The sequence below is a fragment of the Gossypium hirsutum genome, chromosome D11 (assembly GCF_007990345.1).
Source record: "Gossypium hirsutum isolate 1008001.06 chromosome D11, Gossypium_hirsutum_v2.1, whole genome shotgun sequence".
In the NCBI taxonomy this organism is placed as follows: Eukaryota; Viridiplantae; Streptophyta; class Magnoliopsida; order Malvales; family Malvaceae; genus Gossypium; species Gossypium hirsutum.
The window spans coordinates 37,885,151-37,957,239 of record NC_053447.1 but is presented as its reverse complement, the minus strand read 5'-3'; the positions used below and the strand labels follow the sequence as shown (position 1 = coordinate 37,957,239).

At 34.8% G+C, this 72,089-nt stretch overlaps 2 protein-coding genes and 1 long non-coding RNA gene across 5 annotated transcripts; 2 read left to right on the top strand and 1 right to left on the bottom strand.

Moving 5' to 3' along the window:
- Positions 1-17,221: 17,221 nt before the first annotated feature.
- LOC107911447 (protein INCREASED RESISTANCE TO MYZUS PERSICAE 1) lies at positions 17,222-18,232 on the bottom strand. 2 transcript variants are annotated; one of them, XM_016839269.2, is made up of 4 exons: positions 17,954-18,232; positions 17,758-17,857; positions 17,470-17,609; positions 17,222-17,395 (listed from the first exon to the last, which is right to left on the bottom strand). In XM_016839269.2, exons 1-4 carry the CDS (start codon positions 18,057-18,059, stop codon positions 17,334-17,336), a joined length of 408 nt encoding a protein of 135 aa, XP_016694758.1. In that variant the 5' UTR covers positions 18,060-18,232; the 3' UTR covers positions 17,222-17,333. The 2 variants fall into 2 exon arrangements, with proteins under 2 accessions (XP_016694758.1, XP_016694757.1); XM_016839268.2 differs by having other exon boundaries at positions 17,223-17,395; positions 17,758-18,232.
- A 25,023-nt stretch (positions 18,233-43,255) lies between these two features.
- Positions 43,256-46,813, top strand: LOC107913688 (pyruvate dehydrogenase E1 component subunit alpha, mitochondrial). Of its 2 annotated transcripts, none has more exons than XM_041104221.1 (6): positions 43,256-43,549; positions 44,225-44,437; positions 44,781-44,901; positions 44,977-45,056; positions 45,598-45,675; positions 46,104-46,813. In XM_041104221.1, the coding sequence occupies exons 2-6, from the start codon at positions 44,357-44,359 to the stop codon at positions 46,293-46,295; spliced, it is 552 nt and encodes a 183-aa protein (XP_040960155.1). In that variant the 5' UTR covers positions 43,256-43,549; positions 44,225-44,356; the 3' UTR covers positions 46,296-46,813. The 2 variants fall into 2 exon arrangements, with proteins under 2 accessions (XP_040960155.1, XP_040960154.1); XM_041104220.1 differs by having other exon boundaries at positions 44,182-44,437.
- A 4,426-nt stretch (positions 46,814-51,239) lies between these two features.
- On the top strand, positions 51,240-53,793 carry LOC107911449 (uncharacterized). The gene is made up of 2 exons (XR_001687886.2): positions 51,240-51,326; positions 53,538-53,793. It is a non-coding gene; the product is annotated as an uncharacterized lncRNA (long non-coding RNA).
- The last annotated feature ends 18,296 nt before the right edge of the window (positions 53,794-72,089 follow it).

The window sequence follows — 72,089 nt, the reverse complement described above, 5'->3', positions numbered from 1 at the left end:
AGAATTTACCAAATTCCATTTATTTTTAATAAGGAATAGATATGATTCGGAAGGTAATTTTATCTTTTCATATAAAATCTAGAAACATATTTTCACATGATAGGATTCTAACCATGTATAAAGCCTAATCTAGAAAAATATGTTTAGGTACCAATGTGAAAAAATGGTGTAGTTTAGGGGCCAAATCATGTATAAAGCCTAATTTTTAATTACTGAACTTTACCATTTCAACCAAAGCCATATTTGGTTGTTATTAGACCAATTCTTGGGTCTGGCTACCCGCCTGAAATTTGGAAGGATTTGGGAAAAAATATTAGGCCCAAAAAATGAGCTTGGAAAAAAACATGTTTAAAATATGGGTCGGACTCAGACTTGAACATTGCTCAAACTTAAGTCAGGCAGGCTAGTTTCTAAGTTTCTAACATATATATAATGTTATCTTTATATATTGTATAATCTATAACACATACAAAAATTAAATCTATAATAATCTATAATACTATAATGTAAACACTAACAAAATATTAAGATGCTACGTATAAAATTTTTAATAAATTCAAAAATATAAAATTGTTAAATATTAACTTAAAATTAATATAAAATTTTCAAATAAATTTTATAAATAATATTGGTGGGTCTAAAATTGGCTTGAGTCAGCAGTTGTTACAAATATGGACGAGTTTGGACAAAATTTTGGTTTATATTTCGAGTCGGCCGGGACTTGGACAAGCATAAAGTGTGCTAATAACATGCTTAAGTTTGGCCCAAACCCAGTCTAGTCAATGAGCAACTCTGGTTGTTATATCAAAATTTTTTAAATTTTTTACATAAAATTTTAACCATCATAGGTATCCAATAATTTAATTATATATATAAAATTTTATCTGCGTTTCTATCACCCTTCAACGGGGTCCCAACTCAGTTGTTAAATTACCTAAGGGCCACTATTTTAGCAAAGTAATAAATAGATTTTGTGAGTATTTTTGCCTTTTTAAATTTTTATACAATTAAAATATATATAAATATATGTTGAAATTTAAACCAAAAATACTATAATATTCGTTTTTTCAATTTAATCATTTTAACCAAACTCATATTTAATTTTAATCTTAATTTGAATAAATTTATTATATAATTATTTTCACTTACACTAATGGATTGTGTATAAATAAAACCACTTGTGCACGTGGATATATAATCATACTTATGAATGAGTTTTTTTACCAGTCATATGCAACAATAAAAGAAAAACTTAGGCTATGATTTTTGGAAAAATGAAAGTAAGAAAACAATAAAAAGTTGGTTTCATCATTTTCATAAAAATAAGGATTTTTAATTTTAAATAAATTGATGATAGGTTAAATATATATAAATGAAAAATATTTTTTTTTAAATATAAAATGTGTTACCTTAATTCAAGTCCATATAAATGGAGAAAATATATAATAAACATATTTTTATTTTTTTCATTATTAATTTTATTATTTACGAAACATGTTTTCCAATTTACAAAAGTAAAAAATCAAATTCATTTTTAAAATAAAAATAGAAAATACTTTCATAAATAAAACAGAGTCTTAGTTTGTTTTATTTAATTTGTCACATTATTTTTTTGTAAACAAAACATAATCCAAAAACTGGATTTACACGTAAAATAATAGCGCGTAAGCATAAAATGTTTAGTAAATTCAAATGAAAATCATATGTACCTTATTTTGAAGAGAGAAACTAACCACAAAACTCAACAAGATTATCACGCATTTTATCATAACAACATGACAAGATAAAAGTGTATAATTTAACTAAACATAAAGGCACATAAATAAGCACGATATACACCCATTAAGCTTTCACATATCCACTTAGTTCACATTGTAACACCCCAGACCCGGCCTAGACGTTATGGCCGAATCTGACGATGCCACAAGGTAGTGCTTTTCGAAAAATATGTCGTTGCTAAATCCCCTTTTCTATTTAACCATTTTTTTCATTATCTTATGTTAATTTCAAATCGTGTCGTTCGTTTCCAAAACATTATTCATTTACAAATCATTATTCAATTTCAAAACGTTTTCTTATTGCAGAAGCTTTTAAACAGTTTGTGTATTCGCAGTATTTTTGATAAAACATTAATTTCATTTGAAAACCCGAGTTTTACCTAACACTAGCAGATTTAAATCATAAAACTCTATAAAAAAATTGAAACCAAAATCCGTAAAGGTCATAATTATAGTAAAATACTCCCAAATAAAAGTAAAATCATAAATAGGTAATAAATAATGTAAAAGAAGTCGTGTGGCCACCATTGAGTCCTCCGCCGCACCGATCTACCTAAATCTGGGGATTACCTGTACAGATTAAACAGAAGGGGTGAGTTTACGTAAACTCGGTGTGTAATCCCCATACAAATGAACAGATAGTAAACAGATAATCACAGTTTGGGCTTAAGCCCTTTTCAGTATCAGTATCTGATACGACCCGCCCTTGGGAACGGCCATTGCATCAGCCTACAAGCGAGGCTCGTCGTGTTTGCAAGCTGGACGTAGCTCAATTATATTTTTGTGGAGCTTCATTTAGCTCGTTTCCAGCTCCTTTCAAGCTCAATAAGCTCGAATTAGCTCAACTTCAGCTCAAACATTTTCAGTTCAGCTCAATATCAACTAGACATTAATTTAATAGCTGAATATTTAAGTCGATTTAATTAGTTTATTACAGCTTATTAATATGTTTGTTGCATGTTTTTAATATGTCAAGTTTTATTACATGATTTAAAATTGCTTTAAAGCTGCCGAATTTAATGAGCTGATTTTAGTGTCATTGTTGACCGAATTAATGTGTCTTGTTTTTATTCTTAATTTAGTTCAGCTAAATACCATATTAATCTTAGTTTTTCCTATTTATGTAGGTTGGCCGAATGTGGGGGTTCATTTAGCAAGGTGAGCCGAATGTGGAGATTCATTTAGCTTGGTGCATGCACAATAGATTCAATGAACCTGGAGATACATGCATCAAATTGGTGAGCTGAATTTGGCATTCCTAGGTGACTATTCGGTCAAGAGAGCTAATGTTTCCAACTCCAAAGCTGTCAATTAATCCTTCCACATTTGCTGGATGCATCTTGGCTTTTCGGTTCCATGTGTTCACACTCCATGACTCTTCAATGTTGAGCTTTCACACTTGAATTGGCTGCTCATTACCCTCTTAATTGCTGGTCACTTTTCAGCCAAAAGTTGCAACATAAATGAGCTAATTTATGCCCATTGGCCGAACCTAGCTATCCATGCATCATCCAAGTTTTTCCAAGTCCAATGCTTCATCTAGAAGGTGTCTAATGGAGCTCCATGTTCAGCTGAATCTAGCTAGTTCATTTAAGTGATTTATTTGCTTAATTTTTAAGGAATGTAAGTGACCATTCGGCTAGCTTAGGTGTTGCTTATAAATAGCTGAAATTTTACTTTGTAAAGGACCTTTTGACATTTTTAATTAGCGAATTGCTGCCAAATTTGTGAGGCATTTTCTCTCAAATTTCGTTCGAGACCCGTAAGACTTATCTAAGCTTTTAGTGGCGTCTTTCCGAGTCTTTTCCGAACTTATCACTCCTAAAACCCGAGTGTGGCGTTCACCTTTGATACCTTTGGTTCATACTTTACTAAGTATCGGGTCAAGGTCCTTATCAACCATTTCCAACTCAATTTGGTCCTATAAGTTTCGGGTCGACACTTTTCTTTAGTGTTGGTTCACTCTTGACCTTTTGAACCATTACCGTTTCGTACCAAATCCTTTACCATTTAGTACCAATTCCCAAATACCAAAACGTACCAAAACCAAATACCATTTTCTAATTAATCTTAAACCGAACTCGACCATTCTAGTCATACCATTTCGACTTAAACCAAATCCATATCCAACTTTACACGGACTTACTTTACTTCTTGAAACTCAATTATATTCTATCTTCTTCTCGTCTATTCTACTTCTTCGTTTACGATCGGGAACTAAACGACTCGGGTTCAACTACTAAACCGAGGTCATATCAGTATCAGTCCAGTTTGGGCCTTAGCCCATCTCAGTACAAAAATAGTCATGCAATAGGGCTTTAGCCCATCATAGTATCAGTAGCAATAACATATATGCAGTCACAAAAATCCTACCCACCTAGCATCTACACACCATCTTCGTCCAACCCTACACTCCATGTGGGGATATAATCAACCCACCCATCCCTACACTCCAAGTAGTACTGAATGTGGCACTAGACAATAGTTTACAGCTGAGCTGCCAGTAAATTAGGCTCGAGGCCTTTCAGTACACTTCCTTCGAACATTATAATCCCCCAACCCAATGCAATGCAATATACAGATATGGCATGCTATAACATAATATCATGAATGTAAACAGGGCATACAATATCAAATTAGTGGGACATCATCGGGCTTAATCATATCAGTCATACAGTCATTTCAGTCAACTAGGGGTCTAGGTAAGCTTATCGATCCTACAGTAGGTTCACAGTCGACTTGGGCGACCCGTGCAACCTTATCAGTCAAATAGTGAAAATGGGCCTACAAGCCCATGATGTTCGCCCGTGTGGGCCACATGCTCTTGTGGCCCACATAACCCAAATTGGCATTGGCCTCGTGATCCATTTTAATGTAACTCGTGCTAGTTAATTATTCATATGTGTTTCCACTATTTACTCATATGATCCTTCAAAGCTGTCTACTTGAGTCATTGTTACTAAATTATCTGTATCTTAAGCTACAGAATTTCGAATTAAGATCAGCAAATTTTCCCTAAAACCAGATTCACATATATTCTTACCATAAAATTTTTAGAATTATTGGTTTACCCAATAAGTACAGTTTATTCTTTAAAGTTTCCCTTATTCTGCTATCTAACAGTTTTGACCTTTCTACACTAAAAATTAATTATCTTCTCGTAAAAAAATTGGATGATGTTCTCATTTGTTTCTCTTGAAATTATGCTCATTCAAGATTTTAAAAATATAAATTCTAACCTATAATTATTTTTATACAATTTTTAATAGTTTTCCAAAGTCAGGACAGGGGATTCCTAAATCATTCTAACTCTGTCTCAATAAAATTCAAATATCTCATAATATGAAATTCTTTGCTTACTTCGTTTCTTCTATGAGCAACTAGACTCAAATATCTTTAATCCCATATTTTTTCTTCTAATTCGATTTCCAAAATTTATGGTGATTTTTCAAAGTTAGCCTACTTCTGCTATCCAAACAGCAAGTAATTTCGGCTTTTCGCTGGATCCCTTCTTTTTGTGTTTCGGGTACACACCTGGTTTTGTTTGATGCTAAAACAGTCCCTGAACACTCCAAAGCCTATAATTGAACAAATAACACCATAATCAGTCTTACCTCGCAATTAATCAAAATTACAAAACTAAAATAGTTACTCATAAAACGATGAACACTTACCGCAAAAACTTCTAATCCGTACATTTACGAAAATCACAATGAGAGCCTTAATTCTCGTGAAATGCTACTGCCAACACCCTGGAATTAGACTATTGAACACAAAATAATCTCTTAAAATGATAACCAACAACTTATTGAATTTGCACAAGTGCTGCTTAACACTATGAAATCAAGAGGAAAGAATGGTTTAGCGGGAACAAGGGAATATTGGCAGTAGAGGAAAGAAAAGAAAAGATAATCGAGTAAGAAGCAAAGAAGAAAAAAATTTTGTAGAGATGGGGAAGAGAAAACGTCAGAAAGATGGAGAGAAAAATAACACTTTTTTTCGAAAAAGGAAAAAGTGATTAAGTTTTGGATATTCTCCCCCATAATCCCCTAATTCACTCCTAAAATCGCTCCCTCACTTCCCACTACACATCCACCACTCAGAATGTAACACCCCAAACTCGGCTTAGGAGTTATGGCCGAATCTGGTGGTGTCACATTGAGGTGTTTAGTGTAAAACTTGTTGTCGTTGAAATTTTTAAAATCAATTATTAATTTTGTTATTAAACAGTGATTCCCAAACGGGTTGTTCATTTCCAAGTGTGCATCATTAAAAGCTAATTACTTTTAAAACGTTATAATTTTTTCAAAATCTCATTCATTGCGGAAGTTGTTTTTTAGGAAATGTTGTGAAAACGTGGTGTATTTGAAAACAGTTACCTTTTGAAAAACCCATATTTTTCTACAAATAGCAGTTTATATCAAACTAAATAAATAAAAACCCCCAATTTAAAGTTTAAAACTTTAAAGAGGCCATTTTACATAAAAATACCCAAATTCAGTTACTTATAAATCAAAAGCTAAAAATGAAAGCTGATGCGGTTGTGTGGCCATCATCGAGTCCCTCACAGCACCGACCCACCTACAACTGGGGATTACCTGTACAGTTAAACAGAGGGGTGAGTTTACGAAAACTCAATGTGTAATCCCCTAACAAGCAAACAATCAATTAAACAGTAGATAAATACAGTTTGAGCTTGAGCTCGTTACAGTAACAGTCCAGTTCAGTGTGGGCCTAAGCCCTTTCCTGTAACAGTAAATGATTGGGCTTGAGCCATCACAAACCAGTAATCAGTAGGGCCTTTGCCCAATTTCACTAATATATCAGTGGGGTCTTAGCCCATAACAGTAACAGGTATCAGTTATGTAGTGAACAGTATGTAATATCATTAATCGATGTAGTAATAGTACAAAATCTTTAATCAGTGCAGATATGCAGTTAGAAATCCTACCCAATCCAACCTCTACACACCACTCCGTCCCGCCAAACACACCATATGGGGATAAAATCGACCTACCCAGCCAGACACACCAAGATTAGCACCGGTTGCAACACTAAACAGTATTGCAGCAAAGCTACCAGTAAAATAAACAGCATATAGCCATCAGTAGGTCCACAGTCGTCTTGGGCGACCCGTGCAACCTTATCAGTACGGTGCACTTCCTCCAAATATAACAACCCATCCCCATACAATATATCGTGACATAATATCATACGTGTATGCAAAATGTCATGCTCAATCATAGTCATACATATCATAGAGCAAATCAGTCATACATAACATAAAGCCATAATAGACATTTCATCTCCTAGGGTTATAACAGTCATTTTACCCTATGGGGGTATTTCAACCATTTTACCCTATGGAGATATTTCGATCATTTTACCCTACAAGGGTATTTTGATCATTTTACCCTACGGGGGTATTTCAATCATTTTTCAGTCATTTTACCCTATGAGGGTATTTCAATCATTTTACCCTATGGGGGTATTTCGATCATTTTACCCTATGAGGGTATTTCGGTCATTCTACCCTATGGGGGTATTTCGGTCATTTCACCCTATGGAGGTATTTTAGTCAAAACAGTGTAAATGGGCCCAAGGCCCATTACTTGGCCTAAGTAGGCCCACACACTCGTGCGGCCCGTTCAGCCCAGATTTCGCCACGGTTCTGAGATCTACACAACCAAGTCCAGAATTTGCCACAAATCGTGGATTTCATCCGTAGGAGCCCACAAGCCCATTAAGCCCACACGGCCTATTTCGGCCCAACGTGGCCTATTACGGCATAAGCCGATGGAAATGCTCATGAAAGCCTTTATAGTTTATCGTCTATGATTCGTAGGTTTGGCTTTCCACACGAGCGATCGCACACTCGTGTGGTCTCAATGCGGTATTTTGACTTTTCAGAATATTTCGGTTTTTCGGCTTTTGTCGTTCTACAGTTACAGTGGGGTGGTTACACACCTATTACAAATTGCAGATTCCCTTTGTTCCGAACAATCTTGTTCCAAAAATCAATGATCATCGCACCCTTGGTTCCCAGACAATGTGTCAATTAACCTCGACCGCCACCAATAGGAATGGATTCTCTCTATGACCAGTTCAAACTCTATTTAATAGTATTTCAATCCAACTCTACCACCCACACGAATTAGGCAGCGAAATAAATACTCCCTTTTTGATGCGCCACCACTCGAACCTTAGACCCCATATACACTCCACACGCCCCTTACCACTAGACTAACAACTCTTTTGTATCATATTTTAACCACAATAATTTAAGAACCTACTATTTAGATCCAAGGATTTTATTCACTTAAAATAAAAATTTTGCATAAGCCAAAGTTTGAACCCCTGACTTCTCAGACGGTTCCAAACACTCCTAAATCACTTAACCACTGAAGCAGACATTCATTTATGTTAGTTTCTTGCACAACTAAATATTTATGTGTAGTCTTCTAATTGTTCCCTTCTTCAAAACCTATTTCTTCTAGGCCCAAAATTCGGGGTGTTACACAGAAACCCAGTCCAGCACAACTCTTGTCGAAATTAGGAGCAAAAATACAACCTTTGCCATCCCAAATATTTGAACCCATGACCTCCCTCACACCAACACTCCACTTAACCACCAGACCAGCAAGCCCATTCTGTTAATTATTTGCTAACTTTTACTTAAAAGCCTACTGATCAAAGATAGGGCAGGGCTTATTCATAAAAATGCTAAAATTTGCCTAAGTACTAGCTTGAACTTGGGACCTCCCAAACACTTCTAGAACACATAACCACTAAAGCTGACAGATGTTTGTGTCACACATTCACAATACCCAAAATTAAAATTTTTGGGCGTTACACACATCTTCAAGATGTGTATCTTTCAACTTTAAAGTAAAGGCAAATTTACAAATTCATTAAGGACATATACTTTATAGTCATACTTTCATTTTGTTATTTATTTTTTTATCAATTTTTGGATTAATGCCCACATGCACGAAATGAGTATCGAAGTGCTATGCTTAAAGGCAATAGAACTCTAGATATATAATGAGGGCCTCCAAAGAGGTAGTGTATGCCCAATGGTCTACATAACGTGGCCGACCAAAGGGTAACACATCAAAACTCTAGGTAAAATCACATAATTCTAGAACCTCGCATAGCATCAATACAAAGCTTCAATAAAATATGCACATGAGAGTCTAATTGGCAATTCAATCATATTCTAACTTTTCTACTAAATTTATGTAAGCTAAAATCAATTTAAGTAGAAATCTATAATTTTCCTTATCCATATTGATACAACGAAAACATATCAATTCAAAACAATAACCAAAGAGGAGGTCATTAGACCTCGTATGACCAAATATTCTTTTTTATAAAGTCTTTATCATATTTTTCATTTTCATATATTATCATAACAAAATTCATAAATTTTTGCTTTTATATCATACATAACTCATATAATCATAATTCAATCCTATTTATCACATTATAATTATATGCATTAGGCTTAGCTATATAATCATCAATTCAATAGTAATCATATCATATTAAAATTTTTCATGAAACATATTTCACATGATGTTGAGCACATTTAACAAATTTAAAATGCATATTAAAACACACAAAAGGAAATATAGTAAGTTCTATAAGAAAATACTTTTCAAAATAACAATAGATTAATGATTTTTCTAATAGCTTTCACTCAACTACCTTCCGATCTTTTCTTTTGCTAGAGCCCACTCTAGCAATCTCTTTCTCTTGTTTTCGCTTTCTCACATTAAGGCTTAATTTAGCATTACTTCTCAAGAGTGCGTTTAATCAGCCCATCATCAATTAGAAAACTAGAGTATCTACACATATTTGACCCATACTTTATTTAATAATTAAGCCCAATAAACCATAACCATATTAGATCACTTTTAATTTGGGCTAACCTATTATGATAATAAATAATATCATGTAATTACCCTTATTATATAAGTAATGTCCGTAGTTTTCAACAAATTCAGGTTTCAAAAAATGGTCAGCCTATTTCTCATTTATTTTACAGATGACTTAGTAAAATAGACTTACAATAGGAGGAGCTGCTGTTGGTTGTTCTTTCTAATTCTAGTTATTACTCGAGGCATAAGATCAATGGCTAGAAGACCTATGTATTCTTTTCTAAAGATATGGATGCTATGCTTTGTAAAAGAATTAGCTCTAAACTAGGTTTCCAACAAGTCTTTGATATTGAAAAATACCTCAGTGTTCATTTATTTCACAAGAGAGTCACCAAAGAGACCTACAATTTTATTATTAAAGAAGTTTGATCATAATCGAACGATTAGGATGCGAAGCTTTTGTTAATGGCGGGTCGAAGAACACTAGAGAAATTGATATTATTTTCCATTCCAAATTAATATATGTGGCCTCCTATGATAACTGCAAGTGTTTATAATGAAATAGAAAAGTTTGCTAGATGCTACATTTTGGGGGTTACTAGTGAGAGGAGGAAATTGGTACTTGTGTATTGGGACCAATATCGTCATCCTGCATAAAATTGTGGTCTTGGAATAAGTAGACTCAAGGACCAGAACCGTTTATTCCTACTTAAACTAGCGAGTATAAATTGGAAGAAGGTTGTCCACTATCCATAGAATTAGCAAACACGTCATTCGTGTGGAAGTCACTATAAAGGTTTAGTTGGATCTTCGTGATATTTGTTGATCGATCGATGATGGCAATATAGTGTGATTTTGGAACGATGTTTGGATACAAGAACTGAGGCCTTTGCAAAATTATTACTTGGATCATCAATTAATTAATAGGGACTACTAGGGTAATTAGATATGGGAGGCATTTAGGGATAAGTTACCAGATATGGTGCTATCGTTGTTATTATTCCACCTTGTAATGATGTAGATATAGACTTGTATATTTGGCAAGGGACACAAATGTTCAATGCACAATGGATAACACTCATAAACAACTCACACATAGTACTTGGAACCCTAGACATGATCATTGGTGGCTCGTGGCTTGGAGGTTTAAAGGGGCTCAAAAAGTGCATCTATGGTTGTTTTTTCATGATAATCAAATCGCTGAGGAGAGGGGCAAGAAAGGCCTTAAAGGTGATGGGACATGTCATATATGTAGAGGGACTCTTGAATCTACTTTTCATGTTCTCCGTGACTGTGCCATGGCCAAATCGATGTGGGGAAGATTGATCCCAAATTAATCCAAAAACAATTTTTTCTCTCTTACCTTGGACTTGTGAGATGTAGAATATTCATAATTATGATACCCCTAAACCAAGTCACAGTACAAGTAGCGTGATTTGGAATAAACTGAATGGGGATTGAATAAAACTCATCGTGGATGGAGCGCTGAAAGAAAATCCAGCAAGGGCCTCAGCTGGAGGAATTTTTCGAGATGACAATGGTGCTCGGCTAAAGGGTTTTCATAGTTACATTGGAATTTACTCAGTGGTTCAAGTCCAATTATGGGCACTGTTTGGACTGTAACTGGCATGGTAGCTTGGTTACCGAAAGTTAGCTGTTGACAATGATAACCTTACGGTTTTGTGGATGTTCTGTTGGAACAATGGCAGCAGCAACCATCAAAACAAAGTTGCAACTCAGTGTTTGCAAGACTGAAGCAAGAAGAATCGAGGCAAAGCAAAGCAAAAATTTGGTCAAAAATAAAATACTCAGCAATATTGTGATTGAACACCATACATTTTTCATTCAACTTGAAATATATAAAAGAGTTACATTACATTGACAGTTACCTAATGTATTTAACTGCCCCAACTAATACAAACCTAATCACTAGCCAAAAATAATCAAACATAGCTGACCAATCAGCCATTACATCAAAAGATCTTGTCACTAACTTAAGTTTAACTAGAATTACAAACAAACTAAAGTTGAACTGAACCAAATTACATCAAAACAAAGCAGCAAAGTTGGTTGCTTCATTCGGTTCAAAAACCATTCGTGCGCACCAAGCAAAAGGAGCTGAGCTCGATAGCTGCTGGTCTCGGCAGTAGCAAGCTTTTGGCTCCATGTTGCATTGCAGTCCAGCTTTCAACACTCCTCCTTGGACTGTATGCAACACATTCCAATTGCACTTCTCAAAGATTCAAATCGAGCAGCCCCTAAGGGCTTGGTCATTATGTCAGCCAATTGTGCTCCTGAGCTGCAATGCACAAGGCTGACTTCCTTTGCTTGTTCAGCTTCTCTAACAAAATGCATTTTGATCTTAAAATGCTTAGTCTTGCCATGGAACACAGGGTTCTTGGCTATTGCAACTGCAGACTGATTGTCCACCCAGATTTCAGTTGCTTCATCTTGAGTTTCATTAAGGTCATAAAGCAGCTTTCTTAGCCAAATGGCCTGATTAACTGCCCCTGCTGCAGCAATGTACCCTGCTTCTGCTGTGGACTGAGCAACAGTTTGTTGCTTCTTAGAACTCCAACAAAACATGCCCGATCCAAGTGTGAAGAAGTATCCAGAGGTACTCTTCATGTCATCGAGAGATCCTGCCCAGTCACTGTCAGAGTAGCCTTCTAGTTTCAGTTGGTTCTGACTTTCAAACATTACACCAAAACTAGCAGTGCCCTTGATGTATCTAAGGATCCTTTTTGCTGCCTTCAAATGTGCCTCATTGCAACAATGCATAAATCTCGATAACAGGCTGACACCAAACATGATATCTGGCCTGGTTGCTGTTAGATACAACAGACAACCAACTAGGCTTCGATAGTGCCTCTCATCAACCCTCTACTGATCACCACTGCTAGTCAGCTTTTCTCCTTGAGCCACAGGTGTGCTGACTGCTTTACAGTTATGCATGCAAAATTTATCTAGGATCTTCAAAGCAAATGAGTGTTGGCTGATGAAGATACCTCGATCAGATTGGTGCACTTCCATGCCAAGGAAGTAAGTCATGATCCCCAAATCTGTCATCTCAAACACTTGCTGCATTTGGACCTTGAACTGATCAATGAGCTCGATTTTGCTCCCTGTCACAAGCAAATCATCCACATACAAGGAGACTATCAGCAAGGTTTCATGTTCTGACCTTTTAACATATAGAGTAGGCTCACTAAGGCTCTTTACAAATCCAAGTTTGGTCAGGTAGGCATCAACTCTGTCATACCAGGCCCTTGGTGCCTGTTTCAGGCCATAGAGGGCCTTTCTCAACTTATACACTTTGTCTTCATGTCCAACAACTTCAAAACCTTCAGGTTGCTCGATGAAGATCTCCTCCTTGAGAAAACCATTCAGGAATGCTGATTTGACATCCAATTGATGAACTCTCCACTGCTTCTGAGCTGCTAAAGCAAACAGCAGCTTAATTGTATCCAGTCTTGCCACTGGAGCAAAAGTTTCTAGGTAGTCAACACCATACTGCTGACTATAGCCCTTCACCACAAGCCTGGCCTTGTGCTTGTTCAGTGAGCCATCAGCATTGTACTTGGTCCGATACACCCATTTAACTCCTATGACCCTCTTGTGTTCTAGTCTGCTCACCAACTCCCAAGTCTGATTTTTGTTGATCATTTCCAACTCAGCTTCCATAGCTTTCATCCAGCTTCTGTTTTTAGCAGCCTCTTCAAAGTCTGAGGGCTCAATCACAGCAACATTGCACCTCTGATAGATATCAGCCAAAGTTCTGGTGCCCCTCACTGGTATTTCATCAACAGCATCATTACTTGGTCCTTCTTCTGCAGGTTCAGCAACCAAGTCTAACTGGTCCAATTCAGACAGGTCAGTCTCAACACCATTCCAATTCCACACCTTTTCCTCATCAAACTTTACATCCCTGCTGACTAAAACCTTCTTTGCTGTAGGATCATACACTCTATAACCCTTCTTGTTGCTGCTGTAGCCAACAAAGATTCCTGGAGTTGCTCTACTCTCAAGCTTGGTCCTTTTCTCTACTGGAATAAGTGCATAACATACACAGCCAAACACTTTTAAGTGTGTTACCACAGGTTTGACTCCATGCCAAGCCTCAAAAGGAGTCTTATCCTTGACTGCTCTAGTTGGCAGTCTGTTGAGCAGATACACTGAGGTGTTGACTGCCTCAGCCCAAAACTGACTTGGAAGCTTGCCTTGGAACAAGAGGCACCTGGCCATGTTCAGTACAGTCCTATTCTTTCTCTCACAGACTCCATTCTGTTGAGGAGTATAGACTGTTGTGAGCTGATGGTGAATCCCAGCACTGTCACAAAGCTTCTGAAATCTCTCAGACACATATTCAGATCCATTATCAGTCCTCAAGGCTCTAATTTTGCAGCCTGACTGATTTTCAGCATAAGCCTTGAATTTGCAGAAGGCTTCAAATACTTCTGACTTTTGCTTCAAGAAGTAGACCTAGCATAACCTTGTTAAATCATCTATAAACAAGGCAAAGTACATGTTCTCACTGATTGAAGGTGTTCTCATAGGGCCACAAACATCAGAGTGCACCAATTCGAGCTTGTCTTGAGCTCTCCAAGCACTGTCAGTAGGAAAAGGCAGTCTAGCCTGCTTACCAAGCTGACAAACCTCACAAACATTCCCACTAGCTTCAATTTTTGAAATGTCATCAACCAGATTCAGCCTATGTAACAGATCGATGGATCTAAAATTTGTATGGCCTAATCTTCTATGCCACAAGTCAGTGCTTTCAACAAGGCTGGTGTATGCCTTTCTTTCTATTTGGCTAACATCCAGCATGAAGCACCTATCAGTCATAGAGACTGTGACTAACTCCAGACCATTCATGTCTTGAACAATACAGCAACCATCCTTAAAAACCAATGTATAGCCCTTTTCAACTAATTGGCCTACACTAAGCAAATTCTGGTCTAAGTCAGGTACAAAAAACACATCTGAGATCAGCTTGTTACCTGAACCAGTGCTAATCAACACACTGCCCTTGCCTTTAGCCTCAATCAGCCTACCATCTCCAATTCTAATCCTCAAGTGGAAGCTTCTGTCTAGGCTTTTGAACAGCTTCTCCTCTGCTGCCATATGGTGTGAGCAGCCACTGTCTAGTAGCCAATCATTGCTGGCCTTGGTTGTGCCAACAAAACAAGTTGCTGTGAACACTTGCTCCTCCTGAGCTTGAATGTCCTCAGCAGGTCTAGCTTGTTGCAGAGTAGCCTCCCTTGGTTTGCCCTTGCACACCTTCTCCACATGGCCAAACTGCTTGCATTTTCTACACTGAATATCTGGCCTAAACCAGCAATACTTTTCTGAATGTGTTGTCTTCTTGCAATGAACACATGGTGGGAACACCCTTTTTGCTTCATCTCTTCCTGACTTGACCCTTCTATTGTGCCAAGGCTTCTTGCCTTTTGCACTCACACTCGAACCTTCACTGGCTTTAGCCTGGAAAGCAGCTTCAGGATTCTCCTCCTGCCTATTTGCCCTCCTTTGCTCAAGTGCATACAGGGAGTTTATCAGCTCAGACAAAGAAATGGCTGATAAGTCCCTCGAGTCCTCAAGTGAAGAGATTTTAGACTCAAATTTCTCAGGGAGAGTTGTGATAACCTTTTCAACAACTCTGCTCTCTGTGAAGTCCACTCCCAGGAGCCTAATGCTGTTGACAATGGCCATTATCCTGTCTGAGTACTGCTTGATGGTCTCAGACTCCTTCATCCTCAAATTTTCAAAATCTCTCCTGAGGTTTATCACTTGCTGTTGCCTTGTCTTATCAGTCCCCATGAACTCCTCCTTCAGCTTCTCCCAAGCCTGCTTTGGTGAGTCACAGGCCATGATGCGAGTAAATATCACATCAGAGACTCCATTTTGCAAGCAGGCCATAGCCTTATGCTTCTTGGCTCGCTCCTCAGTATGTTGCCTCATCTGTGCAATGGTGGGATTGGCTCTCAATGGAGGTGGTTCAGCATCATTCTCGATCACACTCCAAAGATCATGTGCCTGGAGATAAGTCTTCATTTTAACTATCCAAATGTGATAGTTTTCTCCAGTGAACACTGGTGGAGGTGGTGGAGTGAAACTCATTCTGCTAGACTGAATCCAAATGCTTCGATCTTACCAAATTTTGAACTTGCTGTTGGTTTTGATTCAAACACAACAGATTGCATACAAAGGCCCCTCAAAGACTCGGGCTCATGATACCATTTGTTGGAACAATGGCAGCAGCAACCATCAAAACAAAGTTGCAACTCAGTGTTTGCAAGACTGAAGCAAGAAGAATCGAGGCAAAGCAAAGCAAAAATTTGGTCAAAAACAAAATACTCAGCAATATTGTGATTGAACACCATACATTTTTCATTCAACTTGAAATATATAAAAGAGTTACATTACATTGACAGTTACCTAATGTATTTAACTGCCCCAACTAATACAAACCTAATCACTAGCCAAAAATAATCAAACATAGCTGACCAATCAGCCATTACATCAAAAGATCTTGTCACTAACTTAAGTTTAACTAGAATTACAAACAAACTAAAGTTGAACTGAACCAAATTACATCAAAACAAAGCAGCAAAGTTGGTTGCTTCATTCGGTTCAAAAACCATTCGTGCGCACCAATCAAAAGGAGCTGAGCTCGATAGCTGCTGGTCTCGGCAGTAGCAAGCTTTTGGCTCCATGTTGCATTGCAGTCCAGCTTTCAACATGTTCAACGAAAATTTGGAAGAGGTCTGAGGATTTGCAATGCCTAGAAGGATCAATGAATTAATGGCCATATAATTGGAAGTTTAACCGCAGCAAATTCACAAAGAAGCCAATCATGCTGCAGATTTCATGGCTAAGTTGGGTCTAATGATGGGATTTCATTTTTCTTCTTTGCTTTTAAGGGACACCTTAGGCGTTTACTCTTCAACGTAATAAATTGTTTCAGCTGTAATATCACATTTTTGAAAAAAAAATTATAATATGATATTTATACTCTTTTAAAATATGAATATATAATTATTCATTTCAAGAATTTAGCCTTTTAATTTTTTAGATTTAAAATTTTAGATCTATTTATTAACACCGAGAAAGAAATATTTATTTTATAAAATTTAAACAAATTATTCTGAAAAAGAAATGACAAATAAAATTTTTCCTTTTGATTTTTAGTAGTTTTAGTTGGATTGAAAGGAAGATATTCTATGAAACTGTGATTCAACGTCATCTTTATCCCTTTTCAATAGGAGAATAATAAATCAAGTTTTTTCTCCTGATTTTCGGCCTTTTACTCTTGAAAAAATTTAAATTCAACTAAAAATATTAAAAACCAGAAAGAAAAATTTTATTTGTATAGGAATGAGTGAAATCACAGTTTATACAATTTTTTCTTATAAAATACTAAAAATTAGGACAAAAAATTTAATTTATCATTTTGTTATTGAAAAAAAAATATTTCGTGGAATCAAATTCTTATACCATCTTTATTCATATTTGAATAGTTGAATAGATAGTGGAAGCGTGCAAATCATAATGAATTTTAAGAAGAAAAAAATATAATTATGAAGATATATTATATTATTAAACTCAAACATTGTGGCTTTAAAATAAATAAATATACAATATAAAATAAATAAATATACGTTTTGTTTTGTTAGGTGGATTTGAATTCTGCCCCTCGCTTTTTTAATGATATTTGTATTGAGATTACTCCACCTGAATCATGAACTGATGATAATAAATGAAGTTGAAATTTCAAGCAGCAACGATAGTCTCGGTTGAAGGAGGACCTGCGGTGGTGGAGGTCGTGGTGGTTGAAGATGAATGGAGGTCTTGCTTCTTTGCAGCTACCATGTTCAATCTTCTTTGTCTTTCGTCTAGCTTCATCTGCTGTTCCCTGCAAATTTCACTGCAAAACGCTGTATCCCCCCTGCATTTTTTATTATTGTTGTATTAATAACAGGCTGAATAAAGAATAACAAGAACCAACAATAAGAATTGATTTCTCAAAAGCCTTGTTATCTTAAAACAAGGAAAAAGATTGAAAACATAATTAAAACAAGGGAAAAGGAATATACCTATACATATAAATGTCACGAGCAGGAGCTAAGCGGCGATTACAAAGGCAACAAAAGCGCAAGAAAGGAGCAGTTTCAGCAACAGGTGACCTTCCAGAATCTGCACTTGTTGGCGACAACAAGGACAAGAAATTTTCATCAAAAACAAAGTTGTCTTTTGGGAATTCAGGCAAAGGGCTTAGTCTAGAGGGAGAACCATTGGATATAATTGGGCCTCGGACATCCATGGACAGCCCTGTCACGCTTGTCGTCCTCTTCATTGAATTGCCTGAACGTTTTCCTGACGACAACCTATTATTCATAATATATTTTTATAGATATATAGATATAACTTAGCGCTCTCGCTCTCTCTCTCTTTTAATTTTCAGAGAATAAAAGAAAAGAAAAAGAGAGAGGGGGAATGGAAGGAAGGGCGATGGGGCGAAAAGAGGAAGACAAGATGAAGGATGGGAGAGAGAATTAGACCGCTGCTTGCGGCCACGAGTCTTAATCAAGTCCAAATCACGTCTATCATTATTTCCCATTTTTTAATTCTTGTTATTGTTAGTATCTTAAATAATTTCTTTTTTTAAAATTTTCCTTTCATCTTAATTTTTTTGCTTGTTTCGTAAAAAGTATTTTGATCAATTGGAATAACGAAAAATTAATTTGCTTTCTTAAAATTTGTCATGGTAAAATATTTCATGAAAGTCGAAACAAAGCAAAATGGATCCATTTACATATTGGCATAGGGATAAATTAGATGTAAAGACAGTTATTTCTTAATTAGGCTTCTAGGTTGGTTTTTATTTATTTATTTAGGTAAATAGGTTAATTTTAGGACAGAGAAATGAAAAGCGCGTTCAATTAAGCACGCTTTTTGCATATGTGGCAGGAAAGCACGGCCAGCTGGATGCGCTGTCCTTTTCTCTTTCCTAGGGTTAGGGTTTATAATTTTCTTAAGGTTAGGGTTTTGAGATTTAGGTTTTAAGGTTTTTTTGAAAGGGTTTAGGGTTTTCGACTGAAATAGCAAAAGTTCATAGGTAGATTTGAAGGGTCGGGAATGTGGTAATGCCTCTCAAAACACATATATTCCATATGTCATGGTAGGATAGGATCATCACCTCAGAAACCCATCGTGGGGAAATCAGGTTTCGGGATAATAATGCTTGATACGATCAGGGGTCAAAGTCTAAGTGAAGGTCCCAGTCGGCGGCTGTGATGTGGCCAGGGGTTTGAGTATAGACGGGGGGGCAAGTGATAGTCATTGCGTGGTCAGGATTTCAAGCTTTTTGGATGCGCACAAATGATGCCCTTTATATACTACATATAAGATTAAGGCCATAATTATATGAAAAAACTCTAAGGGCTTCCAATGTAATCAATATATTTTTTTCTCTATTTCCAAGCAATTCATATATTTAATCTTTCATTCTTATCTGAAGGTTGACACTGAGGTGGAAACAAGAGGGCTCTCAAGTGGAGAGAGGATGTTTTGGTACAGTAGATGTCAAACCAAGGTCAGTGCAACAGTGGTTGTAGTTATTAATGGGTTGTTTAATAATGACAACCATCATCGCCCTAAACGGTGCATGACCTTTATTGCACTGCAACAGTCGCTGCCCGCTTAAGAGTACACTTGCGTCCACAACGGTCCCTACCTTCGAAAAAGAAGGAAGGTTAAAGGTACCGATTGCTTGGAAATGGAGAAAAAAATTACACCTATTATAGCGGGAAACCCTCGAGTTTTTTCATCTGATTATGCCCTTAGACCTATGTATGGTATTTATAGGGCATCATTTTCTGATATCCAAAGAGATTGAGCTCGTGGCTGTATAACGACCGTCAACTGGCTCCTCGGTTATACCGCAATCCATTACCGAATAATGGCCATCGACTAAGGCGTCCACGTAGTCCTTCACACATAAAGCAAAATCACCCCGGAACTCGACTTCCTCAAGATAGGTTTTGAAAGTAATGGTCTCATCTCAGCAGGATATATGAAATGTTTACGTCTCGAGGCGATATCGCATCATTGACAACTCAAGAATACCTTGAACATTAAGAAAATATTTTATAGAGGAGGAATGGAGAGGGAGAAGATATTTGACGGACGATGAAGCTTAGTGTGTAAAGGACAAATACGTTGCACAAGTCGATGAATATATTCAAAATGTGGTTAAAGTGGCCAAAAAATACGAAGCGTTAGGAACTTTTAATGTTTTCCAAAAAAAATGTTAGAGAAAGCATGGCCACCTCGTGGAGCTTTCCTACTGACATGGCAGGAAAGTGTGCAAACTGGCCATGAAAGCTCCACGAGCTGGTTGTGCTTTCTTTAACATTTTTATTTCCTGTTGTACATTAAAGTAACTTCTACAAAATACTTGGGGAGCATGTTATGAGGTATAGAATACCTGGGGAGCATGGGTGGGCTGAAATTTATATGACTACTGAATGCGTTTTGAATACTCTAATGCACTTGTATCATACAAAATTCAATGAATGCGTGCATTCATAAACGAATTTTGAAGCACGTATCCCCTTTCTCCCTATATTTTTTCTTATAAAAGGGACAAATTTTTCATAACTTAGACACACATGAAATTTATATCAAACATCAAATAGTTGTGTTGCGAGAGTTGTGTACTTCTTTGGACATTCCTCTACTTATTTTTTACTTTTTTAAATCCAATTCATGATCGATATTGAAATGAGTCAACGATGGAAATTCATTATTTACTATGATGGTCAAATCTATAGTACAAAGGTCGGGGTGGTGTTTGTCAGAGTGAAGTCCATGGAATTGGTGTTCAATCCTACCATTCAATTGCAAGAGCTACGGACCAAAATCAAGAGGAAAGCTGGAGGATCGACTCGGGGAAGAATTTCAAAGTTGGAATGTAGATTTCTTGCCTCCATTGACCCCTATTGGTATGAGCTATTCAACGTGACTGGCAATGTCCATCTCGAAGATGTATATTATCGTATTACTCAAGCGAAAATGCTGTAATGGAGTTATACGTCAAGTTTGCCGAGGCTGATGGATCTGACCCATCTTCAACCACTGTTGTAGCAAATATGGGAACCAAAGTTGAAGTAGAAAGTCCTACTACACAGTTGTGCGATGGGTTTACTGACCTATTACAAAGAGACTACTATGATGTTCTTGAAACATCTATGGGCAAACACTCATTGGTCTTCGGCACGAATTTAAACTTTGGTGTTCGATACCAGTTGGGGTTTGAGCATAGCTGAAATCTAGACTCTCGGGCTCGACATTCAATTAGTGCATTTGATTTCAACTTCAGCACTAGGCCGATGTCATGGAGTGGAAACAGTTATACGAGGGGGATTATCAACGTATTTTAGACATCAAACCAGTATATTTTTTGGAGGGCACATAGGTTACAATAGAACTAATGTTCTACTCATTTCGACGAGGACCAGCGAGGGCACGTCCAACCCCTAGCTTGAAAGTGACAGTGAAGGTGCAGATGGGGAAGAAGATGTGGCCCACAAAAAATGTACAGGTAAGGAAAAAGAGTGGCCGAGGAAGACGATTTAGTTGAGGAAGAAGGGGGAGCAGATGCAGTTGACGAGGAGGAGTCAGACCTTGAGCCATCTGACAGCACAGTCTGAATGGTTCAAAATTGGCACTATTTTCCAAATAGTTGGCGGTGCATGGGCTGACATCTAGCTGGACATCTGGGTTGGCATCTACATCGTCATGAAGGTGAAGAATGCGAGGGATGTCAGTGCCCCAAAATATGTACCTGCGGGAATAGAAGAACTGGCCACGTGCAATGATGGTGCATAGTACGGTGCTTGTGAAAAAAATAGGGTTAGTGAAATTAAGAGGATAAGTAAAGTGAACAGACCCGGATATTGCATAGACATAGGTGGTTTTTCTTCTATCGTAGCCGATGACGAACCTATCATGCGACTGCGTCCCGTCTTACACTACTGCTGTGGCGATCGTCGTTGCCTCTTCGGCCGAATTTGTCTACTCTTTGCCTCCAATGATAGTAGATACAGCTTCACGGTGACTTTAAACCACGTCATGTAATCGATATTTTTTGGCGTGTCTGCTGAGAAAAATGGTTCGTGGATGGGTAAGGGTTTCATCCTACAATCCCAAGCTTAGGTGTACTCATTGTGCTTCTCTGCCTAGTCCTCGTTGTTCTTCCCCTATATGCCCACCTTGTTCATGTCTTTCATGTCTCGCGGTGGTGGTGGAATCCATTGCCTACACCTAAAATATTGCAACACCCGGTCCGATTAATGCATTTCCACCCTCACGTACACTATCAATAGAACCTTCGTATCCCACATCTACCGATTGCAAACACTTTTGGCGGGATGCAAGACATGATATCGACGTCGGTGTACAACATCCATTTAAACTAAAAAGTAGAATTGCAAATATTGTTACGTACAATTTTTTCTTTTACTAATCATTGTGTAATTAATTTAGGTTCGAAAGAAGAAGTAACTAACCTTGACTTCGGAACGTTGATCTAACAGCAGCCTAAAATCTTTAAGCTCCTTAGGTAATCCCATATTACTCAGCCTATGGTTCCACTTGTACAGGCAATATGTTAGTCGAAATATATAATAAATAAAAACATTTACTGTACAAACTACGTATTTATTATAAATGATATTTACTTCGTCACCAACGGGAGCACGTATGGGTCGATCACTCTGGGACGTTGAAACGATAGTCGCCACCAGGCCTATGATTGCAGTAGGAGCAGACAACCACCGATTGACATCATATTCGATACAGTGACCCAATAGAGCTCTCGGTATAACGTAGGCAAGATGACAGATCCCCAACTTAGTTTTTCGCATTTATTGAAGTCTACTAGATGTAGTAGCCACCTTGTGTGCACCAAATTTCAAGATTTTTCAGGCATTAAAATGCCCCTGATTAACCTCATGATTAATGCTCAGGCATATTGTTGTATGACCTCCTCCGTTGGGTCTTCAGGAAGTTCTTAGAAATTATCCTCCAACCAGTCTATCAATATCTGACCACCGTTAAACCTGTTTGGGACCTTTCCCAACATTGCTCTGTAGAGGTCTACTTTACCGGGAACGATCACTGATCCTGTGACGACTAGCCCATCCACTAAGAGAGTGAGTTGTAACGCTACGTCTTTGAGTGTAATTGTACACCCCTCGCATGTAAGGTGGAAAGTGTGTGTTTCGAGACTTCATCTTTCCACTAACATGCTGATTAGTGTAGGATCAAGTTTGCAGCCCCTGAGTTTGCGAGACGTATGTTGAATCCAACCTCTTGCAAGTAGCCACGAATTTGAGGGATCAGAGGCTTTCCCATATTATGTATGAACGCCTTCAAAACACAATCGTCCACCTATTTATAACATAAAATAAGTTATTTCAAATTATTAAAAAAAGTAATTAAATTTAGCATAATTGAAAATAACAAAATTTAAAATTTCATCTTACCATACTGCTTGGGCGGCGACAATATGGTTGTCGTCGAAATGAATTAGAGAGGTGGCCAATTGTAAGAAATTAGTTAGAACGAATAAAATATGAGGTAATTAAAAAATAATTTTTTAAATGAGAATATCGATAAATTTAGAATAAAAAGATATAGAGAATTGAAAGAAGGATATGAATGAAAGAAATGAAATTTGAGGGGTATTATAGGTTAAAAAATAGTGATTGTTGGGCCTCCTTAATCTTTTTTACTGTTACAGTGCCAACATTGAAAAAGTCGTTGGCTTTTTACTATTGAGCGTGCAGAGTTTTCTATTTCGCTCTCCTAAAATCGACCTATTTCCCTAAATAAAAAAAATCAACCTAAAGACTTAATTAAAAAAACTTGGCCTTTAAGGCTAATTTAGCGTGGGGATAGATTATGATGGTAAGAGTCTTTGATTATATCCAAATGATTTAACCCAATCATTAAGTTAATAAGAGATTAATTTAATTTAATTTAATTAACTTAATCAACATTATAAGTATGATGTTTTTATTTATTTTAAATATATTTATAATACAATAATATAATAATATAATTCAAAATATATTTAATCGTGTTTTTATAATATTCGTTTTTTAGCATTGGATATACACATTTATTTATTAAATTAAAAATAAGTAATATATATAACATATCTAATGTAAATGATATTTAAAATAAATAATATTTTGTAAGTAGTATGATATTATAAAATGTTATTTGTATAAAATGTTTAAAAGGAAATGGTAGGATTATATATTTGACTTTTCAATCCTCATAAATTAGTTATATTATAAATGCACATAATAATAACATTATTTTTTTATAACAACATTTTTTTTTCAGTTATAAAATACATGTTGTATATATACTTTTCTTGTAGTAACACCTCTTTATAAACAACATTTTTTATGTTTCTATTATTGTGCCTTTTTGTCCGGCTCGTCTAAAAGACATTGAAACCCATCTAGATAATGCATCATATAGTTTTCCATTAGAAAAAAAAAACATATTGTGGCAAATACACTCCTACTATAGGTATTATTTGGCCTTGTGATTTATTAATATTCATCGCAAAACAAAGACATATTGAAAATTGTTTTCATGTAAACTGAAAAGGATATCCTTCATTTTCTGGAAGGTAAGAGTGGAATTCTTGGTAAAATGACTTGTTTTCAAGCATGTTGATAGATTGTTATCTCAACGTGTAGTACATTCTCATCGAAACATTTGTAGTCCATTATTGTTCCATTGCACAAGCTATTTGATGGATCCAAATTTGTTTGAAGCAAACCATTTGGTAGAAGCGGATTAAAGAATTCTTCTTAATAGTTATTATATGTATCATCAACAACTTGGTCAAAACTATTGAATGTTTTATTATCACTTGGGAGCATGTTCATCAACTTCTCGTTTTGTCCACATAGTCATTTTTTGTTTCCAAAATTGCGTTTTCATTCTGTCAAGCATTATTGTTGCTGCTACTCCAGAAGTTATTGTAGCCTATGCTATCATTCCTCGTGATCTTCATTTAACTTTGTTGTTGCATCATAATCTTCTTTTGGGGTTTTAGCGGTCAACTCATATGTTATTTTTTTTTGGATTTGAAGTGTTAGTATTTAAAAAAGTATAATCAACTTTTGCCAGATCAAATTTCTTAATATTTTTCCCTACGGGTTTAACATAATATGCAATATTTTGTAGTGTCAAGCAAATCAATGTTTGTATCAAATTTTCATGAGTTCTTTTATATGTTGTGTGAATAGCGTAAAATAGAGTAAATTATTGTACTAGAAAACCACACTAGGTTCAATTTCTAGGAAAGATTGGAGAGGTCACAAATGGTCCTGCTTAAAACCCAACCTCCTAGACAGAATCTCCGTACAATGTAATTTAATAGCATAATATATCACTACAATTGTGCCCTACAAAACATTAAAAGATAAATAAAATAATAAAGAACACAAAAAATTTAATGAGGTTCGAAAAATAACGCTTATGTTCTTAGACTAACAAATATATTTCACTCCAAAAGATACAAGTGAAAATTACAAATAGGAAGAGAGAAAATTTTCCTTATGAAGAAAATGAAAATTTTTTGGATGATTTAAAGGTGGAGAAACCACCTCTATTCACAATAGTACAAACACTCCACAACCTTGTATTTTTTAGATGTGGGATTGTGATAATTCAACAAATCTCCACCTTAGCAAATTTCCACTTCTTTAATATCCTTACAAAACAAATTTTGACGATGTTTTCAAATTTCAACCTTCAAGTTTTAACATTGATCAAGTCCAAACATAATTGGAACTTGACCACAGTCACAACCTTAGTCATTATATCAACAAGATTATCAATGATTGAAATTTTCTTGATCTTTACTCCACCTTATCCTAGAATCTCTCATACAAAATGATATTGGACATCAATGTGCTTCATCCTTACATGATAAATTTGATTCTTTGCTAATTGAATAACACTTTGACTATTGCAATGCACTTTAACATACTTCTACTTAATTTCTAGTTAACCAAGCAACCCTTAAAGCTAAATTGTCTATTTTATAGCCTCTGTGATTGCCATATACTTTGCTTCTGTAGTAGATAAGGAAACTGTTGATTGTAAAGTAGACTTCCAACTAACTAATGCCTTTGCAAGAGTAAACACATAACTAGTAGTTGACTGTCGTTTGTCTAGAACACTAGCATAGTTTGAATTACAATATCCAACCACAAGCTATCTATCTTTCTACTAAAAAATCAATCCAATATCCATTGTATTATGGATATATCGCAAAATCCATTTCACAGTTTGCTAATGCTCATTTCATAGATCATGCATTTACCTACTCACAACTTTAACTATTTGTGAAATGTCAAGTCTTGTACATATCATATCATAGATTAAGCTACCAACAACATTTGTGTATGGTATCTTTGACATGTATACTTGTTTTGCATCATTCTTTGTTGACATAGAAGCATTAAGCTTGAAATGAGGAGCAATAAGAGTGCTAAAAGATTTTGATTTCATTCATGCCAAAACACTTTAGCAAAAAACACTTTAGCAATTTTGTCATATATTGTTTCTGAGTCAAACAAAAGCCTGTTCAAGCTTCTATCTTGAGTTATCTCCATGCCCAAAATCTTCTTTGCTTCTCCTAGATCCTTCATCTCAAATTCCTTTTCCAACAATCTTTAGCTTCAAAATCTCTACTTGACTTTTGGAAGATATCAACATATAATCAACATAAAGAAGAATATATATGAGAGAACCATATTGAAGTTTGCAAAAATACACACATTGAAATATTTGGTTCTTATGTACCTCTCTTCTATCATAAACTTGTCAAATTTAATGTACCACTGCCTCAAAGATTGCTTTAAACAATATAACAATTTTTCAAGTTTATTGATAAATGTACAAGATAGAGTTATCCATAGCACTTTCTAGCTCATAATTCTTGTAAATTCGGAGTAATTGATAATGATTTTTTTGAGTTTTATTACGAAGTTAATAATTTTAATAATTTCCCTTAAAAATATATTTTTATTCAATTTCATATAAATTCTACTTAATTCCGTATTATGTTTTAGTAGATGACTGACCGGAGATAGTCTGATCCTAAAGCTCTTCCGTTAAGGCCCTGATAGTATAGCTTGGCAAAGCATCATCAATTGAGCTACCAAAAATTCATCATGGGACATCTAAATAAAGTAATTTTAACCCTAAAATTATTGAAGGACCAAGGTGCAAATGGGTAGCAAAATTTGGATCAGTTTTAGTAAAGTTGAAGGCCCAAAATGCGACCCAAAGAAAGAAAGCTCCACACGTCCAAGGAAGGCGCAAATCTAGCACCCAAGAACCAGCCATAATGCTGCCAAAATAAGCTCTTTAAGCTTATTTTAAACATTTGTAAACCAACCCTCAAACTCTCTTACTCATCCATTCCAACCCCTCTACTTTTCAAGCTTTGCAACTTGAGCATTATGCTTAAAATAGCAAAACCAACCAACCAACCATCCTCTCGACAATTCATTGCCAACCACATAAGGGAGAAGATTGTGGCTAAAAATCTCTATTTTTAGCCCTCTCTCATGTGTATAAATAAAGGCCAAAACCCTTTATTTATCATTCAACAATTAACTAAACATTCATTCACTCTCTTCTCTTCTCTTCCGTTCCTAAAGCCTCTTATTTTCTCCACCTTTCCGTTCTCTCTTTGAGAGTTCCCTTAGTAAGCATTTCTTGAGAGAAAAAGCTCTCTTGGTCGGTCACCTTGAGGAGCATAATAAAAACCACAAAAATCGGAGGAAGCCACCACAGATAGTTCTCGGGAAACCACCGAATTCATCTTAGAGTTTCTTATTCCTTTCTCTTTTAATTGTTCTTAGTAGAAAAAAATGATTGCAAATTATTTAATGGCTTTTTCATTAATAATAATGACTTAAATTTGTTTTATCCATAATGATTACAATGCTTTGATTTAATTCATTCAACTCATGTTTATATTGTTACAGGCCTCAATTGTTTATGTTTCCAATTAAAATCATTCATGTTGTTCAACAGTATGATATGTTTGATTGTATTAGAATTAATCACTTAATTCGAACTAGATGGTGGTTAATGGACATAATAATTGGATAATGCATGCTTAATTCATATTCGAACTAGAATGAATTAAAGGTTCGTAATAATTCCAAAAGAACACTATTAGCTTGCATAATTTTAGATTTATGTAATTAAATTGCTTCAAACCTAACCCATCCCTATTACTTTGCATAAATTCTAAGGAATCCTTAGTCAAATGGTGACATAGAAATATGCACGTTTTTTCTAAGTGATAAATCTAAGATCTCGAAAGAGCTTATGATTTAGATTCCAAGTTCATAAATGATTGAGTTGCCATGTAATTTTTTTGGAACATTGCTAAGCATAATAAAGAAAGAATTGAGTTAAAATTTTAATTGTTCTAACTTATTCATGTTATTGTTGTTAAAACTTTTGAATTGTTGCAAAACTATTTCATTTCATTTTATTTTATTTTATTTCATTTTCATATTAGTTTTTTAATTTAATTTTAACATTCATCAATTCTCAAATATTGTGTTTTTTTTACCAACTTGTGAATATTAACTTTACAATTATTTATTTCAACATAGTCCTTGTGGAGAAGAAACTCTTTTTACTTATTACTTGATAATGACTGTGGACATGTAAACCAAGTTTTTAGTGTCATTGCTGGGGACTGTTAATTTAATCATTATTTGTGAAATTATTTATTGCAATTTGGTTTACTTATTTTTATTTTTAATTTTTATTTAACTAATCTTTTATTTATTGCTAAAGCTTTACTATACCTTGTAATATTGGAGAATCTTACTGTGGTAAAGCTCGATGTGACCTAGGAGCAAATATCAACTTGATGCAAAAGACTATTTTTAAGATGTTGGGTATAGGTGGTGTTAGATCAACAATTGTGACACTCCAACTAGCGGATCGATTTCTAGCACACCCGGAAGGAAAGATCGAGGATGTTCTGGTACGTGTAGATAACTTTATTTTTTATGTTGATTTTATTGTTTTAGATTTTGAAGTAGATAAGGAAGTGTCGATCATCCTGGGGAGACCATTTCTGGAAATGGGGAGAACATTAATAAATGCGCAGAAAGGTAAACTCACTATGCAACTTCAAGATGACTAGGTGACTTTTAATGTTCTTAAAGCCATGAAGTTCCCTGATCCGATGTAAGAATGCTCAGTGATAGAAGAACTAGAAAACTTAGTTTCTATAGAATAAGATTGTAAATTTGTAGAAGACCCCTTGGAAAACACCTTAGAGTCTGAGCCACTAGAAGATGAACAAGGTAACGAAAATATGGCTTTGATGGAAGCTAATCTAAAGGGCTATGTTCAACCAGTATGTTTTGGATCATTGGAGTTGGAAACTAGAGAATACCTAAAACCAAATTTATTAATCAAGGAACTACCCAAACTTGAATTAATGGTACTCAATTCTCATTTCAAATACGTTTATTTAGGTAACTGTTCTACTTTGCTTGTAACTATTTCAGTAAAATTAATATAACCCCAAAAGGAGTAGCTGATTGAAGTTTTGTATAAATTCAAAAATTTGATCTGTTGGACCTAAGTTAATATCTGAGGAATAAGCCCTTCCTTTTGTATGCACAATATTATCTTAGAGGAGGGCGAGAAAGCAAGAATTGATAGGCAAAGAAGACTCAATCATATTATGAATGAGGTAGTTCTGAAGGAAGTAATCGAATGGTTAGATGCGGGAATTATTTACCCTATCTCAGATAGTCCATGTGTAAGTCTGGTGCAATATGTACTAAAAAAAGTTGGAATCACGATTGTAGAGAACGAGCATAATGAATTAGCCTTGACGAGGATAGTTACGTCCTGGAGAAAATGTATAGATTACAAAAATCTGAACAAGGAAACCTGGAAGGATCACTTCCTACTGACTTTCATAGATCAAATGTTGGACCAACTAGCAGGTAAAGAATACTACTGTTTCTTAGATAGGTATTCAGGGTACAACCAAATAGTTGTAACCCTAGAAAACCAACACAAAATAAATTTTACTCGCCCATACGGTACGTTATCTTTTAGCGGATGCCTTTTGGTTTATATAATGCACCTGCAACATTTCAACAATGAATGATTGTAATATTTACTGATATGGCTGAAAATTTTGTTGAGGTATTCATGGATGATTTTTCTATTAAGGTACTGAAGAGATGTGAGGAGACAAGCCTTGTCCTTAATTGGGAGAAATACCACTTTATGGTTAAGGAACGGATTGTCTTAGGACATAAAATTTCCAAAAGAGGGATCAAATTTGACAAAGCAAAGGTGGATGTAATTGAAAAAGTGCCACCCCCATTCATTGTTAAAGGAGTTAAAAGTTTCTTGGGGCATGCCGGTTTTTACCAAAGGTTTATCAAGGATTTCTCAAAGATTTCCAAGCCTTTGCATATGCTATTAGAGAAAGACACGACTTTTGAGTTTAACAAAGCATGCTTGAAGCCTTTGAAGAATTGAAAAATTGGTTAATCTTAGCACCAATAATCGTTACACCAGTTTGGAACTTTTGTAACACCTGTAACACGTATCCGTCGTCAGATTAGGGTTACGAGGCATTACCGAACAAAACATAGTTCATATGTATAAAGCACATAACCAATTAATTCAAACTTGTATTATTAATCATATTACAAATATGACCCATGCTTCAAATTCATTCAAATCAATATCCTACGTTCAATCAAATTTTCGAACCAACTAACATGCATCAAAGTCATACAATACGTGCTTTATAAATATAATTTTTGAACCATATGAATATCACATTCATGGTATTTGACTACCTAAATTAAAACCAAGCATGTATCATTTCATATGTGGTACATAGCACATAGATTATGATCTTCAATTTTATAAATCTATTTCATGAGAAAATTCTCAAATGTACATTTTACATACCTATGCATATTCAAATTATTAAGTCAAAACAAGACACACCATACGGCTTAAATAACATCCAAACATGAGACATTATCAACTATTACCAAATAATTAAATATGATCTTGTACTTTACCAATTCATGCACAATTTACCATAATATCATTGACCATTTTTGAACACAAAAGACAATTTATAGTATATCCAAATCATATGCTCAATAACTAATCCAAACTACCTATACCAAGCCATTTAACTTCATCTATTCGGTCTTCAATACAACCTCTAATAATCAAACCAATTTCACAACTCAAATCAAAGCTAATTATACCATTTCATTGCCTAATACAAACATCAAATTGTCACTTGATAAGTATCCATATAAATAACTAAACATACCTAAATCATATACTTTATTTACCATTTATGTCCGTACCTAGATAAACATCAAATAAATTATAAAACATATTCGTACTTTGCCATCACAAACCATACCTAAACAACCAATACACCATACATATATATCGTGAAACATACTTCCCAAAATGAGATTATACCATGACCGAATATACACAAACATTAGCATCATTATCAAGCCATTTTCGCATGGCTACATATATACAGATCAAAATGAACCATATCGAAACTAGCCTATACATGCCATATGTCAAAAGTACAAACTTTTAAAGTACCAAAATAACGCTCGATAGTGTGACGATGTTCCTTGACGATCCCCGAACTCGAGCTAGATTTCTAACTATAAAATAGAAATAAAAATGCACAAAGTAAGCTTTGAAAGCTTAGTAAGTCATAAGCAAATAAATAGTCGTAAAAACATACATAATCTATTTCAACTAAGCCAAATATAACTAGTCTCAAACACATATAGAAACACTTTTCTCATGTATTTCACTTTGTCCCATTAACAACATCACTTACCTTTTTCTTTCAAAGTACATATCAATTTCACACATACTTGAATCGTTTATCTGTTATACCCATTTCGTATCATATCGACTTTGCCCGTTGAACCATTCAGAATTGTTAAGGATACTTGGAAACACATATATCACATACAATGCCATATCCCAGATATGGTCTTACATGTTATCACATATCGATGCCACTGTCCCACACAAGGTCTTACACGTAGTCTCATATCGATGCCAATGTCCTAGACATGATCTTACATGAAATCACACCTCGGGAGTCCTAATGTCATGACATCTGTATCCTATACTATTCCTAAGGTTTGTACGAGACTTTCAGACGTCATAACTCTGTCAATTCTGGCTCGTTTTCGTCTTTCAACATTTGATACAACTCAATGATAATCAAACATAATTAACACAATTAAACGCATTTATTTGCATATGAACTTACCTCGAATCCGGAACGAACGAGTCAAAACAACTATTCAACAACTTTCGACTTCCCCCGGTCCAAATTTGATTCTTCCTTTCTTAATCTAAATCAATTAAAATTTAACTTATTTAAAGACATATTCATTCAATCTTATCCAAAAACACATAAATGGACATTTTACACTTTAGCCCCTAACATTTTATATTTTCACAATTTAGTCCTTATTTCAAGCAACACAAAATACACAAAATTTCAATAGACTCATGCTTGGTCGAATCTTCCCTATGTCCCTAGTAGCCCATTAATTCCATTTATTTCACATTTCAACCCCTCAATTTGCAAAATTCACAAATAAATCCCTAATTTGGATTTTTATAAAAAATACTTAACAAAATATAATAATCTATCAACAAATATTTATTTTTCATCATCAAACAACAAAAACATCAATCTATCATCAATGGCAACTCACAAGTTCATCAACCAATCAAAAAATTTGGGCATGGGCTAGTTAGAATACGAAGCAACGATCTCAAAAACATAAAAATTATAAAAAACGGAACAAAAATCACATACCAATTAAAGCTCCAAGCGACCGAACCCTAAATAGCCATGGATGAATTCTTTCTTTCTCAATTTTCGGCAAAAACAAAGATGAACCTCCTCTAATCTTTTGTTTTGTTTTAATTTATTAACATTAATTCACAAATTACTATATTAACCTTTATTAATACATTTAAAATCCACTAACATATCTCCATCCATGTCCATTTACTAAAATTATGGTCTAATTACATAATAAGGGCTTTACATTTAATAAGCCATAGCAATTTAACACCTTTAACAATTAATAGGCAACTTTTACATTTTACGCGATTAGGTCCTTGTATCAAATTAAACACTCGATCGGTAAAATTGAATCATGAAAATTAAATACCATTAAATTCACATGCTGTAAATGCCAACAATTATATTAAAATAATTTTACGACCTTAGATTTGTGGTTCCGAAACCACTGTTCTGATTTAGCTAAAATCGGGCAGTTACAACTCTCCTTTTGAGTTGATGTGTGATGCTAGCGATTTTTCTGTGGGAGTTGCGATGGGGCAAAGAAGAAATAGAGTATCCCACCTGATCTTCTATGGAAGTAAAAATTTGATAGGAGCCCAACTTAATTACATGGTAAGTGAAAAATAACTTTTTGCTATAGTTTTGGCTTTTGACAAGTTCTGTTCATATCTTATATACACAAAATCACAATCTTTACAAATCATTCAACCATTAAGTACTTACTCACAAAGAAAGATTGTCACATCCCGAAAATTGGGTTAGAAGAATTTAGATTTGTGGGCCAAGGTTGTCCTTATGACTATTAGTTAAAAGTTTGCAAATTTATGAAAAGACTGAGTTATTGGTTAATTGGTTAAAAGTTACTGCAATTGTCCTTGAAGACTTGAGTTTGATTCCCTTGAAAAGTATTAAATTTTAGTATTTTGCTCCCATTGTGAACAAATTTTAGTTCGACTCAATTATTTATTTATCTCTGGATTAAGTTGAACATTTATAAATTATCTTTAGTTTTATGTGTTGACTTATCAACTTTTGAAATTTAATCTATGCATATTTTATTTTATTTTTATTTTCCCCTTTTTTCAACTTTTTCCGTCCCTTTCTTTTCTCCCTATTCTCTCAAAATTTCACACCTTTCTTTCTCCTTGTGCCATCATAATTGTCACGTCTCTTTTCATCAATTGTTTAGGCTACCATTTTCACCATTGCTTTCTCCTCTATTGTTCTTTTTGCTGCTGCCATTTTCATCACCTTTGCTGTCCATTTTAGTCACCATAGCCACACCTCATTGAGCCAAGAATTGATCTCTCTTTTACTCTTCAATTCTGCCCTTGTGTTCCTTCTTTTTCTCTTTTTTTTTCTTTGTGTTTGTTGCCATTTTTAATCTCTTAAACCGTCCCTATTGTTGCACTTTACGACCCATTTTTTCCATTTTTACTGCACCAAAATTATCCCTTTTTGTTATCCATTTTAACCCTCTTATTGCCATTTAATCTTACTTTTGTGCCACACATCACAACCCTTTTTTTTGTTTTCATTTGTTTCATTGTCAGTCCCTTAAATACCTTTTTGGTTGTTTTTTTTTCTTATTATTATTATTATTATCACAACTATAGGCTAATTTTATTCCCTCATTTTCATTGATTAAATCAGCCCTTAATCTTGCTTGTTTAGTGTGCATTTGGGATTTAAGAGATCAAGCATCTTAGGTCTAGGAATCGTAGTACTTAAGTGCTGCTTTTTTTCTAGTATCGTTTTAGATATATTAATTCTTTTAATTTGGCTGAACGCTTCAAAGGCCATAGGTGGTTAACCCTTACTAATTTGAGTGTTTCTTTTAAGTTAGGAACTGATCTAAACGCTCTGAATCAACATTGACTTCTGAGGTTGCATTAATTTCTATTCGAAGTGGAAGTAAAAGTATTTAAGTAGTGAATTTAAAAATTGGATCTAATTCTGTAGTTTATTTCTTCTATTTGGCCAAACTTATGAGGGGATTAGGGACTGATTTTAATTTGTTTTTTGGTCATCTTGTGTACAGATTAAATTGACCCGGTCTAGAATTCATATCTAGGAGTTGTGGATTAAGCGGTAGTGCATTGGTTTAGCATTAATTAGGTTTGGGTTCTAAATCTTGTGTGTGATTGTATTGTGTGATGGTATGATGATCTATAGTTTATTTGGTTGCTGAATTTTATGCATGGTCGAATGGTCAATGAAATTGGTAGGTTGGTTGAGTGAGGTAAGTAAATTAATTGAGTGGTGTGCTTATTAAATATGTTTCTTGAATTGAATTTGTGCATGACTTGAAATATGGCGATTGTGATATTGGGTATTGTTGCTTGGTAAGCATGCCATTAATTGAAATTAAATTGATCGAAGCATGAAAGTATGCCATTGTTATTGATATATGGAAAGTATTGATACGATCATGGTCCAAGACTCAAATAAGGTTCCCGAAGAACCCATAGAGCTACCAATGGGACCGATTAGTCATGCTCGAGCTAAGAGATTCAAAGAAGCTGTTGTGGGCCTTATTGATCAAATTTGAGGTGAACCCATTACTGGATTTATTGATCAATCATGGACATGCAATCCAAGCATGCCATGCAACTTACTTCAAGCTCAATTCTAGTTTTCTTCAGTTTAAGAATTTATTTGCTGGAATAAAGAATTAAATTTAGTTTTAGTTATTTAGTTAAATTAGTTTAAAGTCTATAATTATGTCATAGTTTGAACATAATTATTTTGAGTTTAAAGTATGTTACAGTCTGAGCATTTTTTAATATGTCTTAAGTTTATTAATTATGTCTTATTTCGTACAGCATTAATATGTGTTTTAAATTTGGCTTTAGTTCAGACATCATAATTGTGTCTAATGTTTATACAAATTAAATTATCTTTAAATCATGTCTTATGATTGTATTTAAGCCGATTTTAATTTTGTTTTGCAGGTTGGACATATTGGCTGCTCAGCAAATAGATTCAATTGATGACATTTATGGAGATACATCCATTTGGACGTGCATGCATGAGAGAACTGATGATTGCTTTCTTCCAAGCAACTCTTCGTGGAAATCAATGGACCAAGTGTTTTCCCACTTGATTAATCAGCTGATAGCTTCAATTCACACCAAAGTGACCATCCAACTCTTGTTGTTCACACTTAAAAGGCTGTTCATGCGACAAAAGCAGTATTAATCATTGATGCACATTCGGCTTCCCAAGGAGACATCAATCCATGTTCACACCTCCTAAACTGATCAGATACTTGCATATTCAACTCAACTTCAAAGTCCACATGGTTTGACTATTTGGGAATTGCAAATGGCAAGGCTGTTGGTGTTCTCCATACCTAGGAATCCTCAAGGTAATTATTGTTCAATTCAATAGACAATCAACTCAATTAAGCTATGCAGAACATGTCCATCCTGCTGGACCTTGTATCAACCTATAAATACATGGTTTAAATAATTTATTCAGAACTTTTGAACCTTTTATGAATTTTAAACTATTTGTGAGTTATTCAACCCTCTTTGTTCTTTTGTGACTCAATTGACTTATCTAGCTAGTCTAGTGGCGTCAATCTTATGATGTAGGTGACTCAATTGCAAGTTTTAATGTATCTGACCTATCTCCTTATAATGTAGGTGACAATGTGGGGACAAATCGCTTCAAAGGCAGAGGGGATGATACGATCATGATCCAAGACTGTAACATCCATAAATAGGGCCTAAATAGAATAGTGGTTGTGAAACCACAAATTTGAGATAGAAAAGTTTATTGTGATTAATTTTTATGATTTATCGATTGATTGGATGCATGTGTTAGAACACCGATAAGAAATTTTAGCGATTGCATGTATGAATTGCATATTAAGGTTTAATTGCAAAAGTGGGTAAATATGAGCTTTAGATGATAAAGGATTTAATTGAAGTGCATAATTGAAGTAGAGGTCCTTAAATTGTAATTAGACCATTAGATTTTCATGGACAAAAATGGGCATGCTTAGATAAAAAATAATTAAAGTTTTAATGAAGGGAATTTTAGTCATTTGGTAATAAAAAGAATTAAAAGGGAAAAAGATGGAAAAATGTGGTTATCTTTTTCCATAAGGGCCGAAACTTCAAGGGACACCATAGATAAGGTTTCTTCACTCTCGCAAGCTCATAATAAGTGCATCCAAGCCCACATTTTTAATGTTTTTTTTACGTTTTTGGAGTCCTCGTAGCTCGTAGCTCGATATTTGGAAAAATATCCATAGGTCAAATATGTTTATTTTGATGTTTTATTCTAGAATAAGAAGCTTGAAATTATGTTAAACAACTTTCGCTAGGCGATTTTAAGTGAAAACGAGTAAAACGACATAATCGGTAAAAATACCTAATGTTCATAAGTAAATGTTAGAGTGGGAATTTGATGTTGCCATAGAAGGGAAAGATGTTCAGCATATCATAAAACACAAGAATAGGGGATGAAGTTTAATTTTCGAGCTTTGGGACAAAAGTGTAAATATGCAAAAGTTTAGAGGCAAAATCATAATTTTGCCAAAGTTTGAGTCAAGGACTGTTTTGATAAATTTGAGTATTAAATAAGCTAAATTTGCTATTATAGATCAAGAGGAATGAAATCCAGAGTTAGATCGGGGAAAAAAAAGGTTGAGGACTAAGTTACTAGATTTGATCGTATTTTGTACTGAGATAAGTTTACGGTAAATAAATGCAATATTTCAATAATTATTATTAATTTTGTTATTTTCCATAAATTATGTACTTATTTCATGAAATTATTTAATGTTGACTCAAGTATGAGATGATAGAGAATCAGTGTTAAAAAGTCCCGTTGAAATATTAGGAATGTATCAGAAACAAATGTCATGACATTAAGGGGATGAGATCCCATGTAAGACCATGTCTGCGACATGGCATTGGCATTATTGAGGTTATGAGAGGTTCCACGTAAGACCATGTCAGGGACATGGCGTTGGCACCAAGATAAGAGGTCCCCCGTAAGACCATGTCTGGGACATGGCATGGGCACCTATATGAGAACTCCCATGTAAGACCATATTTGGGATATGGCATTGGTAGTACAGGAAACATCCCATGTAAAACCATGTCTGGGACATGACTTTGGCATGTTATTATCAGACCGGAGACCCGAGTATCCTTAGTATTCCAAGTGGTTGAACGGGCTAGTAAATAGACTATGTTACATGAAAGTTCAGGTAAAACCATAATAAATAGATTCAGGTGAGTTATAAGGGTTAAGAATATTTCAGTTATTAGTTGAGAAAGAAATTTCAGCAAGGGAAGAGAAGTTATAGTCTTGAGTTATTTAAGTAAGCAAGTAAGTAAACAAGAAAGAGAGTAAGTAAAGAAGAAATTAAAGATCATGATACTTGATGTTAATTTATGAGAATAATTATTTATGATAAATGTTGTTATTTATTTGCTTGTAAACTTACTAAGCTTACGCTTACTCCCTTTATTTTCCTTTTTTTTATATAGTATCGCCAAGCAAATTCAGGGATCTTAAGGACGTCGGAGATCGTTGCACACTATCAACAAATCATCTCAATATTTTGTGATTCGAAACGTTTTAAGTTATGTCATGTATAGGGACTTAGCCATTTTTTGTGCGTGCCCTTATGATATGGCTAATGAATAGCATGTAACTATTCGATAATAATTATCTATTCAAATGGCTATTTAAGAACATGTTTTGGTGTTATGTATGCCTAAATGATAGTTAGTACAAAGAAATTATAAAAGAGTAAAAAATTGTAATGGAACAGTTTTTGGACAGCAGTATTGACGTGATTTTGAAAATTCACCAAGGATAGTAGAAATGGAATTAGAGAGTGAATGAGATATATAATTAAATCTTATCGAGTCTATTTTCACATGAAAGAAACGATGTAGGCAAAGAAATTTTATATTTTGTAATATTTGAATTTTAGTGAGACAGGGTCAAAATGGTTGTTGAAGTCCCCTATTTTGAATTAAGAAAATCATTAAAAATTGTACAAAAATAATTATGAGTCATAATTTATATTTCTAGATTCCTTAGTGAGTCTATTTTCAAAATAATAAACAAGATAATTGATTTCTAGTGAATAGGGGTCAAAACCATCAGATAATGAAATAAGGGAGAATTTAACGAATAAAATGTACTAATTGGCCAACCCAAAAATTCTAAAAATTTTATGATAAGAAGATATATGAGTCTAGTTTCAAGGAAAATTTACAGATCTAAATTTTGAGTTTCATAACTCGAGTTAAAATTAAATTAGTGACTGTCACGCAAGTAGACAATTTTATTGTGAATAGGGAAATAAATTATTTTGATTTGTTTAAGTATTCGAAAAATTTTTAATGTTCAGAGTCTGGACCCAAACCATTTTCGTTACATGTTTTAGGGTCTCGAGGGTCCTTTTTAGGGATATATTGAATGAATGTGAGCAAATACATTTTTTTAAAAGAAAATTTTTATGCTTTGAACTAGTAAGTTAAGTTAGGTAACGCCTCGTACTCGACTCCGGCAACGGTCTCGGGTAAGGGGTGTTTTATTTATTGGTATCAGAACGAGGTTTAGTTGGTTCTTAGAATATTTCGTATGAATAAGAGTCTAGCTATACATTCCATACTTGTATTTTGATAGTGTGACGACTCCTGACGATTTTAAAATGTTTTTTTTTTATAGTTATGGATCTCGAACGAGCTGGTGCATATGATGTAGAAAGTAATGCGCCCACTCCCGAAGGTACGGTGCCACCAAATAATAGTGAAAGGCCCATTATAGTTCGTCAGGGAGGAGGGGCTCGAGAAGCCTTCTTCCAAGCTATGAATGAATGGTTTGCCGAGTTTGTTAGTACGAATTCGGCCGTTAGACCTCCACCGCCTCATGATTATCCGATCCCCCATGTAGCTCCCCCAGTCACAGGTACAGTTATAAGAGAAATGCCACTAGTTTTTAAGATCAGAAAACAATAGGTTGAAGAGTTTCGGGCTACTAAAGATGATGATGCACAGAGAGCAAAATTTTGGCTCGAGAATACTATCAGAGTCTTTGATGGGTTATCCTGTACACCTGAGGAATGCATGAATTGTGTTGTCTCACTCCTTAGAGATTCGACCTATCATTGGTGGAAGACTCTTGTATCAGTTGTACCGAGTGAGAGAGTTACTTGGGATTTCTTTCAGGAGGAGTTCCGTAAAAAGTATATCAGTTAGAGGTTTATTGACAAGAAAAGAAAAAAGTTCCTTGAGGTAAAGCAGAGTAAGATGACTATAACTGAGTATGAATGTGAATTTGTTAGACTAAGCAAGTATGCTCGAGAGCGTGTTTCTATAGAGGCTATCATGTGCAAAAGACTTGAGGATGGGCTCAATGATGATATCCGACTGTCAGTTGGCGTTCTAGAGATAAAAGAGTTTGTTGTTCTAGTTTAAAGAGCTTATAAGACAGAGGAGTTGTTAAAAGAAAAAGAAAAAGGTAAAGCTAAAATTGAGTTTCAAGACACGAAGAAAAGGCAGATGAGCAGATTATTTCAGTCTACATCCAAGAGGCCTAGAGAGTTCTCTATTAGATCAAATTTTTCAGCCAGGTATCCTAGCCGAAATAGAGGTAGAAGATTTGTGGGTTCAAGAGCTCAGACTACTACAGTCGCAAGTGTGGGTAGTACTCGACCACCTAGACCAGGGTGTGCTCAATGTTGTAGACATCATTTTGGTATGTGCCGAGCAAATGAAAATGCTTGTTTTAGAGTGGTGCACTAGATCATTTTATTCGGGATTATCTCAAAATAGTTGAAAGAAAAGTAATACTGAGTGCAAGATCAGGAAATGCTCCCACTAGAGGCAGACCACAGAGGAATCTGGGAGTTGGAGGAAGTAACAAGGGTACGTTCAAAGACTCAGCAGCTAGACCAGATGTTAGAGCATCCACAAGGACTTATGCTATTCACGCTCGAAAGAGGCATCCTCTCCCGATGTGATTACGGGTACATTTTCTCTCTATGATACTAGTGTTATTGCTTTGATTGATTTGGGTTCAACCCATTCCAATGTTTGCATGAGGTTGATGCCTAGTATGAACATGCCCATAAAATTTACCAAATTTGTGATTAAAGTATCGAATCCATTAGGCCAGTATGTGTTAGTAGATAAAGTATGTAAAAATTTCCTTTTGATGATTAGAGGTCACTGTTTTCCTGTAACGCCTCAAAAATCTAAGTCTTTAATTTTTGCATGCTTTGGAACTGATTGCTTGTTTGCTTTGATGGCTAAGTGATTTGGGTGTGTATGGGAGTGTTTGAGAAGCCTGGGTTCGAGTTTTGGCTTCTGTAGAATTTTTAGTTTTGCTCTTAAATGAATCTAGACACTGGCGTATAGGCCTTATATATAATACTGCTTGTTTTATGACACAAAAATAGCTTGTGGTCTAGTGGCAAGGTGGCATGTCGAGTAACAGGGAGGTCTGAGGTTCAAGTCTTAGGTTGCGCAATGGAGTATTTATTTTCCTGCTTGAGCTATCTAGGTGGTGGAGTTGGACTGAAACACAGCTAAGAGGGAGTTTGAATGGAATTTGAATGGAGTTGTTGGGGGAGTTGAGGAGAAATCGGTGGAGTGATTCAATGAGGGATAAGGGGAGAGCTATGAGGAGAAAATCAAGGAGTTGTTTGAGAGTGAGTGTTGTGCCGAATTTGTGACTTTGGCACTCAATAAATTCGGCTAGAGGGGTATACTTTACATTTTCGGTTTTACTTCAGATTTGCTCTTCCCTCTGTTGCTTGAAAGGCCAAAAGTGGTAATGGTTTTGTTTCACCTCGTTCATTTTCTTTTCGATAACCAATCTTTAGTCGAATGCTGTTTCTTGCAAATTGGTTTTTTCGTTTCTTTTCTCAACTAATTCTACCATTGGCTGAATACAGTTTCTTTTCCCCCTCTCCTCTTTGATTGCCGAATATACCTTTCTCCCCTTCTGTCCTTTTGAATCTATCTTCTCTACCGTTCCTTGTCCTGCTTCACTGCTGCCGATTTGCTTTTCTAGCTTTCCCCTTCTTTCATCTTTCCCTTTTATTTTCTAGTTGCCAAATCTTTCCTTTCTTTTGAGGGCCGATCGTGTGCCGAATATACCTTTCCTTTCTTTTGAGGTCCGATCGTGTGTCTCATGTTATTGGTAAGGGTAATATTTTAGTGTTACCTTATTACCTGTTGATTAAGTGCTTAGTCAGTTTCGGTTGGTGCCTAGGAACTTTTGAAAGGGTTGAAGGGTTGTGATTACATTTGGATAAGCGAACTTCCCTCTTCACTCGATCAAAAGTTGTGGTAAGTAATGATTGTGATAACTTGTTCTTATTAGATTGTTTAACAGCGTAAGTGATTAATGGGAGATTGCTAGCTAAATGTAGGTTTCAAAGGCGTGGGAGGTTTTCTCAACAAATAGAATCCAGGTCTGTAATCACACCCCCTTCACTGCAAATCAGCAAACACAGAAAATCCAGAAATGACGGCGTTCGAGGCCATGTGAGCATACAAATGCTCGTGTGGTAGTCTGAGCCAACGAAACATGGTGTTGGAATTTAGAGGCCTCCATGAGCATTTTCATGGGCTTAGGCCATAATGGGCCATGTTGGGCTGAAATGGGTTGTGTGGGCCCAATGGGCTCGTGGGCCCCACATAGGATTAAATTAATGAATTGTGGCAAATACTAGACTAGGCTATGTAGATTCCATAGCCGCGGGAAAATCTTGGCTGAGCAGGTCGTACGAGCGTGTACGCCCACTTGGGCCGAGTACTGGGCCTTAGGCCCATATACACTGTTCTTACCATTTAGGTTACCTTAGTCGCTCGAGACGACTGTGGATCTTTCAAGAGGGTAAAATGATCGAAATACCCCCATAGGATAAAATGATCGAAATACCCCCATAAGGTAAAATGAACGAAATACCCTTATAGGGTAAAATGATCGAAATACCCCATAGGGTAAAATAACCGAAATACCCCCATAGGGTACAATAACTGAAATACCCCTTTAGGGTAGAATGACTATAGTACCCCTAGGAAATGAAATGACTGTTATGGCATTATGTTATGTAGGACTGGTTCGCTCTATGATATGCATGACATTCTGCATACATGTATGATTTAGGATATGACATACTGCATGAGGTTGGGATTCTGTAATGGAGGAAGTATACTGTAATAGTGGCTCTGCCACATATACTGTTACTGACAGCTTTGCTGCTATACTATTACTGGTAGTTATGCTGCGATATAGGTGTGTTGGCTGGGTGGGTCGATTTTATCCCCACATGGTGTGTTGGTGGTACGGAGTGGTGTGTTGGCTGGGTGGGTCGATTTTATCCCCACATGGTGTGTTGGTGGTACGAGTGGTGTGTTGGCTGGATTGGGATGGGTTACATTATTACACTGCATTGATAATGTAATGGGCCAAGGCCCACATTGTTACTGTATTGGGCTAAGGCCCACACTATACTGCTACTAAATAGGGCTCAGGCCCAAACTGCTACTGCATGTTGTATGCTGACTATTTGGTAGGGGATTACACGCTGAGGGTCCGTTCTTCTTTGCGTTTTAAATGGACTTTTGCATTAAAAAGTCCTTTTCTCTTAAAAGGAACGAAGAACTGCCTCCATTTTCTCAATAAATTCACCATCTAAAACGTGATTTTCTCCAGATGGAGAAGCTGAAAATTTCACCATCTAAAAAGCTTGAAGTGCTTTTGGCTGATAAATGACCAAATTAACCTGTCTTCTCCCCCTTGGAAAAACGTTCTTTCCTCTGCTGTGAAAGTTTTATACCCATTTTTTTTCACATTTTCGCTGTGAAAGCTCCTTCATGTTCTTTGTTCCTCTTCCACAGGTGACTTCGTTTTCTTCTTATTCTCTTTAATTATTAATTATGCTTTGTTTTTATTTACTTTTTAATTCTGGCTTTTGTGCCTCTTTTTCTTTACTGCTTTGTGCCTCTACAGTTGCTTTGCTCTGCCTATTTTGTTTCGTGCCTCTTTTGCTCGCTTTGTAACTCTTCCAAACTATTTTAGTTGATAAGAATAAAAGAAATATAAACTAAATCAAAATTCGTATCCAAATTCCATATCGTTGCTGAACTTTCTGTATCTTTAGTATTTAAAAGTTCTGATGATGTTCTTTTTAATTATTTCTAGGGTTTCGCTTTACGATAAGAAACATTACTAATTACTTGAATTCAAGCTCTTTAATCTATTGTTGATATTTCGATACCAAAAATTAATTATATAAATGATCATAAAATCACATTCGATGGTTGGATTTTGTAATGAATCTCTAAATATTTAACAATTATTGTTGTTTTTGAATGAATGAAATGAACTTTCTTTCTTATGCACGAAAAATTGTTGTATTTTTTGGATTTTTTTAATTTTAGTAGGAAAAAGTATGATTAGTTCAGTTAAGTGATATTGCCATTAGACAGATAGCTCTTTGTAGTTTCTTATCTAATGTTGCCACCTCCAGAAATCATGGAACAAAAGCATGTTGACAGCATGTGGAAATGCAGAGACTTGGTACAGAAAACTAGAGAACTGTTGCTACCAATGGGACATTGAGACAGGAACTTGCTGCTGCACAACATGAGTTGCAGATCTTGCATGCTCAGATAGGAGTTGTAACATCTGAAAGAGAACAACAAATGACGAGCCTTAAGGATAAAATAGCTAAGATGGAAGCAGAACTGCAAGCAGCTGAGCCTGTTAAGGTAGAGTTGCAGCAGGTACACTCTGATGCTCAGAATTCAGTGTTCTCTTTATGTTATAAGCTGGACATTGTTATAATAGATTGTTCTTTCAATTTTAAAACTATATGAGCAAAATGAAATGGACTAGGATACTACAAATGAGTAATCACTTTGATAATAAGTATTATTTAATGAAATCTTCTACATATTCCTTAAAGTTTTTGTCATTGAGTTTAAGTGGATTATAGGTTCAATTGTATTTATTGTTCTAGAGGCTACACTAGGTATCAACTTTAGCACGATGACTTGTTTAATTATTGGTTATATTCTTATTTCTTTTAATGTTTACATGCTCTTGATTACCAATGCTTGCCCCTAGAGTGTTGTATTCTTTGCTTTATCTGGTGATGGGGCTGCTAATCGAAGGCAGTTGTTTGAGGCTTTGAACATCTCTGCACTTTGGGATCTGCCTGCAATTTTGGTCTACGAGAATAATCATTGTGAGCAATTTGAATTGGAATGAAATTTTATTGGTCTATTAAATTTTTGTGGACTTTATTTATTTCATGTAACAGATGGTATGGGGACGGCTGAGTGGAGAGCCGCAAAGAGTCCTGCTTACTACAAACGTGGGGATTATGCTCATGGTTTGAAGGTGAGACTTGGTTGCCTGAGAGATAAATAGTGGTTGTAATTTGTTGGTTCTTTAGTATTGTTATTATGATTATTAAGTAAATGAGGATTATGTATGTGATGTCGAAGTGACTATGACCAGTAGATGTCGTAAGAGTGATAGTGAATGGTAAAAAACTGTGATAGTAGTGATTTTGGGCCATGTGAGATGCTTCTGCTGGTTTTATATTGTTGTTTTGTTCTCTTATCCTTTTATTTAAGAAACTAAACGTTTGAATGAAGTTTCAGAAAAGCAGAATCTCAAGGGATTTTTCCTGCTTATACTATCGGTTCTTATTATTTAAGTTTGTTTTCTTCTAAGGTGTAAGGCATTGATGCAAAAAGAATGCCTTCTAGTAGAACTTTAAAGCAACAACCTCTCTGGTCAGCTTAAGAAGCGTAATTTTTTTTTGACAAAACATGTCTTAGGAGAATGCATGCTTAAAATTCCTTTTCTCCAGACGGTAGACATTGATGTATTTTTTAACTTCAATTCTATTTGTTATGTGTTTCATATCTTCTAGGTGGATGTAATGGATGCTCTTGCTGTGAAGCAAGCTTGCACGTTTGCCAAAGAACATGCTTTGAAGAATGGACCAATTGTAAGTTTATTCATCCTGCTATTACCTGTTTTTCATTTTTTTTCTTTTTAATAATCTTTTATTGTGCTCATTTTCTGGCCATTTTCCACATGCGAATACTTCTGTATTTAAAGGTGTGAATCTACCACATCAACTTGAGAAAACTTTGGCTTTCTTCATCACTCACTTTAGTGTTTGTGTAAATTGTGTTATCTTCCTTATGCCTAAAGCTGTTAGAGAATCAAATCCCCTGCTACATGATTGATCATGCTTGAACAAACTTCATAATTACATGCTTAACCTTATAAGCTAATTCTGCTAGTCACCTCTACAATTAGTAGACTCATAGAATATGTTATTGTTTCTCTTCTACACTATGACTGAGAGATACATGCTTCATTTTGAACTTTTTCTGATTAATCAATATTTGATTTACAACATTTGAGCAGCAAGCGACAGAATACAACACTTTGTTGGAATATTGTGCTTGTTTCAAACTATTTTATGCTTGTGGTACTGAAGACATAGATCTGAAAGAAAACCCGACGTTCTCCCTCCAAAGTGTTGATGAAATCATGAAAATAGTTGAAGAGGCCAAAGTTGCCCCTAGAATATCACGGCCTATCGGTGGCTTTGGCTAGGGTGGAGAAGAAGATGGGGATGCAAAGGAAGAAGATGCAGAAGAAGACGAAGAAGATGAGTACGAGAAAACGGTAAAAGAGGTACATGCCAGTGGAGAAATTCACGTCTCTTAAGGAAAAAAGAGAGTAATATAAGGTTTCCAAATGTTGGAGCTTTGGTGTCTTTTAGTGCTTACATATGTTCTTATAAATATGATGTCAGTTTTTTGCTATTGGACCTGGGTGTTGAATAAACAACCTGTAAATTAGTGTGTTTTAGACAAGTAGTTTGTGCAGTCTCTAATATGATTTTGTAGGGTGTATTGGTACTGATTAGGTAGGTGGAAACTACAGGGATTTGAACCCTGCCTAGTTGGTAAGTTGGGTAAATGTAGTGGTCTACACTTTTTAGAGTAAAATGGAAGATCTGTCATCTATGAGTCCTATAAGTTTGATTTCTTCTGTCATAAAGTGGTATGTTATGTCTAGAGTTGTGACTCCATAAAATTTAAGAAATTACCAACATAATTTTTAAGTAACATTTTCATCCTAACAATCTTCTTTCCATGAAATTTTTTTTTTTGCGTTCTTCATCAGACAGTCTCAACTTTCATTTTCATATGCTTATCAAATATAAGTATTGTATTAACCAAATCATTTATTGAATATAACCAAATCATTTTCATATACTTATCAAATATAGCATCTAGTTTAATGAATTCACTTTAAATTGTAAATGCTATTGACAAATTTTTAATATTTATATTTGGTATATAAATATTATCCCTTTTTAAAATTTTAATCCAAATATATGTAATATTTTAATTCGTTAGGTTTATGTTTTCTATGTTATGTTAGTATATAATATGAGTTATATATTCAAATACATTTTAAAATAAAATAATACAAATGTGTTAAAAGCATTAATTAAAAATAAAAAATAATTTTTATAATAATACAATCGTGTCAATATCTAATTACAAATATTTAATTTTTATATTTAAATATTTAAATATAGTTTATATATTCTAATTAAAATTTACAAACAATTAATATTAATTACTTAGAAATATTTAAAATTAATATTATATATTAAAATATTAACAATAAGTTATAATAAATTATTTTTTATATTTTTGCTAAAATATCATAATATTAACTAATTTGAACATTATTTAAATGCATATTTGTTACTTTATAATCTCATGTCTAAAATGGACATTTTATTCTTCAAAAGCACTTTTTGACAGCAATGCCAAACACTTAAATTTCTCAAAAGCACTTCTGAAAAGCACTTCTGAAAAGCACTTCTCAAAAGCAATGAAGAACTGGCCCTGAGTTTCGTAAACTCGCCCTCTCCTTTTAACTGTGTAGGTAATCCTCGCCCATAGGCGATTCGGTGCTACGAGGGACTTGGAGGTGGCCACACAATTGTTGCTGTTTACACTTGCTTTTATTTTGACTTAATTTATATGTTGGGTTTTGGTTTTGTAATAAGGCCTTTAAGTTGGTTTAAATTTTTAATTGGGCTTCTGCGTACTTATCTTAAACTACTAGTTTAGGAGAAGACAGATTTTAAAAAAATAAAAATAACTACTGTTTTCAAAGACATAAGTTTTAAACAATAGAATCTAAAAAGGCTTCTGCGATTTTAAACCAACTTATTAAAACAATATTAGATAACAAGACAAACGTTTTGGTTAGTTGATTTGTTAATTAATAATAAAGGGGTCTATTTTAAACTTAAAAACAATTTTTTTACCAACGAGTCTAATTTTCGGAAGACATTTCAATGTGATACGCCATATCCAACCATAACGTCTAGGCCGGGTTTGAGGTGTTACATTTTTGGCTGATCTTATGCTATTTCCATTTGATGAGTTTGATGTGATTCTTGGTATGTATTGGTTGACTGCCCATAATGTGATAGTGAATTGTGGAAAGAAATACATTGAGTTGAAATGCAAAATTGGTGATATTATCCGGGTTAATTCAGATGAGTTAGATAGTTCTCTTGCCATGAATTTTTTTATGTCTGCTTAGAAATGTTTGAGAAAAAGTTATGAAGCTTATCTTGATTTTGTATTGAATACTAAAGATCCAGAGTTGAAAATTGAATTAGTGACAGTAGTTTGGGAGTTTTCTGATATGTTTCCGGAACAATTGTCAGGTTTGCCTCCTATTAGAGAAGTTGAGTTTGGTATTGAGTTGGTTCCAGGTACCACTCCCATTTCTATATCTCCTTATAGAAAGGCCCCATTGGAATTGAAAGAATTGAAAGCTCAGTTGCAGGAAGTAACTGATAAAGGTTTTGCAAGGCCTAGTTGTTCTTCGTGGGGTGCACAGTGCTTTTTGTGAAAAAGAAAGACGGTTCGATGAGGTTGTGTATAGATTATCGGCAGCTTAACAAAGAAACAATAAAGAATAAATATCCACTGCCTAGAATTGATGATCTATTTGACCAATTGAAGGGAGCCACTGTGTTCTCCAAGATAGATTTGAGATCTGGTTACTATCAGTTGCGGGTTAAAGAGTCAGATGTTCGAAAGACTGCTTTCTAGACTAGATATGGTCACTATGAGTTTCTTGTGATGCCATTTGGCTTGACTAATGCTCCTGCCACATTTATGGATTTAATGAACCTAATCTTTCGACCGTACTTGGACAAGTTTGTAGTTGTGTTTATTGATGATATTTTGATTTACTCTCCTGATGAGATAGAACATGCCGAACATTTGAGAAAGTTTTATAGATTTTGAGAGATAATTAGTTTTATGTCAAGTTTAGCAAAAGTAATTTCTAGCTTCGAGAAGTCAGATTCCTTGGACACATTTCTCAGGTGATGGTATTAAAGTTGATCCGAGTAAAATTTTAGCAATTGTTGAGTGGAAACCACCCACAAATGTGTCAGAGGTTAGAAGTTTTCTTGGATTAGCTGGTTATTATAGATGATTTGTAAAGGGATTTTCTATGATAGCTACCTCATTAACAAGGTTGTTGCAAAAAGATGTCAAGTTTGAATGGACTAAGAAGTGTCAGTAGAGTTTTGACAAGTTAAAGGCATTGTTGACTGAAGCTCCTGCTTTAGTACAGCCAGAACCGGGTAAAGAATTTGTAATTTACAGTGATGCATCCTTGAATGGATTGGGTTGTGTACTTATGCAGGAAGGTAAATTAATAGCATATGCTTCCAGAAAGTTAAAGCCACATGAGAAAAAACTACCCAATGCACGATTTAGAGCTAGCTGCCATTGTATTTGCATTGAAGATCTGGAAACATCACTTGTACGGTGAGAAGTATCGAATATTCACTAACAATAAAAGTTTGAGATTCTTGATGACCCAGAAAGATTTGAACTTGAGGCAAAGAATATGGCTAGAGTTGATTAAAGATTATGAGCTAGTGATCAACTATCACCCGGGTAAGGCAAATGTTGTTGCTGATGCATTGAGTAGAAAGTCTTTATTTACATTAAGAGCTTTGAATGCTAGTTTGGCTTTATCAGATGACGATTCTATTTTAGCTAAGTTGAGAGCTAAATCGATGTTTCTTGAAGAAATCTATAAAGCTCAAAAAGGTAACAGTGAGTTGCAAGCTAAAAGAGCTCAGTGCGAGTCAGGTGTAGAGTATGATTTTTAGATCGGTTCTGATGGTTGTTCGATGTTCAGAAATTGGATATGTGTACCGAAGAATGATGAGCTTATTCGAAAGATCTTACAGGAAGCACATAGCAGTTCTTTGTCTATTCACCCAAGTAGTACAAAGATGTATAATGATTTGAACAAAACATACTGGTGGGCAGGAATAAAAAGGGATATTTCAGAAATTATTTCTAGATGCTTGATTTGTTAGTAGGTAAAGGTCGAAAATCAGGTACCTTCAGGTTTATTGCAGCTTGTGTTAGTTCCTGCGTGGAAATGGGACCGAGTTACCATGGATTTTGTACAGGGTTGCCGTTGACATCAAGAAAGAAAGATGCAGTATGGGTTGTGCTTGATAAGCTAACGAAGTCAGCTCATTTTCTCCCAGTTCGTATCGATTATTCACTTGATAAGTTGGCCGAGTTGTATATTTCAGAGATAATTAGACTATATGGAGTACCGTTATCGATTATCTTAGATAGAGATCCAAGATTTACTTTACGGTTTTGGAAGAAATTGCAGGAAGTTGAGTTTCAGTACAGCTTTCCATCCTTAGACCGATGGCTAGTCAGAGAGAGTTATTCAGATACTTGAGGATATTCTCAGATGTTGTGTTTTAGAATTTCAAGGTAGTTGGGAGAAATATTTGTCGTTGGTAGAGTTTTCCTATAATAATAGTTATCAGTCGAGTTTGAAGATGGCCCCTTATGAAGCTCTGAAGATGGCCCCTTATGAAGCTTTGTATGGACGTAAGTATCGTACGCCTTTGTATTGGACATAGCTTAAGGAAAATCAAATTTACGGGTTGATATAGTCAAAGAAACAGAAGAGAAAGTAAAAAGTCATTAGGGATTGCTTGAAAGCAGCTTCAGATAGACAAAAATCCTATACAGATTTGAAAAGAAAAGAGATTGAGTTTCAGGTTGGCAACAGGGTATGTAACAGCCCGATTTTGACCCTAGTCGGAATAGTGGTTTTGAGACCACGAATCCAAGTTAGAAAAATATTTAAAAAAATATTTTCTATGTTTATTAGGTATGAATTTACTTGTGTGAAAATTTCGTGCTTTAATTTTGTTGTTTGAGTGTCCGATTGAATAAAAGGATTAAATTGCGTAAAATGAAAATTTAGTGGTTATTTCAAAAAGGGCAAATAGTGGTTGTTCTTTAAATATGGGGGTTTTATGTTGCAATTTGACCATTGAAAAGATAGTGGATGGCATTACGTTTAAAATATATAGTTTTTATATTATTTATAAAGGTTATAATAATAATTTATATATTATAATGTTATTATAATAAAAACAAAACATAAGAAAGTGGCCATATTCATTATCTTTCTGCCGAATGAAAAGAGAAAGAAAATAAGAAAACCAAGCTAGGTATTCGGCCCTTGCTCAAGCAAATTAAGGTATGTTTCGGTTTCAGTTTTTGATGATTTTTATGTTTTTGAGATCGTTGTTTCGAATACTACTCGACCCATGCTTAAATTTTTGAATTTGATGATGATTTTGTGTTTTGCCATTGTTGAAAGCTTGTAATTTTGTTGTTTAATGATAGAAAATAAAATATATGAAATGGATATATATATGTTGAAATTGAATTTTTGATGATTTGAGTAATTAAGGCTAAAATGCAAAATAATAAATTGAGGGACTAAAATGTGAAATAAATGACATGCATGGATTTATATGAGCTTAGTGCATATTAGGCCAAGCTATTGTGCAAGGAAAGTTTGTTTATTTTGTATTTTTGTGAAATAGAGACTAATTTGTGAAAAATGTGAAATGTTAGGGGCAAAAGTGTAATTTTCCCATTTATGTGTTTTTGGATTTAATTAAATGAATATGTGGTTAAATTAGTTAAATTTGAACTTATTTAGATCAAGAACAGAAGAAAACGGAATTAGATCGGGGAAAGTCGAAAGTAGTTGACTATGTCCGTCGATATCCGAGGTAAGTCTATTAGCAATTTAAAAGTTAATAAATCAATATTTATACATGTATATCGATTGTATACTTGATGAGCTGTAATTAAATGTTTATAATTTGAAGTATAAGTATAAATTTTATATAAGTATTTGATAGTTTCGAATATACAAGTATAATCTTGTATAAGTTCATGAGTTAAATTATAGGTTTAAATTTTATATAAGTAAAGGTGAGATTCGGATAGGCATGTATATATATGAAAATCTATTGTAATGAAATTAGGTAAGAAATTATACTTGTATATGATAGATTCAAAAATATATGTAATAGCATGAATAAACCTTGAATTTAGATAAAGGTATGAATATGTATATATATTTATAATTATATACATAATGATCGAATATATATACATATGTATATATATATAGTTTTTGAATTTAGTGGAAGTATGAATGTTGTATATGTATAAATTCTTGGTTTTAATCCAAGGTAAGTATGATATATACATATATATATGTATATTAGATCTGAATATATGTATATAAATATATATATGTATAAACTCTTAGATTTGATTAAGATATGTAACTTATATTTGTATATGTGAGTTGGTAATTATATATATTATATTTGAATGATCAGGTATACATACACGTATATGATTTTATAGTGAATTGAGGTATGACAATTATACAAGGTTACATGAGGTTCGATTATGCTAATATACAAGTATATATTCATGTAAAGTTCTTAAATAGCATTGAAAGTATGAAATTATTAGTTGGATTATTAAAAGATGATCGAATATATGATATTAGTAGTAGATTAATGCATTAAGTTATATATATATAGGTTTGGATGTATAATTAAATTATTGAGCTGGAATTGATGTTTGAACTTTATACATATATGTTATTTAAAGATATAGTTTATAAATTATTGAGCTGAATTTTATGTGGATTCTATATACAAATATGAGATACAACTTCTGTGAATTGAGATTTTTTTTAAAGCTTAGTACCAACCAGATTAATTGCCGATGAAATGTTTTGGACTTTACGTCTAGCAGGCTAAGTGCCGGTGAACTGAATCAGGCTATAAGCCTAGCAGGCTAAGTGCCGGTGAACTGAATCAGGCTATAAGCCTTGCAGGCTAAGTGCTGGTGAACTGAATCAAGCTATAAGCCTAGCAGGCTAAGTGCCGGTGAACTGAATCAGGCTATAAGCCCAGCAGGCTAAGTGTCGGTGAACTAAATCAGGCTATAAGCCTAGCAGGTGAAGTGCTAGTGAATCTGTTTAAATTAAGTGATTATATGCATTGGGTATATATATATGATTTTGGTTATATGTAATGGATAAATATATGAGCATTTGTTTCAATGTATTTGATGAGCATATAAACGTTCGGATCTTTGTGATTAGTGAGTATGTACATATATTGGTTGTCATGAAATTGTTGGATATATATACATTCGGCCAAATGTTAAACTTATGTGTATTTGGTTAAATATGGATTTGATGTATAGTACGTGTTTGATAAATGTATTTTTCGATTATGGAAATGTATACGAATATTGAAAACATGATTTGATTTTGTTGTAACTAATTAAATGTTGTTAAGTTATCTATTTGCTTATGACTTACTAAGCTGCAATAGCTTACTCTGTGTGTTTTTCTTATTTTTTTTAGAGTTCTAAAGACTTGCTCGGGTTGGAAGACGTTGGAGTCGTGATCACACTATCCGGTTCTGGCTTATGTAAATTAAAGCTTTGAGTTTTTGGTTATGTGGCATGTATAGGCTAGTTTTTAATTTAGTTTTTGTATATATATTTAGCCATGCGAAAATGGCTTGATCTAATGCTAATGATCCAAGGTTTAAGTAATTTTGGTCATAGTAAAGGCGTGGGGTATGCTTGGTATATGAATTTGATAAGACGTAATGATATATATATGTGTGTGTGTGTGTGTGTGTCTTTGATAAGTTATTTGATAATTCGGTATGTAGAGGACTAATGGTTTTAATGCTGGAATTACAAAATGTGTTATATGTATACATAGTGGTATGATCGATTATCGTAATTGACTTATTATTGTAAGTATGAAATATTTGCATTGGGTGTGTATATGAAATTTTGATATGATTTATATTGTATGGAATTGGCATGTTTTGAATGGCTAAAGTACTTGGAAATGGCTAATGTTAGTCAAGTGAATAAAGTATGTATTGGTTTTATATGTATTTTAGGCTTAATAATTAGCTTGCGAATTGAGTGTAAATTGTATGGTTAGTTTGCTAGCCAAATAGAAGATAAGATGAATGGCAAAGCATACACATTTTTTGTACTTAAATGGGAAGTTAGGCATGAATGACTTAGTAGTTGAGTTTTAAAAAAATGGTGCATAGTTGATAAGGTTAAATGCATTACTGGCTAAGATGTTTATATGCTAAACTTGACTATTTGGTGAAATTGATTATGTTGCATTTTCTAGTGGACAATAAGCCGAGCGATATGGATTGTTTGGCTTTATGCACATGAATAGAAGTATGAATTGATATATTTAATATTCAGCTTAAGAAGTAAAATATGCTTGGATGTCTTAATGTATGTGCATGGAATTTGTAATGTGATGAGTCATCTTATAATTTGATTTTTGAATGATATGAGTAAGACGTATATATGTTTCGAATGATGGGATTTTAAAGCATGTCTAGTATGACTATTTTGAGCCGTGTTTTATATGGTAATGCCTTGTAACCTTATTCTAGCGACGGAGACAGGTTATGGGTGTTACAGGGTATTTTTGAAAGTATCCCCATGGAAGAAAGCTCTCAGATTTGGCAAGAAAGGCAAACTAAGTCCACGTTTTATTGGACCGTTCGAGGTGATTGAAAGAGTTGGGCCCTTACCATATTGGTTAGCTTTGCCGATTGAGTTAGAGAAGATTCATGATGTATTCCATGTGTCTATGTTACGTCGTTATCGTTCAAATTCGTCACATGTGATTTCTCAGACAGAGGTTGAGATTCAGCTAGACATGACTTACGGTGAAGAACCGATAAAGATTCTAGCTCAAGAGGCCAAACAACTAAGGAACAAAAGTATTGCACGTGTGAAAGTATTATGGAATAGGCATGGGGTAGACGAGGCTACATGAGAGCCCGAAGAGGCTATGCAAAAATAGTACCCAAATTGCTTCACAGGTAAGATTTTAAAAGAACGAAAATCCCTAAAATGGGGAGAAATGTAACATCCCGAAATAGGGCCTAAATAGAATAGTGCTTGCGAAACCACGAATCTGAGATAAAAAAGTTTATTGTGATTAATTTTTATGATTTATCGATTGATTGGATGCATGTGTTAGAATACCGATAAGAAATTTTAGCGATTGCATGTCTGAATTACATATTAGGGTTTAATTGCAAAAGTTGGTAAATATGAGCTTTAGATGATAAAGGATTTAATTGAAGTGCATAATTGAAGTAGAGGTCCTTAAATGGTAATTAGACCATTAGATTTTCATGGGAAAAAATGGGCAAGCATAGATAAAAATAACTAATGTTTTAATTAAGGGCATTTTAGTCATTTGGTAATAAAAAGAATTAAAAGGGAAAAAGATGGAAAAATGTGTTCATCTTCTTCCATAAGGGCTGAAACTTCAAGGGAAACCATAGCTAGGGTTTCTTCACTTTCTCAAGCTCATAGTAAGTGCATCCAAGCCCCGTTTTTAATTTTTTTTAAAGTTTTTAGAGTCCTCGTAGCTCGATTTATCTTATTCTACCATTAATTCATGTTAGGGTTAATATTTGGAAAAAATACTCATAGGTTAAATGTGTTTATTTTGATGTTTTATGGTAGAATATGAAACTTGAAATTATGTTAACCAATTTTTGCTAGGTGATTTTAAGTGAAAGCGAGTAAAACGACATAATCGGTAAAAATTCCTAAAGTTCATAAGTAAATGTTAGAGTGGGAATTTTATGTTGCCATAGAAGGGAAAGATGTTTAGCGTATCATAAACCATAAGAATGAGGGACGAAGTTTAATTTTTGAGCTTTGGGGTAAAAGTGTAAATATGTAAAAGTTTAGGGGCAAAATCATAATTTCGCCAAAGTTCGAGTCAATGACTGTTTTGATGAATGTGAGTATTAAATAAGCTAAATTTGCTATTATAGATCAAGAGGAAAGAAATTCGGAGTTAGACCGGGGAAAGAAAAAGGTTGAGAACTAAGTTGCTAGATTTGATCGTATTTTGTACCGAGGTAAGTTGACGGTAAATAAATGCAATATTTCAATAATTATTATTAATGTTGTTATTTTCTAGCAATTATGTACTTATTTCATGAAATTATTTAATGTTGACTCAAGTATGAGATGATAGAGAATGAGTATTAAAAACTCCCGTTGAAACATTAGAAATGTATCAGATACAAATGTCATGACATTAAGGGGATGAGATCCCATGTAAGACCATGTCTAGGACATGGCATTGGCATTATTGAGGTTATGAGAGGTCCCACGTAAGACCATGTCAGGGACATGGTGTTGGCATCGAGATGAGAGGTCCCCCGTAAGACCATGTCTGGGACATGGCATGGGCACCGATATTAGAACTCCCATGTAAGACCATATCTGGGATATGGCATTGGTAGTACAGGGAACATCCCATGTAAGACCATGTATGGGACATGGCTTTGGCATGTTATTGTCAGACAGGAGACCCGAGTATCCTTAGTATTCCAAGTGGTTGAACGGGCTATTAAATAGACCATGTTACATGAAAGTTCAGGTAAAAGCATAATAAGTAGATTTAGGTGAGTTATAAGGGTTAAGAATATTTCAGTTATTAGTTGAGAAAGAAATTTCAGTAAGGGAGGAGAAGTTATTATCATGAGTTATTTAAGTAAGAAAGTAAGTAAACAAGTAAGAGAGTAAGTAAAGAAGAAAGTAAAGATCATGATACTTGATGATAATTTATGAGTATAATTATTTATGATAAATGTTGTTATTTATTTGCTTGTAAACTTACTAAGCTTTACTCTTACTCCCTTTATTTTCCTTCTTTTTTTTATATAGTATCGTCAAGCAAATTCAGGGAACGTAAGGATGTCAGAGATCGTTTCACACTATCAACAGATCATCTCGGTATTTTGTGATTCTTAGTTATGTCATGTATAGAGACTAGTCATTTTGTGTGTGTGTCCTTATGATATGGCTAGTGAATAGCATGTAAATATTCGATAATGATTAGCTATTGAAATGGCTATTTAAGAACGTGTTTTGGTGTTAGGTGTGCGTAAATGATAGTTAATACAAAGAAATTATAAAAGAGTAAAAATTTGCAATGGAACAGTTTTTGGACAGCAGCATTGATGGGATTTTGGAAAATCACCAAGGATAGTAGAAATGAAATTAGAGAGTGAATGAGATATATAATTAAATCTTATTGAGTCTATTTTCACATGAAAAAAATAGTGTAGGCAAAGGAATTTTATATTTTGTAATATTTGAATTTTAGTGAGACAGGGTCAGAATGGTTTTTGAAGTCTCCTATTTTGATTTTAGAAAATCATTAAAAATTGTATAGAAAAAATTCTGAGTCATAATTTATATGTCTAGATCCTTAGTGAGTTTATTTTCAAAAGAAATAAACAAGAACATTATACAAATTTTGTACAATGAGATAATTGATTTCTAGTGAATAGGGATCAGAACCGTCGACAGTGAAATAGGGGAGACTTTAATGAATAAACTGTACTATTTGGCTAACCCAAAAATTCTAAAAATTTTATGATAAGAAGATATATGAGTCTAGTTTTAGGGAAAATTTACAGATCTAAATTTCTTGTTTTATAACTCGACTATTACACAAGTAGACAGTTTTATTGTGTATAGGGAAATAAAATATTTTTATTTGTTTAAGTATTCAAAAATTTTTTAATGTTCCTGGCTTGGACCCGAACCATTTCGTTGCATGTTTTAGGGTCTCGAGGGTCCATTTTGAGGATATATTGAATGAACGTGAGCAAATAATTTTTTTAAAAGTAAATTTTTATGCTCCAAACTAGTAAGTTAAGTCAGGTAACGCCTCGTGCTCGACTCTGGCAATGGTCTTGGGTAAAGGGTGTTACAAAGACTGAACTAAGGTTGCCGAAGAACCCATGGAGCTACCAACGGGACCGATTACTCTTGCTCAAGCTAAGAGGTTCAAAGAAGCTGTTGCGGGACTTATTGATCGAATATGGGGTGAAGTCGTTGGTGGGTTTATTGATCAATCATGAACATGCAATCCAAGCGTGCCAGGCAACTTACTTCAAGCTCAATTCTAGTTTTCTTCAGCTTAAGAAATTATTTGCTAGAATAAAGAATTAAATTAGGTTCTAGTTATTTAGTTAAATTAGTTTAAAGTCTATAATTATGTCATAGTTTGAACATCATAAATTTGAGTTTAAAGTATGTTATATTCTGAGTATTTTTTTAATAATCTGAGCATTTTTTTAGTATGTCTTAAGTCTATTAATTATGTCTTATTTCGTACAACATTAACATATGTTTTAAATTTGTCCTTAGTTCAAACATCATAATTGCGTCTAATGTTTATACAAATTAAATTATGTTTAAATCATGTCTTATGATTGCATTTAAGCCGAGTTTAATTTTGTTTTGCAGGTTGGACACATTGGCTTCTCAACAAACAGATTCAATGGACTACATTTATGGAGAGACATGCATCTGGATGTGCATGCATGAGAGAGTTGCTGATTACTATCTTCCAAGCAACTCTTCCTAGAAATCAATAGACCAAGTGCTTTCACACTTGATTAATCAGCTGATAGCTTCAGTTCACACCAAAGTGACCATCCAACTCTAGTTGTTCACACTTAAAAGGCTGTTCATGCACCACAAGCAGCATTAATCATTGATGCACATTCGGCTTCCCAATGAGACATTTATCCATGTTCCCACCTCCTTAACTGATTAGATACTTGCATATTCTGCTCAACTTCAAAGTCCACATGGTTTGACTGTTTGGGAATTGCAAATGGCAAGGCTGTTGGTGTCCTCCATACCTAGGAATCTTCAAGGCAATTATTGTTCAATTCAATAGACAATCAGCTCAATTAAGCTGATCCAGAACATGTCCATTTGGTTGGACCTTGTATCAACCTATAAATACATGGTTTAAATAATTTATTCAGAACTTTTGAACCTTTTATGAATTTTAAACTATTTGTAAGTTATTCAACTCTCTTTGTTCTTTTGTGACTCAATTCACTTATCTAGCTAGTCTAGTGGCATCAATCTGATTCATTCTGAAGTTATCACTTCTAACAAGTGTGGCGTTCAACCCCTATACCGATTGGTTCCTATCTTCCTAGATAGAGGGTCACGGTTTGTTATCATTATCATATACATCACTAAGTGTTGACATAAGAATCGGGTCAATATTTTTTTTATAATATTGGTTCATTCCTCAACTCTACCTTGAAACGCAACTTAACCATTTCCAATAATCTATACGCCCCCTTGCAAATCTGCCATTTTCCCAAAAACCATTCATATTTAGCTTTCGATTACGATACTACTTAATTTATGATCGGAAACATTTACAAATTGTAATCAACTCTGAGTACAAGATCGAATCCAGTGATAAGCATGATTTGTTTCATTGAAAAGTATGCCATATTACATTGCATGGGGTTGGTTTTTGTGGATGATGGAGGAGTTCCGGGGAGTGTTGGCGATATACCTGCAATCATTGGTTAGTTAGTATACTGCATCGGAGTATTGAAGAGATTCACAGCTTGTCTGCAGTTGATATTGGCAATTTCTTTGCAACTTTAATTGTCAGTTTTAATTGCAAGATTCATATTAGTGGTTCAACAACACTGAGCTTCGGCTCTAATTTTTTGGTGTTCGGATGAAGAGTTCTGGGGAACTCGTGGTGTGTAGCGAATGGAATAGGTAGGACTTGCATTGTTGCATTAAGTGTGTCATGAACATGACATTTGAGAAATATATTGAATTAATGCCATAGATTTTTGGAAAAAATTGCTATCTAATGATTAATTGTCTTACTGTTTGAAATTGTGAATATTCTCTAGTTGCCTTGTTTAGACTCACACTGAGCTCTTGAAGCAGACCCCTCTTTGTTTAAACTTTTCAGGTAACCCATGAGCGTAGGATTGGATTTGAGCCTTTGGAATTCTCGTCTCGGCAACTAGACTTATTTATAGTTTTAAATTTGAATTTAATTTTAAATTAGTTTTTGTTGAAATTGTATTTGTTTTTGTTTCTTTTGGTTTTGAATTCTGGATTTTAGGTACATTATTCGTGTTCAATTACATGCATGGTTTTTATTGCAACAAATTGACCCAATAATCGATAATTGCATGATATTGGGCCTAAGTAAAATGATGATTTTTCCGTTGAGTAGTAAAGAAATCGATCTTGGAAATATAAATTGTTTTGCAACTTGAATGTGGTTTTTATCCAAAATCTAACTACTAAGTAAATAAACTATAATTATAAAGTCGACCAAAATTTTGATGTTTTAACAAAGATGACGAGTTATGTTGTAATAGCTAGATTCTCGGTCTAGTCGGAACAGTGGTTTCGGGACCACAAATCTGACGAGAGAAAATATGATTATCATTATATTTTTATGGTCTACAATTTCACGGAAAAATTTCGTATAAATTTCGTTCGAAAATTTCGACGTTTGGGCACTCAATTTAGTCAAAAGGACTAAATTGTAAAAAGTGCAAAAGTTGAGTTCTACATGTTAGAAGTGTCTAATTGTTATGAAATTCTAAATTGGGGGTCCTTACATGGTAATTAGACCATTAGTTAATTGATGGACAAAAATAGACATAAGAAATGGGTGAAATAGATTTTTTAAAATGGGGGCATTTTAGTCATTTAGTAATAAAAAAATTAAAAAGGGAAAAAGATGGCAAAATGTGCTCATCTTCTTCATGGTGAACGAAATCAGCAAGGGGGAAGCCATAGTTAGGGTTTTTAAGCTTCCAAGCTCAATAGTAAGTGATTCCAAGCCCCATTTTTAATGTTCTTTACGTTTTTGAAGTCCTTGTAACTTAATTTAGCTTATTCTAGCAATAATTTAACCTAGGGTTTATAATTGGAAAAATTACCATAGGTGAAGAGTGTTTATTTTGCTGTTTTATGGTGGAATATGAAGCTAGAAATTATGTTAAACAACTTTTGCTAAGCGATTTTAAACGAAAATGGGTAAATTGACACAATCGGTAAAAATACCTAATGTTCAAAAGTGTGTGTTAGAGTGAGAATTTGATGTTGTCATAGAAGGGAAAAATGTTCAACATGTCATAAAACATAAGAATAAGATATGAATTTTAATTTTTGAGCTTAGGGACAAAAGTGTAAATATGTAAAAGTTTAGGGGCAAAATTGTAATTTTTCAAAAAGTTGGGTGGAGGACTGTTTTATTAAATGTGAACATTAAATGAGTTAGATTTGCTATTATATCAAGAAAGACGAGAAGACGACGTCAAACGGGGAAAAGAGAAGATAGTGGAGTAAATTACAAAATTACGATATTTTACACCGAGGTAAGTAAACATGTGATTTAATGCATTATTTTGATATTATTCAATATATGTTGGGATTTAATAGAACATAGAATAAATATTCGGCAAGATCCTAAAAATGTGGTTAAGTTGGGAAAGGTGGTAAAATGTTGAAAATATGGGTTCCGGTTGAACACTAGGAATAAGCCGGAGTACATTGAATATAAAGGGGGTTGCTAAGTGCTGATTCCCCGACTCATTGGTGGTTACTAAGTGCTGATTCCTCCGTATCTTTGAATATAAAGGGGGTTGCTAAGTGCTGATTCCCCCAAGGGGTTGCTCAGTGCTGATTCCCCGATTCATTGGTGGTTACTAAGTGCTGATCCCACTGTATTTTAAATGTGAAGGGGATTGCTAAGTGCTGATTCCCCCAAGGGGCTGTTAAGTGCTGATTCCCTGAATCATTGGTGGTTGCTAAGTGCTGCTTCCACCATATCTTTGAATGTGAAAGGGCTTACTAAGTGGTGATTCCTCGAATCACTGGTGGTTGCTAAGTGCTGAATCCACCGATAACGGTTAAAATTCCGAGTGTTCAACGAGTAAACTGGGAAGGTGAATATTTATATGTGGTGGACAAGTTTATGGGAGGAATATTGGGTTTGATACTTAATCGACCCATGTATAAGATGGGAGGAAATATCAAAAATACAAAAGAAACAATTTAAATACAAAACTGTTTTGAACAACAGCAGTTGGGCAACTTTGAAATATTACCATAAATGGTGGAAAATGGATTAGAGGTTGAGTAATATATGAAATTGAATCTGAATGAGTCTATTTTCATATGAAAGAAACAGATCAGGCAAAAGAGTTGTATATTTGGGGATATTTGAATTTATTTGAGATAGGGTTGGATTGATTTCGAAATCCCCTGTTCCAAATTTGGAAAATCACCAAAAATTATACAAAAATAATTATGGCCTGAAATTTATATTCCCCGATTCCCTAATGAGTCTATTTTTAATATAAACAGACGAGAATATTTTTTAAATTTTTTACAGGGAGTTAATTAAATTTTAGTAAAGGGAGGTCAGAACCATCAGGCAGTGAAACAGGGGAATCTTTAAAGAATAAACTCTACTAATTGGCTAAATAAAAAATTATGAAGATTTTATGGTGAAAAGGTATATGAGTGTAGTTTTGGGGAAAATTTAGGGAACTTAATTTGGAGTCCTGTAGCTCCAGAAAAAAATAAATTAGCGTCTGTGACGCAAAAAGATAGTTTGCTGGAAATTAAACGAACCTTGAAATTTATGTATGATTAAAATTATGTTACTATGTAATCATGTGGGGAATTTATTATTTGTCTTATGTTTACTTACTAAGCTATATGCTTACTCTTTTTTATTTTCCCTTGATTATAGTGACATCAGCTAACTCGAAATTTGGACGAAGTCAGGAAATCATCCACACTATCGTCAACTTTTTGGGTATTTTGTAATTAATATTTTTGAAATATGGCATGTATAGATGACTTTATGTGATGTGGTATAAATATATATAGTATTGTTCGGTTTAATATGTTGGTGATTATTAATGGAAAAATTATGTCTGAACATATATCTGTAATTGGTTGGAAATATTGAAGTTGTTTGAAATTGCTTTTGGAAAGTTGCAGGGGGTTTTATGTAAAAACAAGCAGAAATGCTGCCGAATTTTTTATAAAAAAAATTATAAGTGTTTGAATCCTAGTAATACCTCATACTCTGTTTCAGTAAGGAACACGGGTAAGGGGTGTTACATTTTAGTGGTATCAGAGCTACAGTTTAGCCAGTTCTCGGACTAACAAAATATGTGTGAAAGTCAATCTATACATGCCATAATTATATTGTGATAGTGTGATGATTTCTGACAATTTAAAATTTTGTTTTATAGTAAATGGATCCTGACCGAAGTGTGACAGATGATGTTGAAAGTATCGCGCCAGCTCCCGCACAAGGGACCGCGCATGAAGAAAGTAGACATGAGACGCATAGTCAGAATGAGGCTCGGGAAGCCTTCCTTCGAATGATGAGTAATTGGTACACAGAATTTGTGCGTGCAAATCTGAATGCTCAACCTCCTCTACCCCCTCCTATTCCTCAACTGGTCCTCGTAGCTCCACAAAGTGTTGATTTGGTGAGATCAAGTAAACCTTCCGTTGACAAAATTCGAAAGCATGGGGCTGAAGATTTCAGGGCTAATGTTGATGATGATCTAGAAAAAGCAGAGTTTTGGCTTGAAAACACTATTCGGGTATTTGATGAACTATCTTGTACTTCTGATGAATGTTTGAAATGTGTTGTGTCTTTACTAAAGGATTCAACATACCGTTGGTGGAAAACATTAATATCGGTGGTTCCGAAAGAAAGAGTTACTTGGGACTTCTTTCAGGAGGAATTCAGAAAGAAATATATAAGCCAGCGGTTTATTGATTAGAAACGCAAGGAATTTCTTGAGTTGAAGCAGGGTCGGATGTCTATGGCAGAATATGAAAGGGAGTTTGTTAGGCTCAGCAAACATGCCCAGGAATGTGTGCCCACGGAGGTCATTCTGTGTAAAAGATTTGAAGAGGGGTTAAATGAAGATATCAGACTGTATGTTGGGGTTTTAGAGTTGAAAGAATTTGTAGTACTAGTTGACCGAGCTTGCAAAGCTGAAGAATTGAGTAAAGAAAAGAGAAGAGCGGAGATGGAAGCTTGAGATGTAAGATAAAGGTCAATGAGTAGAACATTTCAATCCCAACCAAAGAAGCTTAAAGGGATGGATCCACGACCAACTGGTTCAGCTGGGTATTCACGTAGAGACTGAGGGAGGTCATATTCTGGAGCTAAAACTCAAGCTACCTTAGTGGCAAGTGTGGGCAATGTGGGGAATACTAGATCTGAGTGTCGACAGTGTGGCCGGCGACATGCTGGTGAGTGTTGGGGATTTAGACGAGCCTGTTTCAGGTGTGGTTCTCAATAACACTATATAAAAGATTTCCCTAAGAGAATAAAGGAAGAAATATTGCAGAGAGCTGGATCGGGTGACATTATCAGTAGAGGTAGACCACCGAGGAATACTGGGAGCAAAGTCAGTGGTAAAAGCGTGGCGAAAGATATAGCTGGGAGATCAGAAATTAAAGCGCCTGCCAGAACTTATGCCATACGTGCTCGTGAGGATGCATCATCTCCTGACGTGATTATTGGTACATTTTCTCTTTATGATATTGATGTTGTTGCTTTGATTGACACTGGATCTACTCATTCATATGTATGTGTGAATTTAGTATCTAGTAAGAAATTTCCTGTTGAAAGTACTAAATTTGTGGTTAAAGTATCAAATCCTTTAGGCAAATATGTCTTAGTCGATAAGGTTTGCAAGAATTGTCCTCTGATGATTCAAGGTCACTGTTTTCCGGCTAATTTGATGTTGTTACCATTTGATGAGTTTGATGTTATTTTAGGGATGGATTGGTTGATATTGCATGATGCCAAGGTAAATTGTAGACAGAAAATCCTTGAATTGAAGTGTGAAAACGGTGAACTTCTCCGGGTTGAAGCAGAGGAGCCTAATAAATTGCCTATAGTGATTTCGCACATGTCTGCTCAAAAATACTTGAGAGAAGGATGTGAAGCCTATATTGCTTATGTGTTGAATACTGGTATAACTGGGTCGAAGCTTGAATCAGTGCCGATAGTTTGTGAATTTCCGGATGTATTTCCAGAGGAATTACCTGGGTTACCTCCGATTAGAGGAGTGGAGTTAACTATTGACTTGTTACATGGTACTGCACCGATTTCTATTGCTCCGGATCGGATGGCTCCGACTGAGTTGAAAGAATTAAAAGCTCAATTACAAGAGTTTACAGATAAAGGATTTGTGAGACCGAGTTTTTCTCCCTGGGGTGCTCCTGTATTATTTGTGAAAAAGAAAGACGGCTTTATGAGACTTTGTATTGATTATCGTTAGCTCAACAAAGTGACTATAAGGAACAAGTATCCTTTACCGAGAATTGATGATTTGTTTGACCAACTAAAAGGTCCAACAGTGTTTTCAAAGATTGATCTGAGGTCTGGTTACTATCAGTTGAGAGTTAGGGAGTCCGATGTGCCAAAGACCGCTTTCAGAACGTGGTATGGACATTATGAATTTCTGGTAATGCCTTTTGGGTTGACTAATCTCCGGCTATTTTTATGGATTTAATGAACCAAATTTTTCGACCGTATCTAGATAAGTTTGTGGTGGTGTTCATAGATGATATTTTAGTTTATTCTCGGGATGAATCCGAGCACGCCGAACATTTGACAACTGTGTTACAGATTTGAGAGAGAATAAATTGTATGCTTGTAACACCCCCTACCCGAGACCGTTGCCGGAGTCGGACACGAGGGGTTCACAGACTAAATTCGCTTACTATCGCAGTCCATTTTAAATTTTTCCAGACAGCTGACTAACTGTGTCGCTGTCACCTTAAAAATCATATCTTGAGTTTCACAACTCGAAAATCAGTTTCGTGATTTTTCCCTGAAACTAGACTCCTATGTCCATCTACATATTTTTTTCTAGAATTTTTGGTCCGGCCAATTAGTACAGTTTATTAGTTCAAGTCTCCCCTGTTACAGGGTGCAACTACACTGACCTTCATGCATTAGAATTCGGATATCTCCCTGTACAGGGCTTATATACTGATACCGTTTGTTTCTATAGAAACTACACTCAGAGAGGAATCTATACATATATGGCATGACTCCTAATTATCTCTGGTTAATTTATAATGAATTTCCAAAGTCGGAATATGGAATCCAGAAACCGTTCTGGCCCTGTCTCACGAAAACCTAATTATCTCTTAACATACCACTCATATGACCGTTTCGTTTCTTCCATATGAAATTGGATTCATCAAGGTTCATTTAAATAATTTATTCACTATTTAATTCTATTCCTACTACTTTTAGTGATTTTCCAAATCTACATCACTGCTGCTGTCAGCATCTGCCTTTAAAGTAGACTTTACCTATTTCATAGTTTCCATGATTCAACTAGCCCTTTTAGCATAAATAGCACAAATTATGATAGTGATTAACCATTCCCATGGCCAATCCTTGTTAAGCATATCCACATCTCTCAATAACCATATCCATACCAAATGATTATAACATTATGCTCAAACATATATAAGCCATTTTCGCATGGCTATCCAAAATTATACAAATCCAAAGGGTCCATGACCCACTACAAAAAGGGTAGTCCTATACATGACATTTTCAGAGTTCAACCAAAAGTGTACCAAAAGGGCTTTGATAGTGTGGGCGACTTCGACTTCAATAATCCCGAGTCCGATAGCTGACGAACCAAAATCTATAAAATAGAGATTCAAAGATCGGAGTAAGCATTTAATGCTTAGTAAGTTTTAAGCAAGACAAAGTGTTCTCAATCACTATTATTGGTCATTCATTTCAACTGTTCGATGAAGTTAATCTAGAGCTTCATCTCGATCTATAATATCATTAAACGCAACACTTGGCTGCCACATATATACTTTCGAATAATAATGACCTAGATGGTCAAATATTTCCAAGCACATTCTCACATTTGGAGTTATAATATTAATCACATTTACCTACCTCTTTGATACTGATAATTCACCTCGAAATCACTCCACCGATGAGTAAGTAATACGTACCTGAACATCTTGAATACATAATACTTATTTGATGGTAACTTAATGCAGATACTCAATATCAAAGTCTTACTTGAATCCTAGCATTTAGCCGTCGGGTCTTTAAAGCTCGGATATAGTACGAGCACGAAGCCTACGGACATTAATCAGGATAATACTCTCGCATAAAGCCTGCGGGGTTTTAACCCGGATATAGTACTGACACAATTGCCCTTCGGGACTTATCACATTTATACACTTTCACATCCATCACGTTGGCCACTCGGCCCTGTCACATATATACACTTTCACATTCATCACATCGGCCATTAGGCCTCATCACATATATACACTTTCACATTCATCACATCAGCTATTAGGCCTTATCACATATATACACTTTCACATTCATCACATTGGCCATTAGGCCTTATCACATATATATACACTTTCACATTCATCACATTGGCCATTCGGCCTTATCACATATATACACTTTCACATTCATCACATCGGCCATTAGGCCCTATCTCATATATATACACTTTCACATTCATCACATCGGCCATTAGGCCTTATCACATATATATATACACTTTCACATTCATCACATCGGCCATTCGGCCTTATCACATATATATACACTTTCACATTCATCAGATTGGCCATTCGGCCTTATCACATATATACACTTTCACATTCATCACATCGGCCATTAGGCCTTATCACATATATATACACTCACATCACAATTATCCAAATATACTTCACATATCACATATACTATCATGTAGACACTTTGTCTTGGCCGAATCTACATTAATCATTTCCCAATGAATAAATCAATTTCACGCCATACTATCATTTCATATTCGAATACTCATAAACTTACAATTTCACAAATTTTAATATCAAAGATCCATCTAACACTCATGTATCGTTTTACAATATCACGATTTAGAATTCACGTATGGGTTTAATCAATAGCTTCTGAGTAACTAAAACAAGTTTTATCCATGTTTACAACAAAATCACATATTCACTACGAGCTGTTTTCCTGAGCAGTAGTCACTAAATTATTTATAACTGGAGCTACAAAACTCCAAATCACTTGCCGTTAATTTTCCATGAATATAGACTCGTATATCTTCCATCCATAAAATTTTCAGAATTTTAGGTTCGGCCAATCAATACCAGATTTTTCTTAAAGTTTCCCCTGTTTCACTGTTTGACTAATCTGACCACTCTTCTCTACGAATCAAATTTCTCATTTTACAGAATTCAAAATGTGTTGTATTTGATTTCATTTGAAACTAGACTAACTAAGGAGTCTAAGCATATGAATTTTATCTTATAACCATTTTTTACAATTTATAATGATTTTCTAAATACAGAACAGGGGATTTCGGAGTCATTCTGACACCGTCTCACACAACTTTAAATATCTCTTTATAGGAAATTTGTTTGCTCACAAGGTCTCTTTTATAAAAAACTAGACTAATTAAGCCTTGATTACATATTTTATTCAGCCTATAATTCCACACCAACAATTTATAGTGATTTTCTAAAATCACGTTACTGCTACTGTCCAAAGCAAATTATTACAATTTGCTCTTAACTTTCCAAGTCCAAACACATATGAACTTACCATTTGAGTTTAAGACATATCATGGCCACATCATATCTTATTAAATCAACTCATTATGTCCTATTATGATTGAATTTACTCAACGTTTAATCACTTAAAACTTACCTCGGAAGCGGTTGACGACTAGATATCCACGGCTATTCGTCTACTTTCTCTTTTCCCCTATCCGACTTTGATCCTCTTTGCTCTTGGGCTAAATTTAAACGAATGAATTTGTTTAATCATTTCGAACATTAAAAGCTCTTTTAAAGCACTTAACCCTTATACTCAATAATGAACCAAACCATATAGCTAATTATTTTATCACATCACCTCAAGCACATATATTAACTATCATACACCCAATTCACATGCCAAGTTGCAAATAAAAAAAATGCATACACACCAATAATTTAATTACTCATTTCAACCTTATCTTAACTGAATGTACATATATATATACTCAAAATATCATTCGATTTCAAAGGCATATTAACACCATATAACCGAATGTTCATAGACTAATATACATATACTCATAAATCCAACTTTAAAAACTCATACTTATACATAGCATATAACCGAAAATACTTCATGAATCCACCTACATTTACATTATCATCATATATAGAATTTGCATTTACTATCAAATAACAACTTAACTTACTTTCAATTAGGTAATCAAATACCTCATACCCAATCATTTAACAACTAAAATAATAAACCACAACATTTAAATTCATCTTATTCTTCTCCCATTTGACCGAATGAACATTTGTCTATTGATGCATGAAATTAAACCATGGGTTAAATAAGCTATGCACTTATCAATCTAATCTCATAGTCAATTAAAAAGAAAATCACAATGGATACCTTAAACTAGGATAGCCATGGCCGAATACCTTGGTTTTTCCTCTTCAATCTTCCCTTTCCCAAATTCGGCAACCAAGAAGAAAGATGAGCATGTAAATTTTTTTCTTTTGTTATCTTTCTTCAACTCACGGCAATGGAGGGGGGGCAACCACACACATTTTTTTTGTCATCATTTACCTTCCCATTATTATTTTATCCTTTCTCCCATAAACCATTAGCACAACATGTTTTATGACATGTTTTGCCCATCACCCTTTGTCATGGCTGGCCACTAGTAATTTAAATGGGGGAAATTGACATACAAGTCCACCCTTTTGATTACATGCACTAATAGATCCTTATGGATTAACCTATCACATTTCAAAAGTGTCACACATAAGTCCTATTACTAAATTCACATGCAATCGACTAAATCGAAGCTCAAAACTTTCACACATTCATATTCACATATTTTAGACAATAAATATCATATTCAAATAATTTGGTGACTCGGTTTAGCGGTCCCGAAACCGCTTTCCGACTAGGGTCATTTTAGGGCTGTCACAACTCTCCCCCACTTAAGAAATTTTCGTCCCCGAAAATTTCTACCGATGCATAGTTTAGGATAACGTCCTCTTATTGAATTATATCCACAAAGACATTAGCTCATCGATAGCAATTGTAATTCATTATTGATTTCGCATCGATCTATAAAATCATTTTCTTATCTTAAAACAAATACATAAACATTTCTACAAGTATGCGCATATATCTCATTTTCTTGATTTCATAAGCAATAATTGCTTAACTTAATTCCCAAATGCATTTCAAACACATATTAAGCACATATTAACATGTATAATTCACATCATCGACCCACATATTTGTAACCCACATTTTCATTCATGTATAAGCTGTAACCTAACCGAAAGTACACATATACTCAAACATCCCAATAAATATCCTTTATAACTTTATCACATCTCAATTTTCAACTTAACTCATTTCCAAAGGAAAAGTCAACTTCCACGTACCTGAACATTTAGTTCATTTAGCAAATTCAATCATAGTTAACGTTACCCGTATACAGTCGAATAGGCATAAAGCCTAATATAATACACTGGCATGAGATTTATTCTAGCGCATAACTCGTATATCCAAAATTATCAACATTCATCAAAAATTCTTTCAAACTTTCGAATGTCGAAACTTAATCAAAATAATTTCTTGAACAAGATTAACAAAATAGTGTACATTCAGCAATAGCACATATAACTTCATATACCGAGAATCTCATAGACTAAATCCATAACACATTTTCAACTAAGCACTTAAGTGCACATATAACATAAATCCATTCCTTAACAACATATCCACCATTTTTTTTCATGTATCCACTTATAACAAAATTACAGCCGAAACAATAATCATCATCAATTTATATCTATTAATCCCCAATTCAAACTCAAATACCGAATATCATTATCTAATTAAAATTCAACATCTAACTTCAATTCTACTTCTTAAGATTTGTCGATTTAAAGAGCGTCGTACTTGTCTGAGTATGTCACTTACTTAAAGCCATAGTCCAACCATGGTCTTACATATTATCACATATCGAGTCGATGCCATGTCCTAGACATGGTCTTACACAACATCTCAAATCAATGCCTTCATCCCAGACGAGGTCTTACATGAATCTCATTTCACACACTTAGTGCCCACTGATCGATCTCGCACACATAGTGCTTGGTTGAAGAACTCGCACACACAGTGCCTCAATTACCGATTTCGCACACATAGTGCTCGGTTAAAAGAATTTGCACACACAGTGCCTCTAATCATTCGCACACATAATGCCCATATTCATTCGTTATTACACATTGAAATGACTTAACTAAGTCTATAAAACATCATATATGTACACTTTTAAACATATCATCTCATTTAAATTTGAATTCGTATAGTAATGAACACTTAAACTTTGCTCAAATTACCGGCACGAAGCCTACTAGGCACGAAGGCCCGAATACACGTCACCAGCATGATTGCTCTTCGGGACCTAGCCCGGATATAACACCAGCACGAATGCTCTTCGAGGTTTAGCACGGATATATTACTAGCACGAATGCTCTTCGGAACTTAGCCCAGATACATCACTAGCACGAATGCTCTTCGGGACTTAGTCCGGATACATCACTAGCACGAATGCTCTTCGGGACTTAGCCCGGGTACATCACTAGCATGAATGCTCTTCGGGACTTAGCCCAGGTACATCACTAGCACGAATGCTCTTCGGGACTTAGCCCGGATACATCACTAGCATGAATGCTCTTCGGGACTTAGCCCGGATCATCGTCGAGACCTTTAGCTCTGATGAAATCTCCACACAAGGCCAGCGAATTTTAATCCGGACATAATCTCTTCATATAGTCAGCGGGTCTTTAAACTCGGATTCACATCACTGAGTCTCATACATATTTATTCACATGTTATCATGTTTCACATGGCACAAATCACATTTATAAT

What these genes read in the sequence shown, in the direction of transcription:
- LOC107913688 (XM_041104221.1), top strand. Translation starts at nt 44,357, where the DNA reads ATGACGAGCCTTAAGGATAAAATAGCTAAGATGGAAGCAGAACTGCAA. An exon ending in TTAAGGTAGAGTTGCAGCAG is followed by an intron (nt 44,438 to 44,780) that starts GTACACTCTGAT and finishes GCTTGCCCCTAG; the next exon opens with AGTGTTGTATTCTTTGCTTT. An exon ending in GGTCTACGAGAATAATCATT is followed by an intron (nt 44,902 to 44,976) that starts GTGAGCAATTTG and finishes TTCATGTAACAG; the next exon opens with ATGGTATGGGGACGGCTGAG.
- LOC107911447 (XM_016839268.2), bottom strand. Translation starts at nt 18,059, where the DNA reads ATGAATAATAGGTTGTCGTCAGGAAAACGTTCAGGCAATTCAATGAAG. An exon ending in CGTGACATTTATATGTATAG is followed by an intron (nt 17,610 to 17,757) that starts GTATATTCCTTT and finishes TAAAAAATGCAG; the next exon opens with GGGGGATACAGCGTTTTGCA. An exon ending in CACGACCTCCACCACCGCAG is followed by an intron (nt 17,396 to 17,469) that starts GTCCTCCTTCAA and finishes TTCATGATTCAG; the next exon opens with GTGGAGTAATCTCAATACAA.